General features: G+C 42.5%; 1 protein-coding gene and 1 long non-coding RNA gene across 2 annotated transcripts; both read left to right on the forward strand.

Annotated features, from left to right (window-relative positions):
* Nucleotides 1-16,242: 16,242 nt before the first annotated feature.
* On the forward strand, nt 16,243-30,640 carry LOC123450505 (wiskott-Aldrich syndrome protein homolog 1-like). Its single transcript, XM_045127715.1, has 3 exons — nt 16,243-16,435; nt 27,656-28,245; nt 29,617-30,640. Exons 1-3 carry the CDS (start codon nt 16,243-16,245, stop codon nt 29,731-29,733), a joined length of 900 nt encoding a protein of 299 aa, XP_044983650.1. The 3' UTR covers nt 29,734-30,640.
* A 6,607-nt stretch (nt 30,641-37,247) lies between these two features.
* On the forward strand, nt 37,248-39,042 carry LOC123446460. Its single transcript, XR_006631367.1, has 4 exons — nt 37,248-37,757; nt 37,850-37,912; nt 38,003-38,091; nt 38,818-39,042. It is a non-coding gene; the product is annotated as an uncharacterized LOC123446460 (long non-coding RNA).
* The last annotated feature ends 33,047 nt before the right edge of the window (nt 39,043-72,089 follow it).

Raw genomic sequence — 72,089 nt, forward strand, 5'->3', positions numbered from 1 at the left:
GAAGAAGAGAAGAAGGAGAAAATGAGAAGGAGAAGAAGAAGGAGGAGGAGGAGTAGAACAAGAGAAGAAGGAGAAGGAGGAGAAGGAGGAGAAGAAGGAGAATGATCCCTCCTTCTTCTCCTTCTGCTTCTCATTCTTCTTCTCTTCTTCGGATATTTTTTCTTTTCTTTTCTTCTTATTCTCCTCCTTCTTCTCCTTCTCCTTCTTTTTCTTCTCCTTCTTCTCTTCTTGATTCTTCTCTTTCTTCTTCAATTTAGCTTATTTTCCCCAACAAAGACATACTTAGCTAGTTATCCTCCAAAATGAAATAATTAGCTTAGTTAGGTAAGAACATCATAAGAACCTTGGTTAGCTCATTAAAATGACTATTTAAGCTCCTAAAATACATAATAAGCTCAAAATGGCATAAGAACCTTGGTTAGCTCATTAATATTATAGACTTAGCTTGATTTCCTCAAGAATGACATAATTAGCCCATTAAGCTCCAAAAATACATACTTAGCTAACTTAGCTCCAAGAAGAGGAGAATAGGAGAAATGAAAAGAAGGAACAAGAAGAAGAAGAAGAGAAGAAGAAGAGAAGGAGAAGGAGAAGAAGAAGGAGGAGGAGGAGTAGAAGAAGAGAAGAAGGAGAAGGAGAAGACGGATGAGAAGAAGGAGAAGGAGCCCTCCTTCTTCTCCTTCTTCTCTCCTATTTCTTCTCCTTCTTCTTCTCTTATTCTTCTCTTCTTCTTTTGTTCTTATTTTCATCTTCTTATCCTCCTCCTCCTCCTTCTCCTTCTCCTTCTTCTTTTTCTTCTCATTCTTCTCTTCTTGCTTTTTCTCTTTCTTCTTCAATTTAGCTTATTTTCCCCAACAAAGACATACTTCGCTAATTATCCTCCAAAATGAAATAACTAGCTTATTTAGGTAAAAACATCATAAGAACCTCGGTTAGCTCATTAAAATGACTAATTAAGCTCCTAAAAGACATAATAAGCTCAAAATGGCATAAGAACCTTGGTTAGCTCATTAATATTATATTCTTAGCTTGTTTTCCTCCAAAATGACATAATTAGCCCATTTAGCTCCTAAAAGACATACTTAGCTAATTCAGCTCCAAGAAGAGGAGAAGAGGAGAAATGAAAATAAGGAAGAAGAAGAAGAAGAAGAGAAGGAGGAGGAGGATAAGAATAAGAGAAGAAGGAGATGGAACCCTCCTTCTTCTCCTTCTTCTTCTCTCCTCCTTCTTCTCCTTCTGATTCTCCTTCTTCTTCTCTTTTTCTTTTCTTCTTATTCTCCTCCTCTTTCTCCTTCTCCTTCTTCCTTTTATTCTCCTTCTTCTCTTCGTTCTTCTTCTCTTTCTTCTTCAATTTAGCTTATTTTCCCCAACAAAGACATATTTAGCTAATTATCCTCCAAAATGACATAATTAGCTTAGTTAGGTAAAAACATGAAAGAACCTTAGTTATCTCATTAAAATGACTACTTAAGCTCCCAAAAGAAATAATAAGCTCAAAATGGCATAAGAACCTTGGTCATCTCATTAATATTATATACTTATCTTGTTTTCCTTTAGAATGACATAATTAGCCTATTAAGCTCCAAAAATACAAACTTAGCTAATTTAGCTCCAAGAAGAGGAGAAGAGGAGAAATGAAAAGAACGAAGTAGAAGAAGAAGAAGAGAAGAAGAAGAGAAGGAGACGTGGAAAAGAAGGAGGAGGAGGAGTAGAAGAAGAGAATAAGGAGAAGGACGAGAAGGAGGAGAAGAAGGAGAAGGAGCCCTCCTGCTTCTCCTTCTTCTTCTAATTCTTCTTCTCTCTTTTTTCTTCTTTTCTTTTTCTTCTCCTCCTCCTTCTCCTTCTTCTTTTTCTTCTCCTTCTTCTCCTTCTTCTCTTCTTGCTTCTTCTCTTTCTTCTTCAATTTAGCTTATTTTCACCAACAAAGACATACTTAGCTAATTATCCTCCAAAATGACATAATTAGCTTAGTTAGGTAAAAACATCATAATAACCTTGGTTAGCTCATTAAAATGACTAATTAAGCTCCTAAAATACATAATAAGCTTAAAATGGCATAAGAACCCTGGTTAGCTCATTAATATAATGTACTTAGCTTGATTTCCTCTAGAAAGACATAATTATCTTATTAAGCTTCAAAACTACATACTTAGCTAACTTAGCTCCAAGAAGAGGAGAAATGAAAAGAAGGAAGAAGAAGAAGAAGAAGAGAAGAATAAGAGAAGGAGAAGGAGAAGAAGAAGAAGGAGGAGGAGTAGAAGAAGAGAAGAAGGAGAAGGAAGAGGAGGAGAAGAAGGAGAAGGAGCCCTCCTTCTCCTTATTCTTCTCATTCTTCTTCTCTCCTCCTTCTTCTCCTTCTTCTTCTCTTCTTTTTCTCTTCTTCTCTTCTTAGTCTTTTCTTCTTCTCCTCCTCCTCCTTCTCCTTCTACTTCTTCTTTTTCTTCTCCTTCTTCTGTTCTTGCTTCTTCTCTTTCTTCTTAAATTTAGCTTATTTTCCCCAACAAAGACATACTTAGCTAATTATCGTCCAAAATGACATAATTAGCTTAGTTAGGTTAAAACATCATAAGAACCTTGGTTAGCTCATTAAATTGACTAATTAAGCTCCTAAAAGACATAACAAGCTCAAAGTGGCATAAGAACCTTGGTTAGCTCATTAATATTATAGACTTAGCTTGTTTTCTTCTAGAATGACATAATTGGCCGGTTAGGCTCCAAAAATACATACTTAGCTAATTTAGCTCCAAGAAGAGGAGAAGAGGATAAATGCAAAGAAGGAAGAAGAAGAAGAAGAGAAGGAGAAGAGAAGGAGAAGGATAATAAGAAGGAGAAGAAGAAGAGAAGAAGGAGAGGGAGGAGAAGAAGGAGAAGGAGCCCTCCTTCTTCTCCTTCTTCTTCTCCTTCTTGTTCTATCCTCCTTCTTCTCCTTCTTCTTATATTTGTCTTCTCTTCTTCTTTTTTATTCTTTTATTCTTCTTCTCCTCCTCCTTCTCCTTCGTCTTCTTCTTTTTCTTCTCCTTCTTCTCTTCTTGCGTCTTTTCTTTCTTCTTCAATTTAGCTTATTTTCCCCCAACAAAGACATACTTAGATAATTATCCTCCGAAATAACATAATTCGCTTAGTTAGGTAAAAACATCATAAGAACCTTGATTAGCTCATTAAAATGACTAATTAAGATCCTAGCATACAAAATAATCTCAAAATGGCATAAGAAACTTGGTTAGCTCATTAATATTATATACTTATCTTGTTTTCCTCTAGAATGACATAATTTGTCCATTAAGCTCCAAAAATACATACTTCGCTAATTTATCTCCAAGAAGAGGAGAGGAGGAGAAATGAAAAGAAGAAATAAGACGAAGAAGAAGAGAAGAAGAAGAGAAGGAGAAGGAGAAGAATAAGAAGGAGGAGGAGAAGAAGAAGAGAAGAAGGAGAAGGACGAGAAGAAGAAGAAGAAGAAGAAGGAGCCCTCCTTCTTCTTCTCCTTCTTGTTCTCTCCTCCTTCTCCTTCTTCTTATCTTCTTCTTATCTTCTTTTTTTTCTTCTTTTCTTCTTCTTCTCCTCCTACTTCTCCTTCTTCTTCTTCTTCTTCTTTTTCTTCTCCTTCTTATATTCTTGCTTCTTCTCTTTCTTCTTCAATTTAGCTTATTTTCCCCAAAAAAGACATACTTAGCTAATTATCCTTCAAAATGACATAATTAGCTTAGTTAGGTAAAACCATCATAAGAACCTTGGTTAGCTCATTGAAATGACTAATTAAGCTCCTAAACGACATAATAATCTCAAAATGGCATAAGAACCTTGGTTAGCTCATTAATATTATATACTTAGCTTCATTTCCTGTAGAATGACATAATTAGCCCATTAAGCTCCAAAAGTACATACTTAGCTAGTTTAGCTCCAAGAAGAGGAGAAGAGGAGAAATTAAAAGAAGGAAGAATAAGAAGAAGAGAAGAAAAAGAGAAGGAGAAGAAGAAGGAGGAGAAGGAATAGAAGAAGAGAAGAAGGAGAAGGAGGAGAAGGAGGAGAAGAAGGAGAAGAAGGAGAAGGAGCCCTCGTTCTTGTCCTTCTTCTTCTCCTTATTCTTCTCTCCTCCTTCTTCTCCTTATTCTCTCTTCTTCTTTTTTTTGTTTTCTTATTCTTCTCCTCCTCCTTGTCCTTATCCTTCTTCTTTTTCTTCTCCTTCTTCTCTTCTTGCTTCTTCTCTTTCTTCTTCATTTTAGCTTATTTTCCCGAACAAAGACATACGTAGCTAATTATCGTCCAAAATGAAATAATTAGCTTAGTTAGGTAAAAACATCATAAGAAACTTGGTTAGCTCATTAAAATGACTAATTAAGCTCCTAAAAGACATAATAAGCTCAAAATGCCATAAGAATCTTGGTTAGCTCATTAATATTATAGACTTAGCTTGTTTTCCTCTAGAATGACATAATTAGCCCATTAAGCTCCAAAAATACACACTTAGCTAATTTAGCTCCAAGAAGAGGAGAAGAGGAGAAATGAAAAGAAGGAAGAAGAAGAAGAAGAAGAGAAGAAGAAGAGAAGGAGAAGGAGAACAAGAAGGACAAGAACAAGAAGGAGGAGGAGAAGAAGAAGAGAAGAAGGAGAAGGAGGAGAAGGAGCAAGAAGGAACCCTCCTTCTTCTCCTTCTTCATCTCCTTCTTGTTCTCTCCTCCTTATTCTCCTTCTTCTTATCTTCTTCTTCTCTTCTTCTTTTTTCTTCTTTTGTTCTTCTTCTCCTCCTCCTTCTCCTTCTTGTTCTTCTTTTTATTCTCCTTCTTCTCTTCTTGCTTCTTCTCTTTCTTCTTCAATTTAGCTTATTTTCCCCCAACAAATACATACTTAGCTAATTATCCTCCAAAATGACATAATTATCGTAGTTAGGTAAAAACATCATAAGAACCTTGATTAGCTCATTAAAATGACTAATTAAGATCCTAAAAGACATAATAAGGTCAAAATGGCATAAGAAACTTGGTTAGCTCATTAATATTATATACTTAGCTTGTTTCCCTCTAGAATCACATAATTAGCCCATTAAGCTCCAAAAATACATACTTAGGTAATTTAGATCCAAGAAGAGGAGAAGAGGAGAAATGAAAAGAAGGAAGAAGAAGAAGAAGAAGAAGAAGAGGAGGAGAAGAAAAGGACAAGGACAAGAATAAGAAGGAGGATGAGAAGAAGAAGAGAAGAAGGAGAAGGACAAGAAGGATGAGAAGAAGAAGAAGGAGCCCTCCTTCTTCTCCTTCTCCTTCTCCTTCTTGTTCTCTCATCCTTCTCCTTCTTCTTATCTTCTTCTTCTCTTCTTCTTTTTTCTTCTTTTCTTCTTCTTCTCCTCCTCCTTCTCCTTCTTCTTCTTTTTCTTCTCCTTCTTCTCTTCTTGCTTCTTCTCTTTCTTCTTCAATTTAGCTTATTTTCCCCAACAAATACATACTTAGCTAATTATCCTCCAAAATGAAATAATTAGCTAGTATAAACATCATCAGAACCTTGGTTAGCTCATTAAAATTACTAACTAAGCTCCTAAAAGACATAATAAGCTCAAAATGGCAGAAGAACTTTGGTTAGCTCATTAATATTATATACTTAGGCCATGTTCGGAGAACCTCCACTCCACACTCCAGTCCCGGAGCAGGTGGAGTTCTAGTTCAAAATGACGGAGCGGCTGTTGCACGGCTCTACAACTCCCAAAATTTCACGGAGCTGGTGAGACTCCGAACACCTCCTTAGCTTGTTTTCTTGTAGAATGACATAATTATCCCATTAAGCTCCAAAAATAGATACTTAGATAATTTAGCTCCACGAAGAGGAGAAGAGGAGAAATGAAAAGATGGAAGAAGAAGAAGAAAAGAAGGAGAAGGAGAAGAAGAAGAAGGAGGAGGCGAAGAAGAGAAGAAGGAGAAGGAGGAGAAGAAGGAGAAGGAGCCCTCCTTCTTCTACTTCTCCTTCTCCTTCTTCTTCTCTCCTCCTTATTCTCCTTCTTCTTCTCTTCTTCTTCCCTTCTTCTTTTTTTCTTATTTTATTCTTCCTCTCCTCCTCCTTCTCCTTCTCTTTCTTCTTTTTCTTTTCCTTCTTCTCTTCTCGCTTCTTCTCTTTCTTCTTAAACTTAGATTATTTTCCAAGGAGAAGAAAAGAAGAAGAAGAAGGAGGAGGACAAGGAAGAGGAGAAGTAGAAGGAGGAGGAGAAGAAGAAGAGAGGAAGGAGAAGGAGGAGAAGGAGGAGAAGGAGAAGAAGAAGGAGGAGAGAAGAAGAAGGAGGAGAAGGAGCCCTCCTTCTTATCCTTCTTCTTCTCTCCTCCTTCTTCTCCTCCTTCTCCTTCTCCTTCTCATCCTCCTTCTCCTTCTCCTTCTCCTCCTCCTCCTCCTCCTTCTTCTTCTTCTTATTTTTCTTCTCCTTCTTCTCTTCTTCCTTCTTCTCTTTCTTCTTGAATTTATCTTATTTGCCATATATATGTTGTTGTTCTTCTTCTTCTCACTTTCTTATTCCCATTTTGCAGATTGGATGTACTACATGCATGGAAGTTGGCATTGATGGAGTGCTTTAGTTCTAGTTTTCATTTGAGTTGATGAATAATGTGGAATTATATGTATATGTATATATGGATGAACAGTATATGTGGAACTATATGCATATGTATATATATAGATGAAACTTTGTCCTATGAATATGTGTTGTGACCTATATATGTGCTATGTATATGTATATGTGCTATGAAATAAAAAAAACTGTGACAATATGGGCTCTTTGCCGTCTGCCACCTGATGGAAAAAGCCTTTGCCATCAGCCAGCCAATGGCAAAGGTGCCACGTGGCACCCAGCTGTGCAACCTGGGGCAGCAGCAGCTGGCCCATATGGTCACTTTGTCGTCTGCTCCATGGGGAGGCAGACGGCAAAGATCAGAGGGAGGCAGATGGCAAAGATCAGAGGGAGGCAGACGGCAAAGATCAGAGGGAGGCAGATGGCAAAGAAGGACAAAGAGACCGATGGGCCAACTGAGGGGTGGCCCATATATGCATACGACACAGAGAGGGAGGGTGGCAGCGACACAAAGAGGTAGGAAGCGAGACGACACAGAGAGGGAGGTTGGCAAACGACAAAGCCTCCGTTAGCCCTAACGGAGGCATTGCCTGTCGGCTGCCGTCTAAGAATGTGCGCCTTCTGCTCGGAGCTAAAGACTGATGGCAAAAGTCGTCGCCGTCCATGTCAGGCAGACTGACGGCAAAGAAGGTGATATGCCGTCGAAAGTAGTCGTAGAAAAATTGCCGACAGGGGGCTGACGGCAAAGAGCTTTGCCAAAGGTGGATCACCTCTTTGTCGTCCGTTATGGCAGACGGCAAACAGTCTGATTCCTGTAGTGATTGTGCCCCACAGGTGGCACCCCTCCGGTGGTTCTTCGATCCAATATTGCTTATTTGTTCCACAAAAAAATATGAAAAAAATATCAAGTGATTCCGAGAACTTCCGTTTTCTGCACAAAAATAACACCATGGTAATTATACTGAAGATAGTGTAAGTCAGGGTTAGTTCTAAACAAATTATATAAAGTACATCAAAACCATATAAAAAGTATTGTGAACATAGGCAAACATGGCATGAATAATTCAAAAATTATCGATACGTTGGAGATGTATCATGCCTCTTCTACCTCTAGTAAAAGTCTCAAGCCCCTTCTCAATCATGGAGTGGGGTAAGAACCCCATTTACATATGTGGACAACCTAGGCAAAAGCTCTTTTCCCCCATGTTTTCATCTTTCTACACCAAGCCTTACTCCCCAAGTCTTCCAGAGCATCTCTGCATCCCCCAAAAACTAAAGTACAAGAACTACAAGAATCAGCTTCTTTGTCGTCCGCCATAACGGACGGCAAAGAGGACTCCAATGACGACATTGATTAATCCACAAACGACAAAGAGAACACCTGTCGGCAAAGATTCTGTGTCAGCTTACGACTACATTGTAGCTTCTTTGCCGTCAGCCTACCCTAAGCGGACGGCAAAGCTCTTTGCCGTCAGTATCTGGCGCTGAGCAGTCGGCAAATAATTTGAGATGGCAGCCCACAGAAAACGCCTCCGTTAGGGCTAACGGAGGCTTTACCGTCTGCCTCCCTCACCCCCTTTGTCGTCTACCTCCCTCATCCCCTTTGTCGTCTGGCTCCCTCTCCCCCTTTGCCGTCTACCTCCCTCATCCCCTTTGCCATCATCCTACCCTAAGCAGACGACAAAGAAGCTATATGGCCAGCTGCTGCTGCCCCCCAGGGTGCACAGCTGGGTGCCATGTGGCACCTTTGTCGTCTGCCAGCTGAAGGCAAAGCCCTTTGCCATCAGCTGGCACACGGCAAAGAGCCCATATAGCTTCTGTTTTGTTTGTTTTTTATTATTTCACAGCACATATATATATATATATATATTTCAGAGCACATATATGATATATATTTCACAACACATATATATAGTTCACCACACATATATGATATACATATAAAGTTCATCAATGTACATCCCATATATCGAAAGAACCAACATACAAAGTTTTACATTGTTCATCCATAGATACATATACATATAGTTCGACATTGTTCATCAACTCCAATGAAAACTAGAACTAATAAGGCACTCCATGAATGCCACCTTCCATGCATGTAGTACATCCAATTTGCAAAACTATGAATAAGAAAGTCAGAAGAAGAACAACATATGATGTTCTCCTTCTTCTTCTCCTCCTCCTATTTCTTCTCCTCTTGTTGGAGCTAAATTATCTAGTTGTGTCTTTTTGGAGCTATATGGGCTAATTATGTCATTTTAGAGGAAAACAAGCTAAGTATATAATATTCATGAGCTAACCAAGGTTATTATGCCATTTTAAGCTTATTATGTCATTTTGGAGCTAAATGGGCTAATTATGTCGTTGTTGGGGAAAATAAGGTAAGGAAAATATGAAAGAGGAGAAGAAAGAGGAGGAGGAGGAGAAGAGGAAGAAATCAAGAAGAAGGAGAAGAAGAAGGAGAATTAGAAGGAGGATAAGGAGGAGAAGGTCTTCTCCTCCTTCTCCTTCTTCTCCTTCTTCTCCTCCTCCTCCTTCTCCTTCTTCTTCTCTTCTTCTTCTTCTTCTTCCTTATTTTCATTTTTCCTATTTCTTCTCCTCTTGTTGGAGCTAAATTATCTAATTATGTCTTTCTGGAGCTATATGGGCTAATTATGTCATTTTAGAGGAAAACAAGCTAAGTATATAATATTCATGAGCTAACCAAGGTTCTTATGCCATTTTGAGCTTATTATGTTATTTTGGAGCTAAATGGGATAATTATTTCATTGTTGGGGAAAATAAGGTAAGGAGAATATGAAAGAGGAGCAGAAAGAGGAGGAGGAGGAGAACAAGAAGAAATCAAGAAGAAGGAGAAGAAGAAGGAGAACGAGGAGAAGGAGGATAAGGAGGAGAAGGTCTTCCTTCTCCTCCTTCTCCTTCTTCTCCTTCTTCTCCTCCTCCTCCTTCTCCTTCTTCTTATCTTCTTCTTCTTCTTCTTCCTTCTTTTCATTTTTCCTATTTCTTCTCCTGTTCTCCTCTTGTTGGAGCTAAATTATCTATTTATGTCTTGTTGGAGCTATATGGGCTAATTATGTCACTTTAGAGGAAAACAAGCTAAGAATATAATATTCATGAGCTAACCTTGGTTTTTATGCCATTTTGAGCTTATTATGTCATTTTGGAGCTAAATGGGATAATTATGTCATTGTTGGTGAAAATAAGGTAAGGAGAATAAGAAAGAGGAGAAGAAGGAGAAGGAGGAGGAGAAGAAGAAGAAATCAAGAAGGAGAATAAGAAGGAGGAGCAGGTGACCTTCTCCTCCTTCTCCTTCTTCTCCTCCTCCTCCTTATCCTTCATCTCCTCCTCCTCCTTCTCCTTCTTCATCTCTTCTTCTTCTTCTTCCTTCTTTTCATTTTTCCTATTTCTTCTCCTATTCTCCTCTTCTTGGAGCTAAATTATCTAATTATGTCTTTTTATAGCTATATGGGCTAATTATAATATTTTAGAGGAAAACAAGCTAAGAATATAATATTCATGAGCTAACCAAGGTTTTTAGGCCATTCTGAGCTTATTATGTCATTTTGGAGGATAATTAGCTAAGTTGTGAGCTAACCAAGGTTCTTATGATGTTTTCACCCTAACTAAGCTAATTATGTCATTTTGGAGGATAACTAGCTAAGTATGTCTTTGTTGGGGGAAATAAGCTACATAGAAGAAGAAAGAGAAGAATCAAGAAGAGAAGAAGAAGGAGAAGGGGGAGAAGGAGGAGAATGAGAAGGAGCAGGAGGAGAATAAGAAGAGTAAAAGAAGGAGAAGAAGAAGGAGAAGAAGGAGGAGAGAAGAAGGAGAAGAAGGAGGGAGAAAAACAAGGAGAAGAAGGAGGAGATAAGAAGGAGAAGAAGGAGAAGAAGGAGGGCTGCTTCTTCTTCTCTTCTTCTTCTCATCTTTGTCTCTTCTTCTTTTCATTTTTCCTCTTTCTTCTCCTCTTCTCATTCTCTTCTTCTCCTCCTCCTCCTCCTCCTCCTCCACTTATCCTCTTCTTCCTCCTCTTCTTCTTCTTCTTCCTCTTATTTCTATTTCTATTTTTCTTCATCCTCTTATTCTACTTATTCTTCTTTTCTTCTTTTTTTCTCTTCTTCTCCTTCTTATTTTCTTCTTCCTCTCTTCTTCTCTTCTTCTTTTCTTCTTCTCCTTCTTATTTTTTTTCTTCTCCTCTTCTTCTTCTTCTTCTTCTTATTCTTATTCTTATTCTTCTCCGTCTTATTTTTTCTTCTCCTCCTCTTCTTCTTCTTCTTCTCCTCCTCCTCCTCGTCCTCCTCTTCTTCTTCTCCTCTCCTCCTCCTCCTCCTCTTCTTCTTCTTCTTCCTGTTCTTTCTATTAAGCTAACTAACTAGTGGCAGATGGTCTTTATATGAAAAGCTAAGAACTAAATAACAACTACAATAACAGCAACCACTACTACAACAACTACTACAACAAGTACAATAAGAACAACTACTACAACAACTACACTAACAACAACAACTACTACAACAACAATAAAAAATCAACTTTGTAATTATAATCTAATTCCAAGAAACTAAATAACAACAAGTTAATTTTCCCATGGGGGTGGGGTGTGGGGGCTCACCGGCAGGGGCAGTTGTGGCCTCCTGGGCGGCGGGGCGGGGGTGTTGGGGTGACGGGGCGGCGCTAGGGGTGTTGGGGCTGTGGGGCGGCACCGGGGTGGTGGGGCGGCGGCGCCGGGGGGCTCTGGGGCATCGGGGCGGCGACTGGGCGGTGGGGTGGCGGTGGCGGGGCTGTGGGGCACCGGGGCGGCGCCAGGGGTGCCGGGGGCGGTTGCGCGACGGTGGCGGCGGCGGTGGGCGTCGGGGAGAGGAGGGGAAGAGAGTGGCCGTTACACAGTAGTAAGAGAGGGGGGCCGGGGTGGGGGCGGGACGGCCGTTACGAAAGTCCAAAGACTTGCCGTCTGCTGGCGGACGGTGAAGGGTTTAGACTCGTTGTCATCTGCCTCCGGACTCTTTGCCTTCCGCTAGCAGACGGCAAAGAAGGCACTATAGTTTTACCTAACATCCCCTTGGCCAGGTGGGCCCACATGTAGCTTTGCCGTCTGATGTCCTAATCTTTTTCGTCTGCGGCTGACGGCAAAGAAGTGACTGATGACAAAGACATTCTATGCCATCAGCCAGTTCTTTGCCGTTTGCTTTGTGGCAGCTGGCGGCAAAGACAGTCTTTGCCATCAGCAAACAGACGACAAAGGTTTGGCAAACGGCAAAAAACTGAATTCCGGTAGTGAAGGTGAGGCAAGCCAGAACACGCGGGTAACCCGCAATGCTGGCCATTTGCACCCTCCAGAGCACGCTACAGTGTGCTCCCACACTATAGCCACCCCCAATACCAGGCCCCGACAGCCTTGGGCCTCACCCTCGTGTCCCAAGATGCCCTCAATGTCTGGGACACGCCTTCCTATCGGCCCCTCCTTCCTCTCTCTTCGGCCACTCCAACCGTGGATGCTCGCCACCGCCCGAACCGACCAATGTGCGAGCTCGCATGCGCGACACCCCTTGGACTACATCCACACCTTCTCTCCCTGTCTTAGGTCATAGACCACCTCCATAAATGCCCCCGAGCCACTCTTCTCTCCTCCCATGGCCTCTAGGGCCGACGCCGTAGAAGACCATGAGCTCCGCTCATGGTGGACCACAACCCATATGTAAAAGCAGCCCCGAGCCCTCCTTTTTCTCCTCACTCGCTCTCTCTTGACCTTATTCGCATGCCCGTACCACTGGTTCCATCTCCCGAAGCCCCGGTGCTCGGAATCGAACCGAGGTCCGCCACATCGGAGCAACTATGATCTCCGGGTAAGGCCACCCTCTGGCTCCGTTTCTCCGTGCTTTGGCTCCCGCTTGCCTCCGTGACATGTTTCTCTCTCTCCCGGGTGGATTGCCACAGGAATCGTGGACTTGGAGCTCGCCCGAATCCCCTCGTCTATGGGCTCTCCATTGCTGGAAACTCCCTCGACTTCCCCTTAAACGGCGGCGACCTCCTGAAGCCGTTCCTATCCTTGCCTGCCCTCGACGTGCCCTCGAGCCTCGCCGGTGAGCTCGTTGTCCTCCGTTGACGGTAGGTTGACGATGACCCTGGTGGGGCCCCGCTTGTAAGACTCCCACCTCTCTCCTACCCCCCTTCTCTTTGTGATGACGGGCCCTCCCGTAAGCTTCAAAACCTGGGCGCGCGGGAGGCACCGAGTCACGTGGGCCACTTCGCTGGCTGGGCCAACCCGGCCAACCACTTTTGACCCAAAGGCACAATGCCATTTTCCTTTTTCTTTCTCTGGTTTTCCAAATATTCCTCTCGACAAAAGAAATGTCCAAATCCAATAATTCCAATTTATAAAATCTTGTAATATTGAAGATTATTTAGTGATGCCACTTGTGCATCACTTTGGAAATAAATTTGGTATTGTTTTTTTTTAAAACCCTTGTAAAGAATTTTAAAACTCTCTTAAAATTGCTTTTCACCATTTTTTACACTCCAAAACAAGAAACTAGTAATTTTGGTGTTTTATTTTTTAACCTAGTATTTTACAAAAATGGTTTGACATCTTTAGGAGTGATTTTTTCTATTTTTGTCATGGCCTTATCTTTTTCCCGTTATTATTGGGAAGATAGTTTTTGTTATTAGCGAAGGGGTTGAACTAGAATATGTCGAAGACCTCGAAGACTTCGTTGAGCCAGGCAAGCTACCCTTTGACCATGTCGGAGACCTCGAAGACTTTGTGAATGGCATATAGCACTTATTTCGTTGCATCGAATCATGAATGAAACGGTGACCACCGTGGTGGGTTACCTTTGTTATTTTTTCATTGTTACTTGCATTGAGCATGACCCTACCTTCCTATGAGGGTTGTGTGGGTGGGAAATACTTAGGATGCTAAGTAGTTGCTACGCAAGTGGGATGGGAATATTGATGGTGCAGGAAAAGAAATGATTTCAAAGATTTTTTGAAAACCCCAACGGGTTCCACTAATGCCCGAGGGAGATGGTGATGAGCTAGGTAACCACTGGAGAAAGAAGTGTTGTACTAAGGCAAGTGAGTGTGTTGTTTTAAAAAATGGATTGGTTGAAGTTGGAACCATTACTCCAACCTTACATGTGCAACCACGATACCCCTTATTGTACGGGGCCTTGTTGATTACCTTGGTCGATGCTAGAAGAGAGCCCACATTAGTAGTGGTGAGAAATCCAAAGTTTCTCTTTCAATATGGGGTCATGCCTGGTAGGGCAACCATGGGCTGTTTTCAGAAACATCGGGCACACCGTTGCGTGACCTCATGGATGGTACGATCTTGAGCGAGGCTCATATGATGTACATAATGAGTAATGGCACCAACGAGTGGACTCTTTGTTTAGTGTCGTCAGGGGAATACATTGTTCGGGTGCTTACCTCGGCTATGTAATATACCACGAGTCGTGGATGACATGGAAGTTCTCCGAGTCTTATGGCTAAACTTTCCAACCTCTACAGAGTGTAAACTATTCAAATAGTCGTGACCATGGTCAAGGATAGTTGGATGACCGCTCTTAGGCTATTTTCATTGTTTACAAAACTTGTTGTGTGGGGGGGAGAAAGATGATACTTGAGCTAAGTCAGATGACTTGACTTGATGATTGAACATGAAATGTTCAACCACTTCTTATATTTATATATGTAACTTGTTCATATGGATATCTGCAAACTTCATGATGCATAGTTTTCTCAGCTGATTGAACATGCCATTGCACTCAAAATTAGCTTTCTACAACTTACCTACTTATTGCTATATCATGCATTGTTATTGCCTTATTGCAAACATGGGTTACTTGTGAGTACATTCAAAGTACTCATTGGCTTGCCACTAGTTCTTTAATTGGAGAGGCATGGAAGAGAAGGAATATGGCAAAGAGTATGTTGGTGACAAACATGTGAACTAGGACCCTTCCCAATCAAAATGCATGTAGGATTAAGGAAAATGGCATGGGTTCACGCTTTCGTTCAAGTTTTCCGCTGCTACGTGCGTTTGGAGTTTGGCATTCATGGCGCTATCTATTAAAGACTTGATAATGTTGGCATTTATTTGTGTAAGATAGTATGTATGGATAACACTCTTGTTATCAGATTATGTGTGTTCGGTGAGCATTGATCTTAGGGATCACTGTACACGTGCATTAGGTGATCACGACTTATGAGTCGGGGTCCCCACTACGATTTTATTAGAGCCATCCTCACTCTAGGAATACTTAGTTAGCATGGATGTTAGTTAGGATAAAACCCCCGTTCCAAAACCATACCTAGTACCTATACTATAGGTTCTACATTTATTACCTCTTATTCTACATTCAAAACTTTACTGACACCTTCCCTTTAAACTTTTTTAGATGGCCGTCGTACCCGAAGACCTCGTAGCATCCGACTTTCCCCTACTCATTGAGAATAACCTAGAGCAGTGACAGTTTTGCCGACCACCCATTTTCCTCTACCACGAGCACTTGGTTGAAGCCACCAAGAAGGAGTACCACGTGGATGTGGTTGTAAAGGAAAAAGTCTCCCCGGCCAGTTGGTTCTTTGAAGGATCACACATGGAGGCCTTGGTGATCGCAATTGAGATGGCTGGACGGAAGGCACTCCTCCACATTCGAGACATCATCCCAGAGATAGTTGACGAGCCGTCTACTCGTCACCTACCTTTCTGTAAGCATGATATTGGCAAGAGTTGGATGTTGGTCCCATCCAAGGAGAAAGGAACGCCACTGAGGTTCCATGCCTACTTCAGCCTCTCCGCCGACAGTCTAGCTCACAGACTAATTAAGGAGTCTGTGAAGCTCTGCAAGGAACTTCACCACACCCGAGAGTTAGTTAGACAAGCCAAGACGAAGCAATAAGGGATCTATAAGGATAGATCCCTCAAGGGACGACCAACTATCGCTTACAAAGGAGGAGTACCCTCAGCTAGAGATGCACCCGCTCCAGGAACATCTTAGCATCGTCACATGAGTGCGAAGGGGTGTCGTGCTCTCTTCACTGACCAACCGGCAAAGCGTCACCAGGATGGAGCTCCCCGTTCTCCGGCTCCCTCGACCGGAGACGACACCTGTAGGGATGATGATAAGGAGGAAGATTAAGAAGAGTGTGAGTACGAGACCAACCTCTCCACCATTTTAGTCTGACAACCCCTGGGGTAGGATAACTCATATGTTGCCCATGAAAAGTTGAGTCCGTGTAATGGTTCATATGAAGCCATGTGTGCTTGTTGTTGTTTTGTTGTTTGTTTTTCGATGTGAGCTGCGTTTTTGCCTTAGGCAACATGTAAGCGAATTCATCACTCATCTTATCTTAATGTTATGTGTTTGGTCTTTCGACCTTTGGTTTATGACACTTGCAATATACCAACCCCTTAGGTGCGTTTCTCTCTTATTGCTTTTCCCTAACGTCTATTCTAGTTGTTTGACTTGGCTGCTCTAAACAGGATGGTGACTACCACCCGCACGAGCACTTTTAGCCACCCCAGTGCCTGCAACTCTGGTGAGCAGACCGGGCCTGGTGGGTTTACTCAGGATGGAGATCAACAGGACAGCACACAAGGCTACATTCCCTCGCCACCACCTCCACCAGAGAACATGACCATAGCTTAGTTTCTCGATGTTCTTCAGGAGGAACGCCAATCCAACTCTCCTGCTATGCAACAAGGTAGGAATGGCAATGCCCGCTGCACTCTGTCGGAGTTCATGAGGAATTTGTCCCCAACCTTCATCCAGGCTGATGAACCTCTCGATGTTGACGGCTGGATTCGCACCTTCGAGGACCTCCTTGCATTGGTCAATTGCGATGAGGATCCTGGGAAGGTTCTCTATTACTCTCACTACCTTGGAGGTACCGCCACAACTTGGTTGGATGATTTCAAGGTCATGCAAGGCGATCATGTGATCTCCTAGACTTATTTCAAGGAAGGATTCCGTAGGGCCCACATTCATTCGGTAATCATGGCTATCAAGAAAAAGGAATTTTGAGCGCTGAATCAACGAAGTGGCTCTATCAAGGAGTACATGCCAAAGTTCAATCTCTTGTTGAGGTATACCTGTGAAGATGTCATCACTAAGGTAGCCAAGATAGAGCGCTTCATGGAAGGACTCCAGCAAGCCGTGCAGTTTCAGCTTGTTGTTTGCGACTACCAAACCTTCTTTGACCTGGTGAACAGGTACCTCCTGCTTGAAGACAAGTGTCGTCCCATGGAAGACACTCGCAAGCGCAAGATGATCACCAAGGGTAGTTCTAGTAACCAAAAGCCTCACCCCTAGAGCGAACCCCAGCCATGCCAACCTATCAGCCTCAACAAGCCAGTCCTAGTGCACCTCGTCCAAGCTACCAGCCTCAGTAGTATCACAACCCCAGGCCATCTGAAAACAACCCCAATAAGAACACCGACGGAAAGATCAACAATCCTGTCCAGGTAACCTACTTTGGATGTGGTCAGCCTAGAAACATCTCTAAGTAGTTCCCCAACAAGAAGCCAGATGCACCGTGTCCCAATGCACCAAACCAAGGTCAAGCCCATGGAGCGTCGCCAAGGAACCCAGCTCCCCACAACCAGACCAACAATGACAAGGGTCGTGTGAACCACGTCATCGCCGAGGAAGCCCAGGAAGACCCGAATGTCATATTTGGTACATTCCTCGTCATCTCAACCCCAGCAACCGTTCCGTTTGATTGTGGTGCTACACATTATTTTTTTACCCAAAAGTTTGCAATAGAGAGTGCTATGAAGCCTACATCCCCGGATTGTCATATGTTGGTAAAAACCCCAGTATTAGTTTTGAGGACCAAGATAGTATGTAAAGGAGTTGGGATTAATATCAATGGGGTAGACTTCCTAGCAGATCTTATAATCTTAAACTCGCAAGGCATGGATGTGATCCTAGGCATGGATTGGATGATGAAGTACCAAGGCTAGTTAGACTGTGTCAAGTGCACGGTTACTGTGACCAATAGCCAAGGAATTCAAGTCAAGTATGTTCCCAACCCCACCTCTGCTCAAGCCCCTGAGGTCAATTGTCTGTGTGGAATTGAGTTGGATCTGGTGCGCGTAGTATGTGAATACCCAGATGTTTTTCCTAATGAGTTTCCTGGAACACCTCTTCACTATGACATTGAGTTCATCATTGACCTAATGCCTTTAGCAGGACCCATCTATAAGAAGCCCTATAGGATGGGGTCCGAAGAGTTGGCTGAATTGAAGAAGCAACTAGTTGAGCAGCTCAGAAAAGGATTTATTTTCCCTAGTGCCTCTCCTTGGGGATCACCTCTTCAGTTTGTGTCAAAGAAGGATGGAACTATCCGACTCTGTGTCGATTACAATTATCTCAATGAGATCACAATAAATAACAAGTACCAACTCCCCCAGATTTAAGACCTGTTTGATCAGATGAATGGTGCCAAGGTGTTTTCCAAGATTGATCTCATGTGTGGGTAATATCAATTGAAGATCATACTCGAAGACATTCCGAAGATGGCATTCATGACCCGGTATGGCCTGTGTGAGTACACAGTCATGTCATTTGGGTTAACCAATTCCCCAACCTACTTCATGTACCTCATGAACAAAGTCTTCATGGAGTACTCGGACAAGTTTGTCGTCGTCTTCATCGACGACATACTCGTCTTTTCCAAGTCTGAAGAAAAGCATGAGCAACAATTCAGGATGGTCCTCGATAAGCTTCGAGTGCACCAGCTTTATGCCAAGTTCAGCAAGTGTGAATTCTGGCTGCTTGAAGTTGGATTCTTGGGTCATGTGTTGACGGCAGAAGAATTGTAAGTGGATCCTTCCAAGATCAAAGCCGTGACTGAATGGCATTCTCCAAGTAATGTGAAGGAAGTGAGACGCTTCCTCGGACTCGGGGGATATTACCGCGAGTTCCTCGAAGGATTCTCGAGCATTGCCCGGCCCATGACTCAACACTTGAAGAAGTACAAGAAGTTCGAATGGACACGAAAGTGCGAAGAAAGCTTCCAAGAGATCAAGAAGAGGTTGGCAACGACCCCGGTTTTAGCCACCCCTTACATTCACAAGGAGTATGTGATATATTGTGATGCATCAAGAACCGGGCTTGTTGGTGTTCTGATGCAAGAAGGCAGAGTCGTTGCATACCTATCTAGAAAGCTACACCACTCATGATCTTGAGTTGGTAGCTGTGGTTTACGCCTTGAAGACATGGCGAGATTACCTTCTGGGAAGGGGATGCGAGATATACATAGACCACGAGAGTTTGATGTATATTTTCACTTAGAAGGAATTGAACATGAGGCAACGACGGTGGTTGGAGTTTATCAAAGTCTGCAACCTCAGTGTTTAATATCACCCTGGAAAGGCTAATGTAGTAGCTGATGCCTTAAGCAAAAAGGCTTGTTCCTTGAATGATATGAATAAGGAAAGGCTAACCACCTTGCATAAAGAACATGAAAGCTTTGGCTTGGAACTAGTTGCACCAGGATTTCTAGCCAGCCTCGAAGAAAAGCCTAACTTGATGGACGATATTAAGGAAGCTCAGAAGGTACATGAGAGTATTGAAGGCATCAAGAGGAGGATCGAGAAAGGCAAGGCCACAGGATTCACAATGGATGAACAAGGAGTCGTATGGTTTGGGAATTTCATTTGCGTACCCAACAAAGTTGACCTTAAGAATGTGATCTTGCAAGAGGCCCATGACACTCCGTATTCCATTCATCCTTGAGGAACTGAGATGCACCAAGACATGAAAGCAAGATTCTGGTGGCATGACATGCAGGGCGAAATATCCACTTATGTTGCTAAGTGTGACATATGTCGGAGGGTCAAGTCTGAATGGAAGAGTTTCTGTTGAGTTTTCTGTGCTGAAGTTTTCAAGTTTTAGGTGTTATCGCGATGGACGAAGGAATAAGGAGTGGTAAGTGCCTAATATTGGGGATTCCCAAGGCACCCCAAGGTAATATTATTGGAAGACTCGAGAGTCTAAGCTTGGGGATGCCCTGCAAGGAATCCCCTCTTTTGTCTCAATCCATCGGTATGTCACTTGGAGTTATATTTTTATTCATCACATGATATGAGTTTTGCTTGGAGCGTCATTTTCTTTGTTTCTTTAATTTTCCACAATCATCGTTCTCTGAATACACCTATTTGGGAGAGGGACGCTATCACCATAATTTATTAAAATACTCTTTCTGGTTCACTTATATCATTTGATATTAGCACTTGCTCTAGCACTTCACTTATATTTTTTAGAGCACAATGGCGTCTAGATTTTATAGAAATAATTACACACTCGTTCTTCACTTATATTTGTTTGAGAGTTAATAAATAGTGTCAGTAATTTGCATGGGTTATAAGACTAATTAAAAAACAATAGGTATGCAGTGAGTGCATAATCAAAACCATATGTAGCATATAAAAGAGAAATCACGGTTAATGATATTAATGTGGTAATGTGAAAAAGCATGAGTGCTGAGAATTGGTTAATATCGGTATCGTGAATTAGAGGTGTTAACTTGTTGTACATCCAAATATTTTCATGGCATGGTGATGATGTGTGAGCATACTTATTCCTTGTTGAAATCCTAGTGTTGTTTAAGTCGGGGGCCGCGATGGTTAACTCCTACCAACCTCCTCCCTAGGGGCATGCGAGTAGTGATTTTCTTTGAAAGAGCTAATAAAATCTTGCAATAAGTATATGAGTTCTTTAAGACTAATTTGAATCCATGGATATACACACTCTCGTCTCTATATATTTGCTAGCCTCTTCGGTACTGTGCATTTCCCATTCTCACCTCAAGGATCGGTGCAAATTTTGCCAGTGCATCCAAACCTCGTGACATGATACGCTCTATTGCACATAATCCTCATTATATCTTCCTCAAAACAGCCATGACACCTACCTATCATGGCATTTCCGTAGCCCTTTTCAAATATATTGCCATGCAACTTCCACCGTCACATTATATGACTAGTACTTCCATTTTCATATTTCTTTGCATGATCATATAACCAAACATAGTATTTGTGTCAAAGCCACCGTTCATTATTGTTATACATGTTACATTCATCATTGCACTTACCAGTACAGTGCCAGAGGCATTCGTATAGAGTCATATTATCCTATCAGTTTTTCATATTGAGTTGTAAGTAAATAAAAGTGTGATGATCATCATTATATAGGGCACTGTCTCAGTGAGGGAAGGATGATGGAGACAATAATTCCCCCACAGGTCGGGTAGATACTCCAGACGATAAATAAGGAAAATACTAAACCAAGAGAGAGAGAGAGAGACAAAAAAGAGAAAAACAAAAATAGAAAATAGATAAATGAGAGAAAAGAGAGAAGGGACAATGCTACTACCTCTTATTCCACACTTGTACCTTTAAGTGGCACCATGTTCTTCATATGCTAGTGGTAATTTTTCATTACAGAACTTGGCTTGTATATTCCGTTGATGGGCTTCCTCAAATTCCCGAGGTGTTCATGAGCAAGCAAGTTAGACGCACACCCACTTAGCTTCAGTTGAGCTTTCATACACCTATAGCTCTAGTGCATCCGTTGCATGGCAATCCCTACTCATGGCATTGATATCTATTGATGGGCATATCCATAGCCCATTTATATGCCTAGTTGATGTGAGACATTCTTCTCCACTTTCACCCCTTTGAAACCTACCACCATATTCTATTCCACCTTCATGTTATATCCATGGTTTAGGCTCATATATTGCGCAAGTAATAAAAAGATTAAGCATGGTAAAAAGTACAATCTAATTGCCTCACTTGACACCGTGGTGCTTAACATTTCTATTTATGTGGTGAGGATGGAGCCATGCTATATTTATATGATAAAATGAATAAGGGTGAACATTATTTAAGCATCGTATGCTTTAAGACTTGAAGACTATGTTGCTTATATTTATAAGCATTACTACGTTGATGTTTCTTAATTCATCGTTTGTCAATGATCAAACATGCAATAGATTACACGTTGGGTACCATGTCACATATCTTTTTTGTTTTTACCATTTACCTACCCGATGACGAGAAGGAATTAAGCTTGGGGATGCTGATATGTCTCCAATATATCTATAACTTTTTATTGTTCCATGGTACTATATTGTCATTCTATTATACTATTTTGGAGTTTATTTACAAAATAATTTTTTTGAGCACTAACCTATTTACCCATTGCCTAGTGCTAGTTGCTATTTTCTCTATGTTTTTGTATTTTCAGGTTTACATTTCCAAAAGAAGCCCAATTTCCACAAAACTTTTTGGTGATTTTTTTGGACCAAAAGAAGACCTCGAAGCTTCGGGTGGAGGGCAGAAGCCTCACAAGGGAGGCACGAGCCAACAGGGTGCGACCAGGGGCTGGGACGTGCCATCTTGCCTTGTCCTCCCATCGACAGCCACCTCGCGTCCCTCTTCGTCCTATAAATTCACATATATTCCAAAAACCCTAGAGGGCCACCCGAAACACTTTTTTCTCTGCCGCAAGTATTTCTTGCATTGTGTGCCCATCTAGAACACTATTCCGGTGCCCTGTCGGAGGAGGGATCAATTATGGAGGGCCTCTATATCATCCTTGCTGCTCCCATGGTGATGTGTGAGTAGTTCACCACAGACCTACGAGTTCGTGGTTAGTAACTAGATGGCTATCTCTCTTTCTTGATCTTTAATACAATTTCCGTCGCATCTTTGCTTTTATCTATTCGATGTAATTCTTTTGTGTAGTATATTTGTTGGGATATGATGAATTGTGGATTTATGTTCAGATTATTCATAATAAATATTTGAGTCGTCTCCGAATTCTAAATATGATTCTTATGTGCATAATTATAGCTTCGTAAATCTCTGTGATCTATTTTTTTGCTTTGGCCAAGTAGCTTGATCTTTCTTCAGTGAGAGGGGTGCGGTGTGGCTGGTTTAATATGATGGGTTTCTATATCCCAGTGACCGAAAGGGGACAAGATACGTATTTTTATCATTGCTACTAAGGATAATACGATGGGGGTTAGTACATATTAATTGAATTCCTTTTGTCTATATCATGTCAATGTTCTCCAAGCATTACTCGGTTTTACTTAATACTCTAGATACATGCTGGATAGTGGTCGATGGGTGGAGTAATAGTAATAGGTGCAGACAGGAGTTGGCCTCTTTTATTATGGACATGATGCCTATATACACATGATCATTATTGTGAATATCACATAACTATGCGCTTTTCTATCATTTTCCCAATAGTAATTTGTTTACCCACCGTATGCTTGCTTTCATGATAGATGCTACTAGGGAAAAATATGGCCCTCAGGTCTTTTCACTTATAGGTTTATAAATTCTGCAATACCTCGTTGTTCTTATTGAAAATTTATTTTATTTTGAAATTTACAATTATCTACTACCAACCAAACTACTTACAAGATTGAAAATAACGAGTCCAAGGAGATTAACAACCCTCTTGCCCGTGTTGGGTGCAAGTGTTTGCTCTTTTGTGTGTAGACGCTTAAGATGGGGGTTGGTCGTTACTCCTATTGCTTTGATAAACCTTGGTTCTGTATCGAGGGAAAGACTTACCTGTATTGTGCTGCATCACCTGTTCCTCTTCAAGGAAAACCCAATGCAAATCACAAGTATAAATAACTTTATGAAAGATTTAACCCTGAACGAATGCTCTAACTCATCCAACACAAACTAACCACAAGCTGCGGTGTAAAACCTCAAACACGAGATAGCCTGAAGTGTCCTCGGAATCCTGGTACAAAAGACATCCCTTATAGGCAGAACAAATCCATGAAGACCACTTAGCATGCCATATCCCAATAGTATCCACATGTATCTAGTTCTCAAGGCACTATCAGATGAGGAGTACGTACAATGGACAAATTAAACACCTGAGTTGCCTAGGCTGGCCCCGCAAGTGGCTCTGGTTTGGACCAACACTCATGAGTAGCACTGGCCCGGTTTGTTGATTAAATAATCCATGGGATGATCGTTCCCTATGTAAGTTTTATTACTTAAGGAAATGTAGTATCAATGTTGCGCCTTGCCAGAAGAGTTTTATCCCAAAACAAATTATCAAGGGCTCACCATAACAACCCCAAGCAGGTTAGGAGGGATTAATACGAAACATACAACTCGTAATCAGAAACTAAGGTGGGAAGGGTGGAACAGAACACCAAGCAAAAAGGCCAACCCTTCCACCCTTTACCAAGTGTATGTGTGCATTAATTAAATTAAGCAAGATATTATGGCAATTGCTAGGTGAGCCAAAATCACACCCTCCGAGATTCATATATCGGTCTCATCAAAAACTATAAAGGTGCCACAATTTGCACTAGTTGGTGCAACCAAGTTTTTTTACTTCAGTTTCACCGAGTTGGGAAATAATTTTGTAACGGTTGGATTTGTGGAGATGCCTATATATACCCCTCCACCTACCTCTCATTCACATAGGAAATACTCAGAATGAACCAACACTTGCCCCATCCATTTTTCTAAGAGAGAGTCACCTACTCATGTGTTGAGATCAAGATATTCCATTCACTACTGGAATCGGCTTCTTTGCCATGAGTCCATTCTTTGCCATCTACTTGCTGATGGCAAAGAAGTTCTTTGCCGCCTCCTTCCACGAAATAGATGACACATAATGAACTGATGTAAAATATACTATTTGCCATTATTACATTCTTTTACGCCTACCAGGAGATGACAAAGATCCTGAAGCCACACGACAAAGAGCCTAGTTGGGCCCCACTGTACCCTGGGGATGGATAGGTCAAATGGACGGTGTGGATGCCATCCACTATTTCTTTGTCGTCTGCCTTTAGGCTATTTGTCATCTGCTGGCAGACGGCAAAGCCCTTGCCTATGTAACGGTCGTTAGCCCCCTCTCTCTCCCACCTTCTTCCACCCCACAACCGCCGGCGCCACCTCCGGCCACCATCGGACCCACCAACAACCGTGCACCTCCCTCCCTTCCCCCACCTCCTTCCCCCACTACAGTCAGCTCCTCCCTCCCTTCCCCCATCGCCCACCTTGTCCATCCCCTTCCCCACCCATGCAACCGCCAACACCCCCCCCCGACCACCTCCGTCCACCACCACACACCTCCCTCCCTTCCCCACCTCCTTCCCCCATCGACGAACCTTCGCCCTCCCTTCCCCCACCTCCGCAACTAGCGCCACCTCCTCCCCCAACCACCTCCCTACAACAGGCACCCGGGCAGGATTAAGGAGGCGACGCCCCACCGTCGGAGCCAGGCCACCATGCCCCCTCCCCATGGCCCTACGCCACCATCGCAGAGCAATACCCCCTCGAAGGTTCAGTCCATTTTTTTAGTTTTGACAAATTTGTGGAGAACTATGTTAATCAAGCTCTCATGATATTTCCTCTACTTCAAGATGCTTTGTGAGAATTAATTTGCATGCCTCTGAATTTTGATTTTCTTTACTGAGTAGGACTACAAGTGTTTGTTCATAATTATTCCACCTTAAGGTCTTGATGATTACTCAAGGAATGTGCTTTGTTTCTTTACTGAGTAGAACAATGAATAAACTAAAGAATGGAATATATGGTTTATATGCACAATACTTGATCATTTAGTTAGAGAGTGGCCTTGACCTCCAATCTGCATTCATATATCTACAAGAAAATGTACACTTCGGTTAGAAACAAATCTCATGGTAAATAATTTGGGTGCTCAACATGTATTTCTAAACATTATGGGTGAATGATATGTACATTTTATTCGTCGTGACTTCATGTAAATGATGTAATAGGAGTTCTAGGTTGTTTCGTTCCATCTGTAAAACCCTTGAAGCCCGGTTGGTGTTAGACAGGAAAGTCAAACATAATTTTAACATGGAAACGAAAAAGTATGTTTCGAAGGAGAAAACATAAAAACACAAACAAATAGTCACAATCAAAAATTGTGGTACAACCTATTTTCAAGAGTACCTATCATGTGTCAATAAGATTGCACACATATACTCGAAAGTCCCGTTGGAGCTACATTATATCACGATCTACTCCGTGTGTTACCTATTTCCCCAAGAACAAGTGACGAAAAGTATATTAAAGTGCATAAACACTGACACAATTTGATGGTTAAGACAAACCTTTCTCTTGGTTGGGTATTTAAAATTTGTGTCAAGTAGGAACTGATGTATATGCGTAGCTTAAGGGTGTCGATAATGAAGTCCTCTGTTCTTGTTGAAATCTGCATCAAGCAGGTCAAAGCCTAAAATGACCTATATTGATTCTACTCCAAATCGACCTGAAAAGAGCACAGAAATGAAGCAAAGATTACATTGCTAGCAGTAGCCAAACTATTCCATGCGAGATGACCCAATCGGAGAAAGAGACAAATAGGTTCTTCTATTCTATTGCAAGTTAGTGAATATATATATTTTGCAAGATAAAGTACGGATTAAACATCTAGCATTTTGTTTCAAAAATAATCTCTACTTAACTTTAAGAGGTCACTAGGTGAAGGGATGGTTCATTTGTCATTTTTTCTTTTTCATGAAGCTTAAGAACCCAATCCTTACTAGAAATAGGAAGAAACTATAGTGATTTTCAGCATCGTTCGGAGTGAAAACCAACAACTACAGAATGTGTTTAAATCATATTTTATATGCTACTTGGTTTAGTTTGGAATCTGCCTTCTAGATCAAACTAAGTGAAATGTGATGTATAATATTAGGTCAATGATTCTAATAGCAGTGTGAAATATCGGCTTGTGTTATTTAAGTATTTATTTCTTGAAGAAGCAACTTAATGATTTCATAAATGTTTTGTTACACACGGTTTAGCATCCTTGTAAACCTTTGATGACATGCAAGGGTGGACATTGTAGGCCTTAAACCAATGTCATTCACACATTATAACAACATGCTAGTGGTTGTGTGTGAACAACCGTCTCCTTGTGTCATAGCTATATTTTTTATCAATCTCGTAGTCATGACATACAAATTTATAAGGGGGCAATTTTAACACCCCAAAAATTTAACCATAATATCTTTGATAAAATTATTTTGCCAGGAATATTAATTTTTCTTTTTGGATTTCTCTTGATTTTCAGAACCGTTCTTTCCTTGGCATCTTAAAACATTTTTGCCCTCCAATAAATGTTTGGGAAAAAACATTGTTGGACTTGCATGTTTGACTTAATTCTTCCTTTCATTTTTAGTATTTGAGTGAGAAATATTTTCATAATTAAACAAGCCTCACTGAATTTTCTTAAATGGATTTCTTACTCTTTAAAGACCTCTATTGCACCACAACCTCTTTAAATGTTCTTTTGAAAATTCTACAAAAATTTGCAGATGTCATGAGATGCCTCTGGATCATATTTATGCAAATACCCTTCTTAGGCTTTTGAAAAATTTGAGCAAAACATCGTCATTTCTATTGTGGCCCAGTTTAGCACTTTGAACTGCAACCCTATTTTATTTTGCCTCAAAGCCGATGAGATTTTTACTACTTGTAGTTGACCCTATCAAACCCTTACGTACAAGAGTTTAGCTCCAGTGAAATTGTTTGAGCCCATGTAATAAACTGGTGGAGTTTCTATCCACAAACTAAGTTTTGTAAAACTTGCACTACAAACTTTCTCTTTTTCTCAAACTAAGCCTACCACCCTCTTATTATTCTAAGGAGACTTTCGTGTGGAAAGTTTGGTGGCCAGATTGGTCTTCTAGGTGGTCTTGACATTTTGTCAAAACCTTGTGTGCCTAGCCACTATTGTCATAGTGATGAGATTGCATTATGGACTTGCCTATCTTGTCAAACCAGCATGTCCACTAGACCTTTTGCAAACCACCCTAATGAGCGTGTTAATTTTCATCTTAATCCAAGCCCTCTATCATGCCCAGGCATTTTAGCGAGCAGGTGGTGTACGTGCTTTGGACGCATCCAACAGAGCCGTCGCACTCACCTACCCCACACGCGTGACCTTTTTCGTAGTGTCAAGCGAGTGCAGCTTTTTCCCTCCTAGTATCCGCTTGGGCCATGACCAGTGCCCCACAGCCCCTCCCCGCTCACCAGCTGATCCCTGGAGCAGCGCACAACTCGTCCGTGAGCCCCTGCACCCCCGCCAGATGGCTCTGCTCCCTTGCCCGTCGCTAGAGGCTTTCGTCGTCGATCTTATCCTCGGGCTCCAACAGAACAGACGTTGAACGCCTGTATAAGGAGGCGCCTGAGCGCTTGGAGCACCCCCATCCTCCTCCCTAGACCCACAGCTAGCTGCCCAGCGCCCCAGTTCGACCGAAGCCGCCCGCCCTGCTCGCCCCCGGCTGCGTCGCCGCCGCCAACATCCGGACGAATTCCGGCAATCCCGAGCCCCTGCCGCTCCATCTTAGCCACCAGTAGCTCAACCACGTCCCCTAGGATCCATCCCCAATGCAAAATCGCATCGGTAGCGAGCCGTAGGCAGAAGCCAGTGCGCCAGAGCCTCCCTTCTGCCTTGGTCGGACGTGTGCTCACTCCCGAGCTCTACGGCGATTCACATGCCCTCCAGAGGATGAGGCCCTTACCCCCAAGGACGCCGGTGTGCCCAGCTCCGGGAATGGTGCTTCCTAGCGCCAGAAATTGCCATCAGCGTTGTCCCTCCCCTCTGCCCGTGCCCGCAAGGGGGAAGAAGACGAACTTGACCGGTGGGTTCAACTTGTCGGTGAGCCAGCCCTAGCCTTGATGGCACATGCCTCGCATTACTCTTTCTTCGTGAGTATGTTTCGTTGCAGGCTAACATATTTGTTTTGAAAAATGTTTCTTCTCTATTTTATTTAAAAACAAATTTTTGACCAAACTTTGACTGCTTATAACTTTTAAACTAGAAATCGAAATGAATCGATTCTTTTTTTCGTCGGTTCTCAAATTTCGCCTAGTTTATTGTCAGATTTATTTAAATAAAATTCAAACAACTTTTATACACTGTTTTGGCAATGTGTGTTGATTCAGTATTTTAAAAATAGGAAAACATGGAGGGAATAATTCTGTCAAGATTTTTGGGGTGCACACCACCCTTCTTGATACCAAAGTCAAGCATATTGAACCCCAATTTGTCTTAAGTGTGTGATGGCTTGCTGCAATGAATGGATGCATGGTTATGCTACTTAGATAAAAACTCTTCATAGCAACATATTTTGCATGAAAGCATGTGATGGGTACTACTTGATATTGAGAATATAATGCTAGTGATGAGTGGGTAGTGCCTCGTGCCACGTATGCCATGTGGGTATGGATAACCTTGGAGGAAGGTTTTTCATGATAAACATGTGACCGTGAAACTGATATCTTGTGGCGACAAGAATAATCAGTTAGGGCATATCGAGGTGTGATGGTGGTAACCCTATTGAACAACATTTAGGAGTTTTGAGGTGCTAACCCTTGCAGAAAAACTTAAACCTACAGAGTCGACCGTAGATCGAGTCTTGTGCCAGTAACCCCCATACTTGATTTGTGCTACCACTTGTCAGTGCACCAGGTAGGGTGCCATTGAGTAAATCGTCGACCCCTTTCCTTGCACACACCGTATAGAGAGGCCACTGTGGAAGATACCAGTTGCAACTTGTATGCATGCCACATGGTCCGGGGGCATGTGGGTTTTCGGCCTGGGGCTGAGAGGGGAGCACCCCTTAGTAGCACGCGGTATATATTTGGTCCCATGCTAGGTGGAGATCGTAATATTCCCACTCATAGTCTAACCTAACGAGTGACGTGGGCGATCCGAGGCATCGGGAAGTTAAACTCGCATGTGCAGGTTAGGTGTGTTTTCTAGTCAAAGACCATAATCGGAATTAGTTAACATTTCTGCTTGACTAAAGAAATTCGTTACTCGTGGGTAAAGAGTACACCCTCTGCAGAGATTTATACCTATTCGGATAGTCGTGTCCGCGGTTAAGGACTACACTCTGAGATAGGTAAAGTGTTGGTCTGAGTGGGGGTGTTACGAGGAAATAGATTAACTACGAGAATAACCATATCTCAAGGTGTATGACTATATTTTATTGTTGTGGATTAACCCCTTTTGTGTGTGGATCAGGAATATCCCTGGGATGGTTCTACGTACTGGATATTCATCATTGTAATTGATATTATAAGCCCTTTATGCGTTGTTGCTCAGACGCCCGACTGTGGTAACTTTTGTTATTTCATATAAGCCGTGTATGCAGTGTCGCTCAGATGCCCGACTGTGGCACACATTTATTATTTCATATAATCACTTTATGAGAGTCCCTCAGACGTCCGATTGTGGCAACTATTATTATTTCATATAAGCCTTGTATGTCGTGTCGTTGAGATGCCCGACTGTGGCATGCATTTATTATTTCATATAAGCCATTTATAAGGTGTCGCTTAGACGCCCGACTGTGGCAACGCTTATTACTTTTATATAACCCCTTTTTGTGGTGTCGCTTCGGACGCCCAGCTGGAGCACACCTGTTATTATTTCATTATAAGCCCTCTACGCGACGTCCCTCAGACGTGCGACTGTGGCTTATATTGAGTGTCCTTACGAGGGGTCGCCTTAGACGGCCAACCGACACATTTAAATTGATTGTTACCCTTTACCTTGTTTGTTTATACATCATCAGTATGAATGATTTATCTACACAATTGCATCCATAATTTAAATCTTATGGCATGCCAGAGTTATTAAGATTTTAGTGCATGCATCTCACCTGCTTTAACTTATCTGTTTTCAAGATGTTTGCGAGTACATTCAGAGTACTCACCGGCTTGGCCCTGGCTATTGTCTTGGTAGATTGCGTATTTGGAGAGGAACAGGATAATATCAACCCCGGAACCTAGGAGTCATGGATAGCATCCTTGCTTGATAGGAGTTATCCATGTCAACTGTTCCTGTGGGAATGGAGTCTCATGGACACTTGAGATCCACGAGTCGCTTCCGCCGTCAGCCTTTACACCTTTTCTTTACCCCATGGACCTTTATGGTCTTGTACCCCAAATTTTTTATTTTTCCTTCGAATTTCTGTATCAAATGAGTGTCCACCAGCTAACAGTAATCCTGGGGCTGCTGAACAGAAGGGCCTGTTTTCTTGGAATTTTTATCCCGAAAAACTGGTCGCATAGCTATCAAAGGCTCTGTGTTATTTTTTAGGACGCAAGTAAATAACCAGCGTTAAATCTCTACTGTTCACATAGGAACTATAGCAGATAACCACATCATAGTATCATCACTAGTAGATACATTAAGACCTAAACTTGAGAGCAAAACCAGTGTCACTGCCTATTGTACCAATGTGACAAGTGTTCTTCATCGCAAACCATCAACAGAGTGACCCTGTGGGAGAGAATAGAATCATCATTATGGATATTTAGCTTGTCGTGTAGTTCGAGTACAAGGTAATAGTATGATCGATAATATAATAAACAAAACATGCTTAAAAATTATTTCCATTCTTTGCTTCAATAGTATGCTCAAGTACCACTATTGATTCACACATTTATTTGTATAGTTGATTACAATATTATTGAAGTGAGCAGGTAAATACAGAAAAATGGTGGTTATGTTGGTCTTGCTAGTGCTTTTCATGTGCAGGGGTCTTCTCTTCACCTCCACGAGCACCATCAATCCCATTGCAAATTGTTGTCGTCGATCGACTATAGCCTCTATGATGTTGGGGTTTTATCGACTATCATCTCCTCCCCCTCCCCTATTTGCTCTGATCCAGTCATCATGCCGATTCCACTAGATTTTACTTTCATGTCAAGTCTCGTAAGCTAGTCGTCTCCCGTTCGAAAGGGCGAAATCCTTAAATATGCATGTCTTTGCATATTTATAACCACCATCCTTTCAAATTGTCCACATTATCAATGGACAGCCCGAATATGTGTAGATTGGGTTTCGTTTCCTGTGCTCTACTTTGGTGTAAGCCAAAATTTCGTCACCATCATCCCATTGTTCTCCGGGTACACATTCTCTCGGCTTGTTGCCGAGACGTGTATCAAGAGACCAATAGGTAGGTGCTGCCGAAATTTTGCGTCAAAGGAGAGCACGGGAAACGAACCCGATCTACACGTATTTGGGTGGATTAGGACCCATCTTTACCTATTAGAGATAGATTCAATCCTGTTACTCTTTTCTATGGTAAAAAATAAAATTGTCGCGTAAAAATATAACAAAAGTAATTAGTTCTATATCTAGTCGAAGTTAGATTGTATATAACTTGATGAATATGAATTTGGTGCACCTACTGTTAGTGCTAGTACCATCATGGGTGATCGTGCGTGGATGTACACTCATCACACTAATCAGAAAGATATGACCAAAGAATGGTTAACAAAAACCAAATGGTTTGTGAAAGCCACATTTTAAATGCCATATAAAAACCTGGTGCCCCTGTCGTGGGTGCGACAACTTTAAATAGATGACAGAGGATGAAATGGGTAAACACCTCCACAAGAGGGGTTTTACATCTGATTATACGGTGTGGACATTTCATGGTGAGTCTGCCTAACGAACCAGAGCTGAGGTGGTTCGTCGTTGCACCGACGAGCATGCTATCGGGATTGAAGACATGGTGCAAGACTTTGATGATGCTCGGGATTTGGACGACGAGAGGGAGAAATCTACAAAGGCCTTCTATGAAATGTTGGAGTCTTCAAAACGTCCTCTCCACGAGCACACTAAGCATTGTCAGCTGGATTCCATCGCAAAAGTAATGGCTCTGAAGGCACAATTCAACTTGGGAAGAGAATGCTATGACACGATGATGACACTATTTGGATGCTTTCTGCACATAGGTCATGTTATGGATGCAAAATAGTCGGATAAAATACTCCATGTACTTAAGATGCCCTATGAGAAGATACATGCCTGTGAGAAAGGATGTGCCTTATTTAGGCTTGAGTATGCGGATTGAACTATTGTCCCATTTGCAAGTCTTCCAGGTATGTTGTGGTAGACAACGGTATGGGTGAGAAGAGATAGACCAAAATCCCCGTTAATGTTCTTGGTGTATGCCAACCGTACCAAGACTTCAACGCCTTTTCATGGTTGAAGAGATGGCGAGACATACGACATGGCAGAAATTGGATAAAAGAATCAAACTAGACGTAGATGGGAATAAGATGTTGGTACACACATCAGATGCTTTTGCGTAGAAGCACTTCGCTGCATTACATCCTGATAAAGCTGCAGATCCAAGGCATCCTTGACTTTGCGTCACCAAGGATGGGTTCAATCCATTTGGTATGACGACAACCCAATACAGTAGTTGGCATGTATTTGTCATTCCATAGCATCTCCCCCCCAAACAGATTATGCAAAGAAAGAACATATTCCTCACGTTGATAATTCTAGGGCCCAAGTATTTGGGGAATACTAGGAATGTGTACATGTAGCCTCTTAAGGATGAATTGCAAGAAGCTTGGGATAATGGGTACAAGACATACTACACCGCTAGAAAAGAGAATCAAAATGCATGTGTGGTACATGTACTCGATGCATGACTTGCCGTTGTATGAGCTATTCTCTGGCTAGTATATGCATGGAAGGTTCACGTGCCCCACATGCAAGGCAGCTCTTCATTTTCATTGGTTGCAGGCTAGTCCGAAGTATTGTTGCCTCGACTTGCATAGACAGTTCCTAGATCCTCGCCATGAGTTAAGACTAGACAAGAAGTACGTTATCAAAAGTACAATTATCAAAAAATCAGCACCACATGCGTTCACAAGCCAACAGATCCTTGACCAGTTAAACACTCTTGATCCTGATCTACAGCGTCCAGGGTATTTCGAGGGGTATAATTTGGAACACGCCTGGACTCACAAGACATGCTTGTGGGATCTACCTTACTTCAGAGACCTCCTTCTTCCACACAACATCGACATGATGCACATAGAGGACATTTTTGGTACAATTTTAGGCATAAAGGGGAAGTCAAAGGATAATCCTAAGGGTAGAGTTGATCAGCAGACTCTATGTGATAGATGGTTACAAAACATGCGACAATCAAAAGGAAAGAGGAACTAGTCGAAGCCATAGGCCTGGTTAAATCTAGAAAGGGGAGCTACGAGGTAAATTATTTTGTGGGTTAAAATGTAGTTGGTGTCCGATGGGTATGCAGAGAATCTAAAGAGGGGAGACAGTCTTGAAAAATTGAAAATTTTGGTCTGAAGAGTGATGATTGGCACATATGGCTTGAGCGGATAATGCCGTTGAAGTTGTGTGGCTTTATTCCTGAGGATGAATGGCTAGTTCTGGCAAAGTTGAGCTATTTCTTCCGTGTTCTTTGTGTGAAATAACTATCACCTGGTGTGGTAGATGACATGGAGGAGTTAGAACCAGAGTTAATATGCAAGTTAGAGAAGATCTTTCCACCAGGCTTCTTTAATCCAATGCAGCATTTGATTTTACATCTCACGACCGAGGGAAGATTGGGAGGTATGTGCAAAATCATTGGTGCTTTGAAACTCACATAATGTAGAAGACGCTTGGAGAAAAATGTTAAATTAAATGTAGAATTGAAGCATTGATGGCTGAGGCATTCATTACACAGGAGGTGGCAAAGTTCATGACAAAACACTACGAAGCGAGAAATCGTCATTTGCATAATCTGAAATCTTGGTACAATGCTGGCGACCCTAAAAAAGGTGGATCCAACCTCATCCTATTCAAAGGGAAGCTCACACCAACCGGTGCCCTGAAACCAATAGTGTTTGATGTGGAAAAATGGTAGACCATTTTGTTGTATATCTTCAACAACCTGACAAAAGTGTGGCGGTACATTGAGTATGTTGTTGGTACATTTTTCCGTAACTTCTAATTCCTTTGAATTACTCTTATTCCCGGATATTTGATATAGTCCATATGTCACCAAACTCTCACATGAAGCGGTGATCCAAAAGGATATCGTCGAACAGTATGAGCTTCTGGATAAGCGTGGAGGCGGCTATCCCGGTTTCATCTCTTGGTTCAAATAAATAGTAATTATCATTAATGCATCATTTCATTTGTTGGTCTAATTTGCGGCTAATGTAACAATCCTTTCATACTAAACTTGTAGGCTAATTCAGAGTCTATGGACGCCCAATTGAGACAAGCTACTAATGGTTTTGACTATAAGGTTCGTTCATTTGAGAAATACAACATCAATGGGCATCACTTTCATACCTTTGGCACAGAGATATCTATGGATGACCGAAAATCTACAAATTGCAGTGTCTCTGCTATCGGCGAAGGAGGTACCCAGTATTATGGAAGAGTTGAAGAAATTTATGAACTTCAATTGTATGGTGAAAACCCACCGAACGTTGTAGTCTTCAAATGTTATTGGTTCCAGCCAAAGGAGACTACAAGGACTCGTGAACATATAGGGCTAGTCGAAATTGAACAAAGCACCCATTTAGATTCTCCCTATGTCTATATCACGGCTCAACGGGCGACCCAAGTTTTCAATGTACCGTGGGCCTGCCAAACTAATAAGAATCTGAATGATTGGGATGTTGTTTATGAAGTGCCGCCACGTGCTAGACAAACTCACCACAATGAAGAGGATTATGAACCTCACATTAACCTAGACACATATGAAGGAGAATTCTTCCAAGAAACACGTCTTTCCAAGAAACATATCGAGAACCGCTCTACTTCCCCAGAGCACGAAAGTAGAAAGTGATACTGAATTCGACTTCACCCCAAAGACGGAACTAGAAGAGGTTATTGTTGCGAATGACGTGTCAATGCCTGACCGATTACAAAAAGGCCTTCTACATGTTGATGCGCATGAACCCGATGAGCAGGTCATTCATGACGACATGCGTGATACTGATGATGATGTTGCATTTATTGATCCTGAGCATATATAGATGATCCAGACTATTATTAGTTCATATGCATCACAACTTAAATTATGTACATATTATTATTCATATCAGTTATTAATTTTTTATTGTCTACTAATTCTTTTACTCTTAGTCATGGCAGATGTTGAAATATGATGGGCGCGGGTCGAGAGCACTCGTCAGCGGCTCGCGGGAGGAGTACTTCCATTCCACCCCTGCCTCTCCGGAGAGCGTTGATCAACAGTATTGGGGCACCCGTGGGGGCTTCTTTGTTGGCGTCATTGCCCACCGAGAGAGGAGGTCTAGGAGGGAAGAAGTAGATAGGTACAAGACGTGGCCGCGGGAGAGGTAGGTGGACTGCTGTGCCTTCCTCTCAGCCACCCCCAGCTCATTCACCCGATCATAGAACTACTAGGGTCGACCCGTTTGAGATAAATGCTATGGGGACTCCGAACCACGAGCCTGTGGTCAACGTGCCTTCGGACCACGAGACTCCAGTCCGAGAGGCTTCGACCCATGAGACTCCGGTCCTAGGGGCAACGTCCCTAGAGATTCTGGTCCCAAAGGTTTTGGCCCACGAGATTCGGGATCCAGGGGCGACGTCCAAGGTGACGCCTAAATGGGGTACCTGGCCAGATCTGACCGAGGGGGCGGGTGGAGATGCTGATGGTGGTGGGGATGAGTCTACTGATAGTGATGGCGAGGTGGTTGAGGGGGTCCCAGTGTACCAGCATGGTGGTACATGGCTGCCCCCCCCCCCGTGCCAACGGCCCACGAGCAGAGGACGGTGATTAGGCTTGATGGGGAGAAGTAAGTGCATTTACTCTTTTTGTACCTTTTGCCTTCACGTTTCTTCAAATATCTAATGTGTTGACATTGTCACACTGCAGGGGTTGGCATCACCCCCGTGGAGTCGGCAAGCCGAACACCGTCCTTGGTGTGCTTTGTCGACTAAATTTCCCGGGGTTTTTCACGTTACCCTGTGAGGGCCAGCTTCCTCAACTAGGATCGAGAGGGGAGCACTACATGGCTGCCTAGGCCCCGTCGGAGGACATGACTGATGTGTCTTGTGCCACACGAGGGCCGAGATGGTGATCAACAACGTTTGGGTAAGTTATCCTTTACACAATCTAAAATTAATAATAGCTAGTTATTGTACTAATCAGTGTTTTCTCATTTGATTCCATGCCTTCTACAGGTGTGAGGAGGGATACGAGGAGGAGGCGGCCAAGGTTATCGATACCGAGTGCAAAAGCTTATGATAGAGCTTATGCCACGAGGCTCGATCGCACGCTGTTGAAGACTACTACGCAACACGACCTATTAAGAAGGACAAGTCATTGTGCCACGGAAAGTTTGTGAGGAAGGATGAGTACATGAAGGTATTTACCTATTCTTATGGCCTTGAACTCAGTTTCTTTATTTTGATTCGTAGGCGTAGCGCTCAAATTTCTCTTTACTAACTTATAGGTACCCCCGAGATGTTGTACGGATAAGATGGACTGTTGGGAGGCGCTGGTGGATGAGTGGTGCACAAGACAATGGTGAGCCGTCCACAACAATGCAAAGGACCGGCTGCCCAAATGGTTAGTGTGCCACACCATCAACGAAGGACCAACTTATTTCAGTTCGGGTGGAACTGAGTATATTGTTTGCTTCATGATTCGTGCAATTCATTCTTCATGCTAGCTTGAGCCCTTTACTAATAATGTGTTCCTCTCTTTTAGGCGCACCATAATATCACACAGGTGCCAGAGGTGTACGACCTCTATGCCATGGCCCATACTGCCTCATACAAGAAGGCCAAGGCATTCTCTAAGTCTGACCTCGATCATCCAGATAAGTTCACAAACATCTCCTCCCACCACAAGCTTGTGAGGTAGAACGAGGAGAAGAAGGCTAGGAAACGGGAGGACTTTAACCCGAGCCAGCAACCTTTAGATCCAGAGATGTGATGATATCTCGTGGCGGGAGGCCCCATGGCTCCATAGCCATTGGAGATGGGTTGATACATTGTCCTCTCATTCTCCCGGAAATCAAGGCGCGCTAGACGATCTCGTGTCCTGAGATAAGGACTTGTCCACGGCCAGACGATCTCGCCATCGAGATTAGTTATATGGACTCACATAACTTTCCTCCATTACAATGTGTGTGCGTGGACATGGATGCTTAGAATGCTAACGAGGAGTGGTATTGCAGGCTGCTCTTCAGAGAGAGAGAGAGAGAGAGAGAGCGACAACCCACGCGCTTCTACATGACATGGACCGGGTGGCGGCGGAGAAGTAACGGGCTACGGAGGATAAGACAGCTCGATTGTTGGAGGAGGAGAGGGCACAGACTGAGGCGGCTCACCGGGCCATGTACGAGCTCCTTGTGGTAAGTTTATTCTTCATATTAGCAAAATCATGCATGTAGTGTCCGTTTTATTGCTAACTAATATGACCGAATTGTCAAAACCAAATGTGCAGTCTATGTGCGAGAAGACCAGTCAAACCCCTCCGTCGATGTTAGTCATTTCTGCGGTTGGAACGGTAAGTTTCATTTGAATGGTCATTGGGTACTAGTTTTAACATTTGAGTGTCATCATGCTATCGAGACATTGCAAATGATGTTTGGTGTAGAATAACTTCCAAGCTGCGTTGCACAACCCTTCTCGAGGGGAAACTGTCGCGTGCAACCATTATGCTTCACACCCGTGGTGACAATGACGGTAAGTTTTCTCTAGTGATCCACTTGACAAATGCATACTTAGCTCGATACATGCTAGTTAGACATATTATGCCACATACTTAGCTTATTTTCCCCAAGAAAGACATACTTAGCTAATTATTCCCCAAAATGACATAATTAGTTTATTTAGTTCATTTATGACATAATTAGCTTAGTTAGGTCATAAATGGCATAATAACCTTGGTTATCTCATAAATGTCATATACTTAGCTTGCTTTCCTCTAAAATGACATACTTATCTTAGTTAGGTCAAAAATGGCATGATAACATTGGTTAGCTCATAAATGTCATATACTTAGGTTATTTTCCTCCCAAATGGCATAATAAATTAAAAATGTCATAAAAAGAAAAAAAAGAAATAATAGGGGAGTAAATAGAAGAAAAAGAAAGAATAAGAGAAGAAGAATGAGCTTCTTCTTACTTTCTTCTTATTATTTTCCGTCACTTTCTTCTTCTTTTTCTTCTTCTTTTTCTTCTAGTCTTCTTCTTCTTCTTCTTCTTCTTCTTCTAGTCTTCTTCTTTTTCTTCTAGTCTTCTTCTTCTGCTTATTATTATTATTATTCTTCTACTACTACTTCTTCTTCATCTTCTTGTCTTTCTGTTTCATCTTCTTCTTCTTCTAGTCTTCTTCTTGTTCTTCTTGTTCTTCTTCTTCTTCTAGTTTTCTTCTTCTTCTTCTTTTAACGTTCTTATTCTCATTTTGCAGATTTGATTCTCTTAATGGAAGCTGGCATTGTTGGACTTCTAGTGTTTACCTTTTGTTTCGATTTGTATTGATGAAAAATGTGAACCTATGTGTATATATAGATGAATAGTGTGAAAGTATATATGTACGTATTGGTATTTCTAGTAGCTTATTTGTTGTTTTGTTCAATATTTCACGATGATGTTCGATACATGGACTATGCTTCTTATATGATGTTTGAAACTACATATGTTGTTTTAAATTATATATATCATAGATGTATTCTAAAAATGCAGGGAAATAAGTGAAAGCAAACAACAAAGTGGAAATACACGCATTTTGACATCTCCCAGCGGATGGTAAAGCCCTTTGCCATCTGCCAGCTGATGGCAAAGGTGACACGTGGTAGAAACCTATGCAACCTCGAAGCATCAGTTTACACCCATTTGGTCATTTTGCCATCAGCTGGCAAACAGCAAAGGCGAGGGCTGGCAGACTGCAAAGGACGGGGCCGACGGAGGCAGGGCCGCTGGTAGACGGCAAAAGCCAAGGATGGTAAATGACAAAGGCCAGGGATGGCAGAGAGCAAAGGCGGACATGTGCGAGCCGACGCAAAGGCTGTCGTTGGCCACCTAACGGGGCTGACAGTTGTGCTTTGCTGTCTAGCCCCTTTGCCGTCTAATTGTCTAGGAAGACTGACGACAAAGATATTTGACGTTCGCTGCACCCTTGCAGATGGCAAAGAATTTCATTACTGTGACTTCGAGTGCCGAAAGTGGGGCTGTCAGCCAAAACACGACAAAGATCTTTGTAGTCCGTGACCTGGTCCTTTGCTGTGTGCTATGGAAGACTACAAAGAAGCTGATTCCTGTAGTGATTCCTACCATATGAATCTTGATTTCTAGCCCCCCAAGTTTATTTCCACCCAATCAATCTCTTCTACCCAAGCCAAATCTGTGAGCGAGTGATCGATTGTTGAGGAGACGATCTTTTGAAGCACAAGAGCAAGAAGTTCATCATACTACGACATCTATTACCTTTTGGAGAGGGTTTATCCTAGATTGGTTAGGTGTCGCTTGCGAGCCTCCAACTTCATGTGGAGTTGAACCAATAAGTTTGTAAGGGCAAGGAGATAGCCTACTTTGTGAAGATCTACAACAAGTGAGGCTAGTACTTCATGGACATAAGCCATGATGAATAGACAAGGTTTCTTCTCCGTGGACCCTTCATGGGTTGAGCCCTCCGTGGACTCTTGCAGCCATTACCCTCCATGGGTTGAAATGTCAATCAACGTGGAAGTATGATAGCGCCACCAATCAGAACCACGCCAAAAATATCCGTCTCAATCTTTGGATTTGATCTTCCTATCCCTACCGTCTATTTACATGTGTATGTCTATACTTTCTACTGCTATACTGTTAGACTTTCATGTGTAGGGTCTGGTTGACTTGCTATAATTTCTAAACCTTACCCACAACTAAAATTGAGAAAATGATAAGTTTTTCTTTGGTCAAGTAGTCTAATCACCCCTAGACATACTTGCGAATCCTACAATTGGTATCAGAGCTTTGGTCTCCATTGCATCATTTTCACAACCTAGGAGAGTAAGGTGTCTAGTGTCACACTCTGTTTTGTACCACTTTGCTATGATATGAGTTTATAAGAAATTGGACCAATTAAAACTTTTTGTTTGCTTATGATGTTGAATTGATTGCTATTTGCTTGTTTGGGTCTTAAATCACAAAAATCCTTCTAGTCTCAAAACTCTTTCCTTCATCCAAAACCTTGCCCAATGACCGTACCATGTGTATAGGACCTGAACTACTTTTAGAAAATATTCATTTAGCCGAAAAGCATTTATTTAATTCAAGATTTGAAAACCCCCTGAATTGAAGTTTGTACGACAAGTCCTCAAATTAGGGATTATGTTTTGTCCCAAATATTTTATTTGGATCCTATTATGAAAAAGACTTCCCAAAACCACAAAAATATTATTCTAAAAGTTATGTTTCTATTGTATTTAAATACCTTTTTCTGAGACCAGAAATGGTCTTTTACAATGAAGAATTATTTTTACGCTTCAAAAATATTTGAGAAAATATAGGGAAACTCAATGGACATATAATTTTCATATATAAGAGTTTCAACACATGTTCATGTTCAAAACATTGGACAGAACCCTCCAAAACCTTTTGTACCCATTTCAAGTATTTGGAATAGTTCCATGAGAAATCTTTTCAAATAAATTGAGGAAAATTCTAGAAAGTCCCAGATGATATATGCGATGAGCTTGCCAAATTTCACCTGAATCCTAATTGTTTAGATTCACCAAAACATTCCAAAACCCTCTCTGTCTAGAATCAATTTTGAGCAAGTCTACATTGCCCAGTTTTCCCAATTGACCCCAAACTTTGTGGGCATTCTCTAATATCCAAATAATGTCATCCCACCAAGTGGTGCATTAGGAGGAATAATTTTGCCTGATTAGATCTAAATAAAACCGTTTTTGTTGATTTCTAGGGTTTACCAAGTCTACATTATCAACTTTCTCCAAATGATCCTGTTAAGTTTCAAAACAAATGGAGCACCATAGCTAACCCAACTAGGGACCAAACACCTTTTGGTGGAATCCAGAGAGACCAATAATTGAGCCCCCAAGACTATTCTCCTTGGCCTAAAAAATTTACCACAGCTCCACCAAGACCCACAACACCAACAGTAAGTTTCCCAACGCCCAGCTCCATAATTGCATTGGTGAAGACCCTCTTTCCTTCCCTCGACAACCCCTTTCTCATTATTTTCTCTTCTCTCTCTCTCATTCATGACTGTTTCCAGCGCATACAAAGGTCATTCCTATTCTTTACTCCCCCTCTGGTAAAGTTGGACATGACTGACGGCTGCTAGAGCGCGTCAGTGGCACGTCCATGCCGGCCAAAAAGCCGTTGTAGAGCGCAAAGCCGCGCTCCAGAGGGTTGACATCATACACCCGGACACCTCAGGCCTCCCCCTCACGCAAGTAGAGGCACCTTGTCATCCACAACACGATGCACTGCCGCCCTCTCCTCTATCTCTCTCCCTCTAACAGATCCCCATACGCGCGCCATTGCCTCCCCACTCGACCAACAAGTGACTTCGGACATGTGGGCACTAGAGCGCTTCCTTCGCCCCTTCTCTCCCTCTATCTGGTCATGGACGTCACCCACAAACACCCCTGAGCAGGTCTGGCCCTCTCCCATGTCCCACAACTAAAGGTTGTAACCCCGTTGAAGCACCAGCCCACGATGCACCGCTCCCCGCCTATAAGAGGCCACCCCGAGACCCTTTGTGCCATCTGGATCCTCTCTCTCCCTCCCAATTGTACGTCAATACCACCCATTCGAGCTCCCAATCCCGCTGCGATAACAGCCCGAGACCGATGCACCAGAAGATTCCCCTTTTATTTCGTTGCTGCCGTGTGATTAGATTGTTTGTCGCATTCATCATGGCATCATTCGAATCATCCGCATTGCATCAACACTGCATTGTCACTTATTAGTTGCCGCTTCTCTTTGTTTTCGTCGTTGACCGTTTTGAGACCAACCACACACGCACACGCCCGCATCATCGTTTAAATATTGGTTTTAAAGGTGTGTATGAAACATTCTCGGATTGGGTTGAAACTTGGCGTGTAGTCTTATTTTAATGTAGGTAGGCCACCTGCCAAATTTAATCGCAATCGGAGTTCGTCTGATACCCGAACGGTTAAACCTATAGCGGCACTACAACCGGTCAAATGTCGGATGTTTTCGGTGTTTTAAAACATGATGACGATTTGTCCGTTTTCCCTCTCATCTCTGCCTAGGCCCTCTGCACGGTGCACCAACCTACACGCAGCCTAGTCCAAAAACCTCCTGGAACCTAAATCATATGGTCATGACAGTTGGGTCCGGGTCAACCTCCTTTTACTGCAAACCGTCATTTGTTTGTCCATTGGACCCTAACCTATTTAACTGCGACCGTTTGATTACGATCGGAAGGTCCTGAGCTAGTTTCTTTTCCCTATATATTGACCACCATATACCAATTTCACATGAAACCCTAGGTCTTGCCCCATTCCTTGTTTTTTTCCTATGCGCCGGCACCCAGTCTTGGCTCTCCCCCGGTTACCTCGTCTCTCACGACCACGTCGGGACTTGCCCAGAAACCCACGGAGCCAACCTCCTCCTGATCCCCACCTAGTTCCCCTCCTCAATATGAGAACCCGAGCGCCCGCAACAGATCGAGGGGAGGCCTCGTTCCCATCGCGCGATGCACCCCGCCGCATCCAGCACGCCAGCGACTAGAGCCGCATCGCCCCGTGGCCACCATAGTGGTCACCCCTAGCACTGCCAGCCTCTGCCCCGTCTCTTTGCGCGATCTCTCTCGAGGAGCCGTTGTTCCATCGCCGCCTCGCGAGCTAGCCAGTCTGTGTCCGCCAGTTCGTGCCGAACCGGCGAGATGGCCAGGAGCACGATTCGGCATTGACCAGCAGCGCCGCCGCTGGCCATGTTCCCGAGCCGCCTCCTCGCAACTGACAGCGATATGCCGTCGATGCCCCGCTATTGGCCTCGTGGCCTCGTCCCCAATCTCTCGTAGCCGCCTATCGAGGGGAGACTAAGGCCCCACAGCCCCAGCATCATCATCCCTCTGCTCGTCGTCGAGCCACCTCCACCAAGTGCATCTGCCCTCTCCTCGACACGCTCGGGCAGCGCCCCTAGCGAAGTTGACTCAGGCATGTCCTTTGGCTGCTACACAATTTGTTGTTCTTTCGGTCTTCGTCATTGCCAGCACCTGTTGCACAATCCACCACCTGACCGACCCCTTGTGCTTCTTTTTGTTGCACGGTTGTCCCGAGGAGTATGTCGATGACCAACGTCCAGACGACCATGTTTGTTGGATGCAAGACCCAAGACCACGTGTTCCACTACTGTCGCCGTGTACGACTACTTCCAAGATGATCCATTTACATCTGCACCGCAACGACTCGATCCGCTCTGAAATGCACGCATCAAAGTTATAACCGGTTAGACGATGCCCGTGGACCGAGTGCATTTGATGTATGAGATGAACCGTATGCTTGCGCCACATATGATTGCTCGTTGCACGTTGTTCCTCTTTTTTCGTGCCCCCGACACATGGGAACCCAGTAACCGGGATCACCCCATCATTCTTGGCAGGACACACAGATGCTCCCAATTCGTTGGCACCGGTATCTAGTGACGACCTGATGGATATACTTCTCGCCCCTCGTTGGTTACCCCAAGTGGAAGGTGGAGATGTAGTCAGCAGGAGATTTTCCTTACACGGGGACTGTAAGGTTTATCGAACCAGGAGGACTCCGAAGATCAACAAGTATGTGTCTGCTGCTCTGGCGCTAGCAGAAGACGTGGACCTGCACACACAACAAATAACTTTGCTCCCAACGAGTACAGAGAGGTTGTCAATCTCTCTGGCCTTGTAGTTTGCAAAGGATCAAAACACAAGCGGGAATAGTGATAGTGATTGCAACGGAGAAGTAAATAAAAACAGTATATGGTGGAGGTGTAAGCAATGGTGCTGATATGGACTCGAGTCACATGATGTTCACTAGTGATGTATCTCTCCGAAAAGACGATAAACAACAATGCATGGGTAAACAAATTATAGCTGGGCAATTGACTATAAACGAACTGCGATGCTAATTATCCTACTTGAAAGTTAGAGGCTCAATAGTAATGGCAGTACGCCAAGACAAGTAGACCGTTTATTCATCAACATCTACTTACTAATAATCCACCTTGATATATCTATCCAGAACATCTCGCTGGTATTAAATTGCGAGCCCCAACCAAAGTGTAAACTCAAAGCAACGGACAACAACATTAACAAACTTTGCGTATGGTAAACAATCCTTGCAAGCGCGGTCACAAGCACCGTTGTTTTCTCCCTGGTGGCAACAACACGTCCCCTAGTCTCATGTTTCTGTCACTCAAGCTAGACACACTACAAGAAGTTCGTGCAATCATGACGCTCCATTTTGGTCACTGGAAGGTCACTGTTATTGTTTTATGACCATGTTATGACCAAATATAGGAGGTCAACAGTTGGCCGTCAAGAATGTAGAAACTTGACCTTTATAATATTTTGGTCATTAGATCTACGACGAAAATGCTTTGGTCGTTAAATGTATGACCAAAATTTTGGTCATGGCCATGTGGCTAAACCACGTAGGATCTTAAATTCTAGGTGACGTGGCACAGTTGAACCACATAGGATCTGACATGGCATGCTGAGGTGTCGCTTGTGGTGACATGTAATCTGACATGGCATGGACATTCCTTGATCAATTCTACATGGGCCAGGCCTAATATTTTGGCCCATTAATTTTTATGGCCATATTCATTTTGACCTAGTTATAAGGTTCAACCCCATTTATTTTTACACCCATTATCTGTTCAACGCATTTATTTGGTCAAATAGTGTCCATAATCTATTCAGGCCAATAATTTGGTTTACATAGTCTAATTGAATGAGTTCTTGTCCTTATTTTGCAAGGTTTGAGTGCATAAAAGCATGTTCAGTTAAAACCAATTATTTACACACAAAACTGAAATAATTTACAATTGTATCGTATCACAGAAAATACAATAACATCGTCCCTCAACTACGGGCTTGATGACTTGGTCTCAACATGACCAACATGCACACAAATAGCACCAATCTTGTACACGTCCAATCTTCTTCAGGTATGAAGAGACTTCCTTAACAATTGGAACATCATAATGGGTCTTCGAGTACTTGGGAGTGGTGTCATCTGTGCCAAAAGAACATATATCAATTAGAACACCTCACATGCTCAAACCAGTCAAAACAGTTGGATATTGAACAAAAAGTAAGTTCACACTCATGGAAGTAAAACATACTCAGATGAAAATATAGTTAACAAGGTTTGTAAAGCAGTAGTGACAATGGATTGTGTTCCCTATTACAGTAAGAGAAAATGTAAGAGTAATTATAATGTGCAACACGAAACATACAACAACACAACATTTCAAGAATAAAAGGCCAAAATTTAATTAAGATGCTAGATTACGTATACCTACACCTAAACATACATCAACTCAAAGCCATGCTATATTATGTATACATACGTCTAAACATACATCAACTAAATAACAAATAAAAACTGGACAAACTCATGGGATTCTCAACCATGTCAAAACAAACATAACTGTTAATTCAGTCCAACTTTTTTAGAATTAATTTGCTTAAACAGTAAACTGAACATTGAAAAGCAAGAACTAAATCTGAATAACAGGTAAAAATAGATCTACATCCAAATTTGTTTTATTACAAACTATTAATAAGTATATACAGACAACTATAAATTATATAGTCGCCAACCCATGCATTCGCATGATCTAGTTTTATAATTTTTTGTCTTTTTCACTTTACATTTTACATGTATGTTATATAAAATATTATCCATAGTGCAACCCGTGTACTAAGCTTTTATATAAGATATTTCTTGCAACCAACAATCGAAAGATATGTCAATATATTGGAACATGGTACCAAAGCCATGAAAGTAACTTGGAACATGAAAGTAACTTGGAACATAGGAAAACACAAATACATGCGAGTGACTAAGTAAATTAATGTAGTTTCATCCATTAATTTGTCATTTTTGTTGTTGAAAGAAAAACATGAAAACTTGTTAGGCTTCGATAGAAATGACTCGACAAATAGATGGCGAAATATTTATTTTGAATAATACTAAAAGGAGAGCTTATGAAAATTTTGGAGGCAATGCCATCAACATGAGGCGGCAATCCAATTTACGTTTTAACTAAACAAAACAACTTATAAAGGGTTTATGCTTGGATATGGGGTATTATTTTTATTTCATGTGATGATTACTAATTAGCCTCTGGTTGAGTATCTCCTTTTATCTTAAATTTAAGAAATTTCCTATGTCTATAGGACATGTAGAATGAAGTTGATATATGCCCATCTTCCTTGAAAAAGTAGACAATATAGTGGCAGGAAAACATGAATAAAGAACATATTTAGAGTAGTGTGATGACCATATTGCATTTGCTTTTCTGCTAGCTGAGAGCGTCTTCTCCTGTTCTTGTCTATTCCTGCAGGAAAGACACACATTATAGGCTATGCATAAAAGCAATATGGATGTATGTGCATATGCAATTACGCATGTAGCCACATAGCGGGTCGACAGATAATTAGCAGATTTTTCTTCAACATATTTACACTTTTCAATATAAAAGAAAAGTATTTGAAAACTTGCATGGTAGGAGCTACCTGGAAAGACACACATTACAGGAAAGACACCTTCCAATGGCAAGTGAGTGGGCATGGGGAGAGGGAGGACCTACCTGCAGAGATCCATTGCCAGCAGCATGGACCTTGTGTGGTCTACTGCGACACCTTCTGATGGGTGTCCATAGGCGCCCTCCGCGCTGGGTAGTCGAATCGCTGATGCTGCTGTTGTATATAGACTCCGCCACCTGTGAGGAAGCACGACAAGGCCACACCGGAAGAAGGCGTCAACGAGGCAACCATACCACAAAAAGAACCAACACTACATCCAACAAGAAAATAGTACTTCTCAGGATACAATGAATCATATACTTGATAACACAAGGATTAATACGTTGGATAATGACAATAGTTACGGATATAGAAATAATAAAAATAATAGGTCATGCAATCTACAAAACCAACTAAATTAGCTAGAAAAAGGTAACGATCTGATGCACTTATACAGTATAGCAGAGAACTAGATTTACACCAAATATATTGATACACACTGAGTATGTTATCAGGTTGGTGAACCTGGTCCAATTCAGAGATTCCATCCTAACACTACCCCTTTTCACAACAACAATCTGATTATTCTCTAGTTTCAAACACAAAAGAAAAACACGGCATGCCTGCACAGCGGAGTTTCAGTGGGCGGTAACAGTTAATGTAGAAGGAAATAACAATAATGCACAGGGGCGATACTTCCAGGGGTTGTATGGATACAGAGTTTTTGACAAACTAGTTTCTGCTAATTGAAGGACGTATTTACCTAAAACTATTTGTTGGACATAACAAATACTAGGATAAGTAAATCATGGTTTTCTTAAAACTGAAAATGAGAGTATATGAAAAACTCGCACTCACACCAGACTAGAACGGGAACGGCTGCCCCTGCTAGGTCACATTCGCACTCAGATAAGGGTAAAATTGATCGTACAGTAGAAGCATCGGCATTAACATGGACTAAGACGCCTCCCTGTATACACACGCATGCCGACCCAAAAATACTATACCCACGAAGATCTATTGTTATACAAACCTTAGCAGAAGAGAGATGTTGCCGTATGGCTGCTAGGCCGACAACTAGGCGGATGGAGTCGGGCAGGATCTAATGGAGGTCCGTACCTTCATCCGCGTCGTCCTCCGGCACTACGGCCGAATCAACCACCCCTTGGGCACGCCCCGGAATCACCACATGAGGGGTAGGAGCGCCCCCATCCTCGCTGCAAATGACGTCGAGGGGGACGCGCTCCCAGCATCGAAGTCATGGACATGGACGGGTAGTCGCCGATGTCGCCGTGGACGAGGCCGACTCTAGAGGATGCTGCCATCGTGGATCTAGGACCAGCTCGACAGCTGGTTTACTTCATCCTCCCAATAGGCCGCCGGATCTGAGGCCAGAGGCGCTTGGAGTTGAGGTAGAAAGAGAGAGACGGGGCGGCGGCGGCCGCCGTGAGCTACAATTGGTTTTTGGGTGGGGCGACGGTTGTTTTAGGGTTTTAGAATAGCACTGGTATATATACTCCACTATATGCGCCTAATGGATCAACTTATATTGCATAAGTTATTTTTAAGAGACCAGTTTTAAAAAACGCATATATTAATTACTCCTAATATTGAATACGTCTCTTGAATACGAAAGACTATAGAACAAACAAGTAAGATAACAAAAAGATCCACCACAATCTATAGCAAAAAAGAATTGGATCTACCATATATTTTTTGCATTTTTCATTTTTCGAGTAGTCAAAATGAGTTTTTCTGTAAAGAACCTATAATATCATGAGTTTTTTTGTAAATGGAATACGACAAATGTCTTAAAAAAGTGTTCTCTGAAAAGAGTTATCATGTTTGAAGATTCATTGTTTCAAGGCAAATAACTACTGTTATGCCAACATTCATGACATAGTTTGTTCAAATGATATCTTATTTTGCACAAGGGTGCATCTTGGAACGGAAAACAATGTGGCCTAAGGAAGTTTCATTTTCTTTGAACGAAAAATTCATTTTCCATTTTTTCAGTTACCAAAATGAGTTTTTTTTGTGAAGGACCTACATTATATTTGTTGAAAAATTGGACCAAATAAATAGAAATTTAAGCTGGGCTCACATAGGTGATTGGATTGATTTGCAATTCTGATGAGAATGATAAGCTGGGCATATGAAAGAACTATAAAAATTGCATACCATATGGATAAATAAAAATGCTACTTCCTTCACATTGCTCTCAAGTGAACTAAAAATTGGGAAAAATAATGAGGCAAATTGGTTACATTAAAATGAGCTAAAATTTGGTGGACGGAGGTTCTATGGGTAGTGTCATGCCCTGGTAAAATTTCAGCAAATATAAAGCAATATAAAATATAGTTGCTTCACAAACTAAAAATATTACCAGAAACAAAGATTGGATTGTGAGCTTAGATGTATTGTTATATGGAGACCAAATTTTGCGGAGAGGTGAGATTTGGGCATATAGAATATCCGGCAAAAAATCTGCTCATTAGGAGATGTGTAGCTAGTACTTCCTTCATAAAGCTTCTAGCTGAATAGAAACTTTGGAATTTTTCTAAGGACGGTTTAATAGGCAAATAGAGCTAAATGTTTTCATGAGGCAATGATTTGGGTAAGAAAGAGTGCCCAAAAATATTGAGGGCAATTAAGAAAATATAAATTCCAACCTATCAACGTATTTGTACTTCGTGGCCTTGTCGACACCTATACAAGCCACGTAGGCGCAACTGTTGAGTTGTCTGCCCAGTCACCTCTAAATAAGCCTATGACCTTCTTAATTTTGTCATGGATGACCTACAATGTGGGCATAAATAGAGCTACACATATCAGTGACCATTTTGTGCAATGCGATTATGACTTTCTTGATAGAGATGGTCAAAAATTTCTAGGGTTTGGACCCTTTTAGACACCTCATGACCTTTTTGTAAATTTTAGTCCTAGATCTATGACCAATTCAACCGCCATCATTTTTTGGGGTCATAAATGAGCTTATTTCTTGTAGTGACATCAGGGGGCATGAACCCACAATCATGCATAACGCTCCCTCTTGGAGTTACAATCTACTACTCGGCCAAAGCAATAAAAAGCAATGGAGAACATGCATGAATCACTAAAGAACATAATATAAAAGGATAATCAAATATATAACTCATCACAATATGAACATAATATCATAATAGATCGGATCCCAACAAACCAAGCATAGCAATAGTAGGAAAATTACATAGGTGCCTTGATCATGTAGGGCAGCTCACAAGGGCTAATCACTGAAGCACAAGATTGGAGAGAAGACATCACATAGCTACTGGTCATGGACTCATGGTCCAAGGAGAACTACTCACGACACGTCCGGGAAGTGTCCATGGTGGTGGAGAAGATCCCGGAGGTCAATCCTCCCTCCGGCAGGGTGACGTCAAGAGGTCTCCTAACGCTCCCGAACTCGGAAGCGTTGCGGTGCCGGAACGATGGAGAAATTTGCGATTCTGGATATTGTGGAAGGGTTTCCGATCGAAGGGGTAAATATAGGCCAAAGGAGGGCGTTAGAGGAGGTGGCCCCCACCAAGGTGACGTGTGGGCGCGGCCAGGGGCCAGGCCGTGCAGGGAGGCCGCCTAGGCAGGCCCTCGCTGCCCTCTTGCCCACCTTGATGCCTCTCGAAGCTTCCGTAATGCTGATTTTTATATATTTTTCTCGGTATTTTTGGGACTCGGTAAATTGGGGTAAAAAAGACATCAACAGATAGAAACTGGCACTGGGTGCACTGAGTTAGTATGTTAGTCCAAATATGTGGAAAAAGATATGGAAGTGTAGCAAAACATATAACAATGTCACCCAAAAGATAATGTAACAAGCAGAAATTATAGATACGTTTGGGACGTATCAAGATCCCCAAGCTTAATTCCTGCTCGTCCTAGAGTAGGTAAATGATAACACAATAATTTCTGTGGTGACATGATAACACACATATAAGAACTTCAAAGTAAAGCAAGTAATATATGCAATTCAAGTCAAGACAAGAACAAGCAAGAGTCTATATCTAGTATTGAAAATAGCAAAGTAAGAACATTAAGGTGCAAGAGCTCTCGCTGTCCGTGACTCTAATGTCTCCAAATTGTGTTTGCGTGCAATAAGTGGGAGATGGGTTTAGAGCATAAAAATATTTTTTTAACTAAGAACTCAATCTACTAAACTTCATACTTGGTCCCCTTCGGAATATTATTTTGACTCATCCCTAGACCACTAGTCAGGCACAAGTCAAAATGATCCTCTCCCTTTCGACTTTGAGCACTCATGCTATGGATGAGCGCAAGCAATATATGTTGGCACTTAGGATGGCAAAGAGAATAATGATGGGGAAGGAAGACAAAAAGGGTGTGAAAGGCTCACATCAATGAGGACAACCATAGGCGAGAGAAAGACAAATGATAGATATGATGTGAGGAGTAGGGATTGCCATGCAACGGATGCACATATGAGCTAAGGTAAAAGCTCTGCAATGGAACTAGTGGGGGTGCATCCAACTTGCTTGCTCATGAAGACCTAGAGCTCATTTGAGGAGGCTCATCATTGGAATATACAAGCCAAGTTCTATAGTGTAAGGGTCCCCACTTAGTTATGCATGGAAGATAATCTGTATGTAGTACAAATATAAAGGAGTACGAGTGTGGATCTTTCAAAAGGAATAGTAGTGTTGCCCCCTTCTCTTTCTTTTTCTTTTTCTTTTTCTTTTTCTTTTTATTTTTTTGTGGCCTCTTTGGATCTTTCTATTTATCTCTCATTTGTCCTCTTTGGGATATCTTAATTTGTCCTCTTTGGGATCTTTTCCTCGCTTAAGGTAAACATTCTATATTTTACAAGAATAAAAAGAAGATCTTCATACTTTATAAGAAGTACTCAACATAAATACGAATGAAAACTATCATGATGTATGCAAATGTATGCCTCTGCCAGTGTAACAGGATATGCAATCAAAACTAGCGCGTCATGTAGCAATAATAAGGGCAAGGCCCAACTAGCATGCGGCTCCTCGATCAAGCAAAAGTATGTATGACATGAAGATCAAGTCATGAGATGGTGGATGTTGCATAGCAATGTATCTCGAAAAGGCTATGGAAATGCCTTAATAGGTAGGTATGGTGGCTGTTTTGAAGAAAGATATGATGAATCTTGTGATGACAGAGCGTGTATGCCAAGGGCTTGGATGCATCGGGAAAGTTTGCACCAACTCTTAAGATGAGAAAGGGCAATGCACGGTACCAAAGAGGCTAGCAAAATATGGATGGTGGAAGTGCCAACAATCGAATACTCGCATTAGTCCGAAGAACTCATACACTTATTATCGGTAACTCTCTATCTAGTGAGGAAATTCACAAAGAGGAAACTACCCCGAGGAGGAGTGTTTGGGGGTTTGGTTATCCTTGCGCATCCTCGACCCATGGTAACGTGAGGGTACTCTATATATTCCAACCCCTCCAGAGGTTAGCGATCTGTCTAGTAGCTGGAGTTCTCAACTAATTTTTTGTTTTTGAAAAAACCACGGATTTCCCAAAATACAACACCTATCACTAATAGGCTCAATCTATTGGCACCAATAGTCCAAACATTACGCAAATCAATACCTCAAAACTATTGCAAGTTACTACTATACTTAAATAGCAACCTCAATTACCTACTCATGCAAGACACACAACTCAGTGCAACAAGTAAACTCTCTAAACAAGATAAGCATGATAACTCAAGGGAGTTCCATAAGAAACCTAGATAATAGTTCTTAAAAAGGTAAAGCATGAAAACTAAGAGCTAAGCATGACAACAGCTATGAAAAGATAAAGAACACACATAAAAGATAAGCATGAAAACCTATGCTTTGTTCTAGAGTGGAGTGGAGCGTGTTTATTTCGCAAACAAAGAAGGCTAGGTTTCGAGTTGTTATGAGCGGAAAGCAAAACTAAAACAAACTAAAAAGTAAAGAGTGGGACACTCCAAGCATATTACATAACATATGAAGTGATAAAAAAATAGCATGGAGATGGACGAACTGATGATTGTTGATAGAGAAGAGGATGCACGGGGGCATCCCCAAGCTTAGACGCTTGACTCTCCTTGAATATTTCTTGGGGTGCACGGGGGTATCCCCAAGCTTGAGCTCTTGACACTCCTGGATCTTCTTTCATCATCTTCCATCGCATACTTGAAAACTCCCTTCATACGAAACTCATCATAAGCTGATTAGAGTGGTTAGTGCCCATGATAAAATAATATATTCCCTACTGGAAATAAAGATTTTCATCAAAAGCTACTGTTTCTCATGATTTCCAAAAGTTTTTTGCAAAGGAAAAGCAAGCTTAAGATTTGCAAAATGATGAAAACACAAAACGTGGCAGAATCTTTGAAAAACAAAACAACAGGTAGTAAATAATTTTTTCGGGGCACTTCTGCAACTCAAATAAAAAAACTCAGAACAGACGCGAGAAAGACAATTATATAGAGCATGCTGTCAAAACAATTCAGATCAAAAATATGATCTGGTGATTTTTGGAGAATTTTTCCGTCAAGCAGACATAATCTGTTTCTGGACAGCATGTCACAACTTTTGAACTTTCTTGAAATCGCAGGCTAAAACTTGGCACAAAGCTTGAAAATAAAGATACAATGGTGTTGCTAAAGTAGTAAAAAGCATCAAGACCAATAAAACTGAAAGTAAAAACAAATTGGGTTGCCTCCCAACAAGCGCTTACTTTTATGCCTTTGAGTTAGGCATGATGCAAAAATATCAAGTTGTATCAATTGGACCATCACAAAGATCATCAAAAAGCTCTTCAATAGTACAACTAATCTTAAGAGGACTCTCAAAGAGAGGCTTAGTAGAAACACTTCTAGGAGCAAAAGAAAAGGTAGTAAGACCAATTGGAATTTCATTTCGAATTCTATTTAAGAGAGGTATCTCTTCCAAGGTCTTCACAGTTTCAACACTCGTAGCAATAGGTATACTCGTTTTGGGTTGAGGAACCTTGGGTACGTGAACGAACTTAGGTTCCTTACTTGCGGGGGGTTCTACCTTTTTAGTCTTTATAGAGGACAGAGTAATTCCTAAAGTTTCAATAATATCATCGATCTTATCAATCCTAGAAGGATCCACGTCGTGGGATTTAAGGGTCTCCAAAGTTTTGTAAATTTTGTGCATGGAGCTATCAAGTCTATTTAAGTTCCCTTGAATCCTATGATCTACTTCATTTATTTTACTCGTGCTTGGCATTTTTAGCTCTATATTCTCATGTTTACTCATAATGTGAGCTAAAGTGATATCATCCTTTATGTCATCAATAGGTGGGGTTCCGACAAGATTTTCCATAACGTTAAGAGCCTCCGAAACGGGAGCTTCCAAGAAATTCCCACCTATTGCTGTGTCTAGAACAAACCTATGCCTAGAAGTAATACCAACATAAAAATTTCTAAGCAAAATAGTGGTGGATTGCTTCTTGGTGGCTCTATCTTGAGAATCTTTAATTCTATACCAAGCATCTTTCAAACTTTCTCCAACCCTTTGTTTGAAGGTGAGAATCTCTCCTTCGGGTGCAACACCAAAGGCAAAGGACATAGACATACTGACTAAACATAGCAAAAGTAACTAATTTTTTTGTGGTTTTTCGTATAAGACTCTAAAGCAAAAAACTAGAAAGCAAACTAACAAGACTAAAAAGCAATGGTAAAAGATTGCGTGGAAATCCCCTATCTTGAAGACTGGAGTCCCCGGCAATGGCGCGAGAAATTTGCTTGGTCACGATTTGATGGATATACTTCGCGCCCCTTGTTGGTTACCCCAACTGGAAGGTGGAGATGTAGTCAGTAGCAGATTTCCGTTACACGGGGACTGTAAGGTTTATCGAACCAGGAGGACTCCGAGGATCAACAAGTAGGTGTCTGCTGCTCTGGCGCTAGCAGAAGACGTGGACCTGCACACACAACAAATAACTTTGCTCCCAATGAGTACAGAGATGTTGTCAATCTGTCCGGCCTTGTAGTTTGCAAAGGATCAAAACACAAGCGGGAATAGTGATAGTCATTGCAACAGAAAAGTAAATAAAAATAGTAAATGGTGGAGGTGTAAGCAATGGTGGTGATAAGGACCCAAGTCACATGTTGTTTACTAGTGATGTCTCTCTCCCAAAAGACGATAAACAAATATGCATGGGTAAACAAATTACAAATGGGTAATTGACAGAATTATAAACGCATCGCAATGCTAATTATGCTACCTGAAAGTTAGAGGCTCAATAGTAACGGGCAGTACGCCAAGACAAGTAGACCATTTATTCATCATCACCTACTTACTAATCATCCACCTTGAGATATCTATCCAGAAAATCTTGCTGGTATTAAGTTGCGAGCCCCACCCAAAGTGTAAACTCAAAGCAATGGACAACTGCATTAACGAACTTTGCGTAAGGTAAACAATCCTTGCAGCCGCGGTCACAAGCACCGTTGTTTTCTCCCTGGTGTCAACAACACATCCCCTAGTCTCATGTTTCTGTCACTCAAGCTAGACATTAGGGCGCATGAACCCACAATCATGCATAACGCTCCCTCTTGGATTTACAATCTACTACTCGGCCAAAGCAATAAAAAGCAGTGGAGAACATGCATGAATCACTCAAGAACATAATATAAAAGGATAATCAAATATATAACTCATCAAAATCTGAACACAATCTCATAATACATCAGATCCCAATAAACCAAGCATAGAAATAGCAGGAAAATTACATAGGTGCCTTGATCATGTAGGGCAGCTCACAAGGGCTAATCATTGAGGCACAAGATTGGAGAGAAGACATCACATAGCTACTGGACATGGACTCATGGTCCAAGGAGGACTACGCACGACACGTCTGAGAACCGTCCATGGCGGTGGAGAAGCTCCCGAGGTCAATCCTCCCTCCGGCAGGGTGCCGGGAAGAGGTCTCCTGACGCTCCCGATCTCCGAAGCGTTGCTGCGGCGGAACGATGGAGAAATTCGCGATTTTGGTTATTGCGGAAGGGTTTTTGATTGGAGTGGTAAATATAGGCCCAAGGAGGCCCTAACTCCCCTCTGGCTCACATTGATGCCTCTCGGAGCTTCCGTTAAGCTGATATTTATATATTTTTTCTCGGGATTTTTGGGACTCGGTAAATTTCGGTAGAAGTCCCTGCAATAAAGACATGAGCCGACAAAAACTGGCACTGGGTGCACTGAGTTAGTAGGTTAGTCCAAATATGTGTAAAAAGATATGAAAGTGTAGCAAAACATATAACAATTTCACCCAAAATATCATGGAGCAACAAGAAATTATAGATACGTTTGGGACGTATCAGTATCTCACCGAGTTATCGGGATCGGAACATTGTCATTGTATCATTTCCGTTTTACCGCTATGGTTCCCTTTCATTCGCCATGGTGACACACCTCGGGCCTCCACCTCGTCGAGGCACCTTGTCATCCACAACACGCTGGAATGCTGACCCCCTCCTCTATCTCTCTCCCTCCAACGGATCCCCATACGCGCGCCATTGCCTCCCCACTCGGCCAACCAGCGACTTTAGACATGTGGGCACTAGAGAGCTTCCTCCGCCCCTTCTCGCCCTCCATCTGGTCATGGAAGACGCCCACGAACACTCCTCAGGAGGTCTGGCCCTCTCCCGTGGCCCACAACTAAAGGTTGTGACCCCGGTGGAGCACCAGCCCCCAATGCACCACGCCCCGCCCATAAGAGGCCACCTCGAGACCCTCTCTCCCATATGGATCCTTTGCGTCCCTCCCAATCATACGTCAGCACCACCCATTCGACCTCCTGATCCCCCTGCTATAACAGGCCGACGCTGATGCTCCACAAGATTCCCCTTTTATTTAATTGTCGCCGTGTGATTAGATTACTTGTTGGATTGATCATGGCACCATTCGAATCATCGGCATTGCATCGGCACTCCATTATCGTTTGTTTTCAAAACTTGCATCCATTATTAGTTGCCCATTCTCTATATTTTCGTCGTTGACCGTTTTGAGACCAACCACACATGCACGCACCCGCATCATCGTTTAAATCTTTGTTTTTAAGGTGTGTATAAACAAAATTCTCGGATTGGGTTTAAACTTGGTGTGCGGTCTTATTTTAATGTAGGTAGGCCACCTGCCAAATTTCGTTGCAATTGGAGTTATTTGATACCCGAACCGTTAAACCTATAGTGGCACTATAGCCGGTCGAACGTCGGACGTTTTTGTGTTTTAAAACATGATGACGGGTTGTCCGTTTTCTCTCTCATCTCCGCCTATTCCCTCTACACAGTGCACCGACCTGCGCGCAGCCTAGTCCGGAAACATCTCAGAACTTGAATCATACGGGCATGACAGTTGTGTCCGGGTCAACCCCGTTTTACCGCAAACCATCATTTGTTTGTCCATTGGACCCCTAACCTATTTAACCGCGACCGTTTGATTATGATCAAAAGGTCCAGAGGTAGTTTCTTTTACCTACATATGACCACCATATAGAAATTTCAGATGAAACCCTAGCTCTTGTCCCATTCCTTGATTTTTTTTACGTGTGCCGCCACCCAGGCTTGGCTCTCCCTCGGTCACCTTGTCTCTGCCGACCACGTTGCGACCTGCCCAGAAACCCACATAGCTAACCTCCTCCTGATCCCCTCCTTGTTTCCCTCCTCGATCCGAGATACCCAACACCAGCAACAGATCGAGGGGAGGCCTTAATACCATCTCCCGATGCGCCCCGCCGCATCCAGCAGGCGAGCGACTATAGCCGCATCGCCCCGTGGCGACCATAGTGGTCGCCCCCAGCACTACCAACCTTGGCCCCATCTCTCCACATGAGCTCTCGCTAGGAGTCGTTATTCTGTTGACGCCTCACGAGCTAGCCAACCTGCGTCCTCCAGTTTGTGCCGAACTGGCGAGATGGCCAGGAGAACGATTCAGCATTGACCAGCAGCGCTGCCGCTGGCCATGTCCACGAGCCACCTCCTCGCAGCTGTCGGCGATATGCCGCTAACGCCCCGCCTTGGGACTCGTGGCCTCGTCCCCGATCTCTCGTAGTGGCCTATCGCGGGGAGACTAAGGCCTGACAGCCCCAACGTCATCATCCCTGTGCTCGGTGTCGTGCCACCTCCAGCAAGTGCATCTGCCCTCTCCTCGACATGCTCGGGCAGTGCCCCTAGCAATGCTGACTCTAGCATGTCCTTTGGCCGCTACACAATTTGTTGTTGTTTCGGTCTTCATCATTGCGAGCACCTGTTGCACAATCCACCACCTGACCGCGCCCTTGTTCTTCTTTGTGTTGTACGACTCTCCCGAGGAGTACGTCGACGACCGACGTCCAGACGAACATGTTTGTTGGTTGCATGACCCAAGACCACATGTTCAAGTATTGTAACCATGTACGACTACTTCCAAGATGATCTATGTACATCTACACCACAACGACTAGATCCTCTTTGAAAGCACACGTCAAAGTTATAACCGGTTAGACTATGCCCGTGGACCGAGTGCATGCGATGTATGAGATGAACCGTATGCTTGCACCACATATGATTGCTTGTTGCACTTTGTCCCTCTTTTTCCATGCCCCCGACACATGGGAATCAAGTAACCAGGATCACCCCATCATTCTTCGCATGAGACGCATGCGCTCCCAATTCGTTGGCACCGGTATCTCACCGACTTATTGAGATCAGAACATTGTCGTGGCATCATTTTCGTTTTGCCGCTATGGTGCCCTTTCATTCTCCATGGCTACACATGTTTTATATTCTTCTTGCCAATGTTTCCATAAAATTGCATGCATGTTGCATTCATTTCATAATATCTGGTGTTGCATGTATCTTTTAAGCGTAGCTCCATTCAATGTTCTTATGTGTTAACAGACTAGAATGACGTGTAGAATCACATCCTTCACCTCTTGCCATGTTTAAACATCATTCAATATTGTTGTGTACCGAAACGGGAGTGAACTAAATAATTCTTATGTGGAGTTTCGTCAATATGCAACTCGTTGCATATTGAGCTTCACTTAATGTGTAGTGTCGATTGTTGTGAATTGCCATGCCATGCCTTGCATAATTGAAATGGACATGCATCATATTAGGGTGTGCATCATGTCGTGCATATGTTGTGGTGATATCTTGTCTGGATTCGTGTTTCCGGTTTGCTTGTTCTTGTTAGAGTTCCGCAAGCATGTCAGAATGTGAGGATCTGTTTGACTACTTCGGATTGTCTGCTTCACTGATTCGTTGTTCTTGCAAGCGGGATCTCACGCAGGATGATCATTTTCCAAGATACCATTACTATCAATGCCATGCTATTTGTATCGTTTCTTTCATTATGTCTCATTGCCTACCACTTAAATGTCAGCCTCTCAACATTGCCATGAAAACATTTAACCTTTTTTACAACCTAACAAACCACTCTTTGGCTGTGTTACTGCTTGCTCAGCCTTTTGATAGAGTTGCTAGTTGTAGGTGCAATTGCTTCCATGTGAGAACATGGGCTCCTTATTATATCACCATATTATTGCTATTTAATTTAATGCACCTATATACCTGGTAAAAGGCGGAAGTATTGGTATTTTGGCTAGGTGCTTTGTTCCACTTTTGCCCCTTATTTTCGGCTACCGGTGTCATATTCCATAATTGAGCGCTCCTAACATGCTCGGGGTGGTTATGGGGACCCCCTTGACAATTCGTCTTAGCTTAAAACTGGTCTGGCAAGGCCCAACTTTGGTACTACATTTGCCTAATAACTAGTAAACTTGCATATGGACTAGTCGACCCCCGAGCAAATTAATCAACCCCCGGGACAGTACTCCTCATGAGTGTTGGTCCAACCTGAGCGATGTCTGGCGCCCCCTGTAACCCGGGGTTTCAGGCAACCCGACGTCTAGCTTATTTCGTCATGCCCTAAGAACGAGATACGCGGCTCCTATCGGGTATCTCGGCACACCAGGTGGCCTTGCTGGATTAGTTTTACCTTTTACGAAATATTTTGTGCATCGGGACTCCGCTGATGCTTTGGGTTATCTCAGAGTTGAGGTTTTCCACTAAGGAATCCGAGGAGATCATGAGTTTCGTGATCGAGGCTATCTATGCAGTTTGTGGTAATTTGTGATGGACAAGCTGTAGCACACCTACAGGGTTAAATCTTTCGGAAAGCCGTGCTCGCGATTATGTGGCAAACTTGGAAACTTATTTTAACATCTGGTTCTAGATAACTTGAAGTAAGCTTAAATTAATATCCCAACTGTGTGCGTAACCTAGACTATCTCTTTCGTGAGTTCCTTCTCCGACTGAGGACACGATGGGGTTATGTCTGGCATAAATAGGTGTCCAGGATCATTCATTCGATCATCATTAATTCATGTCCAATGTGCGTAGACCATTTCCACTCTTTCACTATTGTACTCGTAAGTTAGCCACCTCAAATAAATTCTTACTCACTTGCTCCAGACTCCACCACTTAACCATACGTCAACCATTAAGATTTGCTAGTCTTGATACCTGATATGTCTCCATCGTATCTACTTCTCCAAACTCTTTTGCCCTTGTTTTGGACTCCAATTTGCATGATTTGAATGGAACTAACCCGGTGTGACGCTGTTTTCAGCAGAATTGCCATGGTGTTGTTTTTGTGCAGAAATGAAAGTTCTCGGAACGTCCTGAAAATTCACACAGAATATTTCTGGAAAATATGAAAAATACATGCGCAAAGATCCACAGAAGGGGACGGGCCAGTGGGCCACAAGCCATGTAGCCGCCGCCCCCTAGTGGCGGCTACCAAGCTTGTGGGGCCCACGTGGCTCTGTCGCCGCCAATTCCAGCGCTATTTATTCCTTTTCGTCCAGGAAAAAATCAGGAGAGAAGATTTCATCGTGTTTGCGATACGGAGGCGCTGCCACATCCTGTTCTTCATCTGGAGGGCAGATCTGTAGTCCGTTTTGGGCTCCGGAGAGGGGAAATCGTCGCAATCGTCATCATCAACCTTCTTCCCTCTCCAATTCCATGAAGCTCTTCATCGTTCGTGAGTAATCTATTCGTAGGCTCGCTGGGAGGTGATGAGTAGGATGAGATCTATCATGTAATCGAGTTAGTTTTGACTGGGATTGATCCCTAGTATCCAGTATGTTCTGAGATTGATGTTGCTACTACTTTGCCATGCTTAATGCTTGTCACTAGGGCCCGACTGCCATGGTTTCAGATCTGAAATTATTATGTTATCACCAATATATGTGTGTTTTAGATCCGATCTTGCAAGTTGTAGTTACCTACTATGTGTTATGGTCCGGCAACCCCGGAGTGACAATAACCGGAACCACTCCCGGTGATGACCATAGTTCGAGGATTTCATGTGTTCACGAAGTGCTAATGCGTTGTTCCGGTTCTTTATTAAAAGGAGAACCTTAATATCCCGCACTATTCATTTGGACCCCACTGCCACGGGAGGGATGGACAATAGATGTCATGCAAGTTCTTTTCCCTAAGCACATATGACTACACACGGAATGCATGCCAACATCACATTGACGAACGGGAGCTAGCCACATATCTCTCTGTGTTATAACTGTTGCATGATGAATGTCATGCGACGAATCGCCGACCCATTGCCTACGAGTTTGTCCCACTGCTGTTGTTACTACTCTTGCTGTTGCTGTTACTTGCTTCGCTCTGTTGCTGTTACTATTGTTGCTGCTACTGTTACTTGATGCTGCTGCTACTTGCTACTGTTGCTACTTGCTACTGCTGTTCCTTGCCAATGCTGCTACTCGTTACACTGCTGCTACCTGCTACAATACTTTTCTAGCGCCGTTGATGGGAAAGAATATTTCCCGTCCATGGGCAACTTCTGGCGCCATTGATACAATTGTTAGGAATAGTCTGCCTCATCACCAGATCGTTTCTGACACCGTTGCTATTATACTACTTTGCTGTTGATACTGTGCTTGCAGAAACTAATCTTTCAGGTGTGGTTGAATCTGACGCATTCAGCTGCTAATACTTGAGAATAGTCTTTCACCTCCCGTCACGCGAACCAACAAATTTGGGTTGAATACTCTACCCTCGAAAACTGCCTCGATCCCACGCGCTGGTGGGCCATTGCAAGTGAATTTCAAATTGTTGAGCAATTGGGAGCAGCTCTTTTCTCGCTCCGTTGCCATGGAGGCATCAAGTCAGGAATAGTTGCACGCCAACAACATTTTTCTGGCGCCAGTTGCCAGGGACTGCTAACAGCATTTTTCTGGCGCCGTTGCCGGGGAAGGGATTGCTATATTCTGTGAGTCACTTGGGATTTATATCTGCTGATCACTATGAAGAATCTGAAATATCCAAGAACCGAAGTTTTGCCCTCAACTACGAGGGGAGGTAGGAACTGCCATCTAGCTCTGCACTTGATTGACCTTCAGTTATGAGTAAGTGTGCGACACCACCTCCTGCTAGAAATCTGGATATGTTACCTGTGCTTGATGATGCTATGCCTGATACTGCTAGAGATGCTATGCCTGATACTGCTAGAGATGTTATGCCTGACACTGCTAGAGATGCTATGCCTGATACTGCTAGAGATGCTATGCCTGATACTGCTAGAGATGCTATGCTTGATACTGCTTTGCTTGATGATGCTAGAGATGCTATTTTGCCTGATGATGCTATGCTTGATACTGCTAGAGATACTAATTTTCCTGATATGCCACTAGGGGTATTCCTTGATGCTCATATTGCTAGAGTTACTGCCAATGCTCGTGATGCTTCTGAAACTGCTGATACTATTGAGATAGAACCTGCTTTTGCTCCTGCTAGATCTAGCTCTCCTAGATATGAATTGCCTGATATACCTGAGGGTTATGTTATGGAGGGAGAGATAGATGAGGATTTTCTTGCGTGTAAGGATACCTATGACACTGAGAAATTACTTCTCAAGTGGAAGGAAAAATCTCTGAAAGCTAGGATGAAATACGACCCGAAGTTTGCCACGTCACATATCTTTATCACCGATAAGGATTATGAATGATTTGTCCACCCGGAGATAATCTCTCTAGTGGAATCTGATCCTTTCCACGGTTATTAGTCTGAGATGGTCGTAGCCCATCTTCCCAAACTACACGATATAGCCACCCTTTTCACTAGTGAGGAGAAGATCCGCTACTACTATATCCTTAAGCTGTTTCCTTTCTCTCTAATGGATGACACTAAAGCCTGGTTCACTTCTCTTGCTCCTGGATGTGTGAGTAGTCCCCACGATATGGTCTATTACTTCTGTGACAAATATTTCCCTGCCCATAAGAAGCAACATGCCTTGCAGGAAATATACAAGTTTGCTCAACTCAAAGAAGAGAGTCTCCCACAAGCTTGGGGGAGGCTCATCCAGCTATAGAATGCTTTGCCTGATCACCCTCTTAAGAAGAACGAGATCCTTGATATCTTCTATAACGATGCTTCTAGAGACCACCTAGATAGTTGTGTCGGTTGTGTTTTTAGGGAACGAACTGTAGAACAAGCTGAGGCTCTACTGAATAACATCTTGATCAACGATAATGCTTGGACTATTCCCGAACCACCTCCTAAGCCAACTCATAAGAAAAGAGGTATTCTATTCCTCGGTCCCAAAGATATGCAAGAAGCCAAGAAATCTATGCAAGAGAAAGGCATTAGATCTGAAGATGTCAAAAATCTACCACCTATCGAAGAGATCCATGGTCTCGATAACCCGATACAGGTAGTAGAAGTAAATTCTCTGCGCAGGTTTGATGAGAGTGATATTCCTTTTGATAAACCTGCTAGCTTATGCTTTGATGAATTTGACAACTTTGTTGCCAAACAACAGAGTTTCAATGATTATGTTAGCAGACAATTGGAACAAAGTAGTCCTATGCTTAGTCATTTAAGTGCTTGTGTAGACAGAAATGTCAATGATCTAAAGCTTCTGAGTAAACATGCCTCTCTGATTACTACTCAGGTAGAACAAGTACTTAAAGCTCAGAATGACTTGCTCAATCAATTAAATGACAACTCTGTCAGAGTCAATACTAGAGGCGGTAAAATGACTCAGGAACCTTTGTGTCCTGAAGGCTATCCTAAGAGAATTGATCAAGATTCTCAAGGAATTAATGAAGATGCACCAGGTCATCCTAAGGAGAAGAGGAAGGATGATAGAAACCTACATGTTAGTTCACCAAATACTGTCACACCTGAAGAACCAAATGATATTTCTGCGTCTGATGCAGAAACACAATCTGGTGATGAACATGAACCTGGTGACAATATGGACAACATGTTCATAATAATGCTCAACCTAGCAATGATGCAGATGTGTAGATTAAACCTACGGTTAATCCTGATAACCCACAACCTAAGAGATACTATAAGAATGACTCCACTGCTAGGAAGCATGGTAAAGAAAGGTAGCCATGGGTTCAGAGACCTATGCCCTATTCTCCTAAGCCATCCAAGAAAAGGATGATGAGGATTTCGAGCACTTTGTTGAGATGATCAGACCTGTCTTTCTGCAGATGTGGTTAATTGATATGCTCAAAATGTATCCATATGCCAAGTACATGAAATATATCGTGACTAATAAATGGAAGATACCAGATCTTGAGATCTCCACCATGCTTGCCAACTACACTTTCAAAGGTGGAACTCCTATGAAACTTGGTGATCCCGGAGTGTCCACTATACCTTGCTCCATTAAAGGAAACTACATAAGAACTGCCTTATGTGACCTTGGAGCCGGTGTTAGTGTTATGCCTCTCTCTCTTTATCGTAGACTTGAACTGGTTAAGTTGACACCCACTAAAATTTCTCTGCAAATGGCCGACAAATCAACTGCTTTCCCTATCGGCATTTGTGAGGATGTGCCTGTCCTGGTTGCAAATACCACTATCTTAACAGACTTTGTTATCTTGGATATTGCTGAGGAAGATGCCATGGCTGTCATCCTCAGAAGACCCTTTTTAAACACTTCAGGGGCTGTTATAGATTGCAACAAAGGCAATGTCACTTTCCATGTCAACGGTAATGTTCATACAGTGCACTTTCCGAAGAAACGATATCAAGTACATTGCATCAATGCTATTAAAAAAACTTCATCGATTCTTATTGGGAGCTTTGAATGCCCTATTCCTCGTGTCAAGATGAAGTATGATTTGCTTGTTGGGCAGATACATATCCCCATTGAGGTGACTTAGTGGCTATTCAACAATTCTCCGTTTCCTCTTGCGATTCGAAAAGGTTTTGTCATGAGGATTTGATCAACCCCATTGACGGATTTCTTTCGATGACCATGTAATGGATGAATCAAGGAGTCACATACCTCTGTTTTAAGCTTTCACTTTCTGTTGCTTAGAAGAAAAATGATAGATTTAGTTTAGTTTTTCCAATTTTCTGTTTTAGCGTCCCGGAGAAAAATACCCCGAAAATAAAAGTTCTCCGATGGTCGTGAAAATCAAATATGATTTTTTCTGGATTTTTCGAAAATTACTGGGACTGAGAGCTGGCCTAGGGGCCCCACCAGTGGGCCACAAGCCCTATAGCCGCGGCCCCCCTGCCTGTAGTTTTCCCTGTCGGCATTTGTGAGGATGTGCCTGTCGTGGTTGCTAACACCACTATCTTAACAGACTTTGTTATCTTGGATATTCCTGAGGACGATGCCATGGCTGTCATCCTCGGAAGACCCTTTTTAAACACTGCAGGGGCTGTTATAGATTGCAACAAAGGCAATGTCACTTTCCATGTGAACGGTAATGATCATACAGTGCACTTTCCGAAGAAACGATATCAAGTACATTGCATCAATGCTATCAAAAAAACTTCATCGATTCTTATTGGGAGCTTTGAATGCCCTATTACTCGTGTCAAGATGTAGTATGATTTGCTTGTTGGGCAGATACATATCCCCATTGAGGTGACTTAGTGGCTATTCGACAATTCTCCGTTTCCTCTTGCGATTCGGAAAGGTTTTTTCATGAGGATTTGATCAACCCCATTGACGGATTTCTTTCGATGACCATGAAATGGATGAATCAAGGAGTCACATACCTCTGTTTTAAGCTTTCACTTTCTGTTGCTTAGAAGAAAAATGATAGATTTAGTTTAGTTTTTCTTGTTTTCTGTTTTAGCGTCCCGGAGAAAAATACCCCGAAAATAAAAGTTCTCTGATGGTCCTGAAAATCAAATATGATTTTTTCTGGAATTTTTGAAAATTACTGGGACTGAGAGCTGGCCTGGGGGCCACACCAGTGGGCCACAAGCCATGTAGCCGCGGCCCCCCTGGCGGGGGATACCAAGCTTGTGGGGCCCACAAGTACCCCCTCCACTCATTCCAGCTCCCATCCCCTTCTTCTACCTCCAGAAAAAATCGTTTCACAGCTCAAACCCGTGTTCTTGCTCATTTGGCTGTCATTTTCGATCTTCTTGCTCAAAGCACCATTCTCCGAACCGTTTTGGGGAAATTACTCCTTGGTAAGTGACTCCTCCATTGGTCCAATTAGTTTTTTCTCTAGTCTTTATCCTTCGCGTATTCTTGCTACCTTGGTGACCCTGTTCTTGAGCTTGAAATGTTGATTTTAGCTGGTCTCAAGTAGTTTTAGCGCGTGATACGGTCTCTAGGCACAAGTAGGAGTAGTTGTTACAAGGTGTGGTTGGTCTTTATTCACTTTTCTCTTGAACTTCAAAAATTTCAGAAAAAAGAAATTATGTTCAGGAGGAAGTTTCATGGTGGTTCCTCAAGTAAGAAGGGCCCCCATCTTTCTATTCGGGAGCCAGATCCTTATCAACTAAGGGACGCACCAGTGCAACCATGTCAATGGCCTTCCGATGAGTTCACGATCGAAGCAGGCTTCAAGGATGAGTTTGATACACTTGTCCGCAATGCCGGGTTAGAAGATTTCCTCTTAGATAAATGTGAACAGTATGCTATGCTCACTGCCTCTTTCGTGTGTAGATTTAAATTTTCAGTTGGCCGTGACTCATCCATACTGTTTGATCTGTATGATAAATCCTACACCATGGATTTGGAGGATTTCAATAGGATTTGCAAGATACCCGATGGGGTAGTCTTAATGACCCTGCTAAGTCTTCGGTTAGATATTTTGTCTCTAGTATAACTGTTGGAGAAACTAGAGACATCACGCAAGCCACCATAGGAAGCATTCATTTCCCTGCCTTGCACTACTTTGCCCTCTTCATAGGTAGAAGCATTAATGGCAAGGTTGCACATTGTCACCTATGCGCATCCGACCTTAGTATCCTTAAGAGCGCAGTAACAGGTGACACGAGCTTCAACATGGGAGCTATAATAGCAAGGAGGCTGAATAATAATGCCATTGATGGGGATTTCTTTGGTGGAATTTATGCTACGCGCTTAGCAAATTTTCTTGGAGTACCCATCCGTTCAGGAGACCCCCCTCTTCGTACAGCCTACCTTGATCGTGTCGCTCTAACACTCTACCAGTTCCTTGAGAGGGATGATGAATCCTCCTATACCGATTGATATTTAACCAGCAGTGTGTTTTCCATATTACCCTTCCTGCTCCTGCTTTCTTTGACTTTCTGGTAAAACGGAGATATTACATAACCAAAGGAGAGGCAGGGGAGTATGAGAGGGAGGCGACGGCTGCTCGTCTCCGTGAGGCAGCTATTTAGGCAGTGGCTGCAGCGCTCCCGTATAACCCCGATTATGATTTTGGGTTTCGCCAGGACCGTCCTTGGGAGTAGACCAAGCTAGGCCAAAAGCCTAAGCTTGGGGGAGTACGTGTTCTCACCGACTTTACATTCTTGCTTATGCTTTCACTTTGTTAGTCGGTGTTTACACTTAGCCACTGTATTATCCGTGCTAGTTTATTTTCGTTTTCTTGTTTTCTTGTTTTGTGTCCTTTTGAGAAAACCCAAAAAGATTTTCCTTTCTTCTTTTGCTTGTTGGGAGATTTCCCGTGTAAATATTTTTCTTTTTCTTTGGGTCAAGGTAGAAGATATTGGTTACAATGTTTAGTGGCTCTTGCATGCATACCTGTTTAGCTTTCAAAGAGCCGTATTACTTTGTCTTCTCCTTTGTGTTTGTCTGCAGATTTCAGTTTAGCCCAATGCACGAGCACTCTAATTATTGTTCACATCGTTCGATCGTGCAAGTGAAAGGCAATAATGATGATATATGATGAAGTGACTGAGACTTGAAAAGCTGGTATGAACTCTATCTATTTTGTTTTTGTAAATATGACTAGCTTGTCGTCCCACATTCCTCTTTGTTGTGAGAGAAACATGTTTGCAATGACAACTTAGATATCATAGTTTCTGATGCCATGCTTATTTAGCTAGGAGATTTTAATGGTTTGTCTTGAATGCCAACATAGATTTTGAGATGACTATGATGTAGTATGATAGGATGGTATTCTCCTTTGAATGATTCAAGTGGCTTGACTTGGCACATGATCATGCATGTAGTTGAAACAAAATCAACATAGCCTCTAAGATGTTCGTGTTCATGGTGATTTATATCATGTTCATGCTTGCACTCCATGTTAGTCAAACTCATTGCATCTTGATGACTGTTGTCGCTCTCTAGTTGGCCGCTTCCCAGTCTTTTGCTAGCCTTCACTTGTACTAAGCGGAATACTGCTTGTGCATCCACTTCCATAAACCCAAAAGTTTTTCCATGAGAGTCCACCATACCTACCTATTTGCGGTATCTACCTGCCGTTCCAAGTAAATTTGCATGTGCCATTCTCTAAACCTTCAAGAAATAATCTGTTTTGCATGCCCGAATCGCTCATGTGGTGATAGGGGGCTATTTGTATCTTCCATGTTAGGCGTGTTATCCTCGACATGTGTTTAATCACTGTCATTCACGAGAAAGGGGCCGGTAATTGGAATGCCTAGTTCCACGTTTAACTCGAAAACATAACTGTAAAACAAGACTCCCGCCGGATTGATGTTAGTATGGACGGTACCCGAGGATTCGGCTCGCCGTGGAGTGTGATTGATTGGTGGTGGGGGAGTTAAAACTTTAGTTTTCTGTTTGGGAACCGCCTATAGCATGAGTAGCATGGAAGATATTGAGAACTCTTGGTCATTGCGTTGACAATGAAAGCATGCCACCCAAAATAATTATCTCCTTTTTCAAAGCTTGAGCTCACGCACCTCTGCAAATCAATGCTTCCCTCTGCGAAGGGCCTGTCTATTTATTTTCGTGTTGAGTCATCCTCCTCTTGTATAAGCACCAATTAGAGAGCACCTCTGTAATTTTTATGCTTTGCTTTTGATTGATATTGAGTACGACTATGACTGTATCTTCGTTGCTATGAATTACAATGTTTAATCTTTGAAAGTGCTCTGCATTTATGTTTTGCGGTCTCAGAAAGAGCTAGCGATATCCCACCTATTCATATTACTTCATGCTTGTTTTGATTGAATTGTTGGTATCTGAAACTCATTATTATTTTCTCGCTAGCTGATTATGCCATTGATATTAGTTTACCATGAGACCTTTGTGTCACTTGCTTATGCAATTAACTTGTGATCTTGCTGAAATTCTGGTTATGAGTTAGACATAGTTGCAACAACAAGATCAAACAGAATTTGTCAAAGTTTTTCTTTCTCTTTCAGTTTGTCAACTGAGTTGCTTGAGGACAAGCAAGGTTTTAAGACTGGGGGAGTTGATACGTCTCCATCGTATCTACTTCTCCAAACTCTTTTGCCCTTGTTTTGGACTCTAATTTGCATGATTTGAATGGAACTAACCCGGACTGACGCTGTTTTCAGCAGAATTGCCATGGTGTTGTTTTTGTGAAAATATGAAAGTTCTCGGAACGTCCTGAAAATTTACGGAGAATATTTCTGGAAAATATGAAGAATACCTGCCCAAAGATCCACCGGAGGGGACGGGCCAGTGGGCCACAAGCCGTGTAGCCGCCGCCCCCCTGGTGGCGGCTAGTAAGCTTGTGGGGCCCACGTGGCTCTGTCGCCCCCAATTTCAGCGCTATTTATTCCCTTTCATCCCAGAAAAAATCAAGAGGGAAGATTTCATAGCGTTTGCGATACGGAGGCGCCGCCACATCCTGTTCTTCATCTGGAGGGCAGATCTGGAGTCCGTTTTGGGCTCCGGAGAGGGGAAATCCTCGCCATCATCATCATCAACCTTCTTCCCTCTCCAATTGCATGAAGCTCTTCATTGTTCGTGAGTAATCTATTCATAGGCTTGCTGGGCGGTGATGACTAGGATGAGATCTATCATGTAATCGAGTTAGTTTTGACAGGGATTGATCCCTAGTATCCACTATGTTCTGAGATTGATGTTGCTACTACTTTGCCATGCTTAATGCTTGTCACTAGGGCCCGAGTGCCATGATTTCAGATCTGAAATTATTATGTTGTCACCAATATACGTGTGTTTTAGATCCGATCTTGCAAATTGTAGTTACCTACTATGTGTTATGATCCGGTAAACCCGGAGTGACAATAACCGGAACCACTCCCGGTGATGACCATAGTTTGAGGAGTTCATATTTTCACCAAGTGCTAATGAGTTGTTCCGGTTCTTTGGTAAAAGGAGAACCTTAATATCCTGTAGTGTCCATTTGGACCCCGCTGCCACGGGAGGGATGGACAATAGATGTCATGCAAGTTCTTTTCCCTAAGCACGTATGACTACACACGGAATGCATGCCTACATCACATTGACGAACGGGAGCTAGCCACATATCTCTTCGTGTTATAACTGTTGCATGATGAATGTCATCCGACGAATCGCCGACCCATTCCCTACGAGTTTGTCCCACTGCTGCTGTTACTACTCTTGTTGTTGCTATTACTTGCTTTCCTCTGCTGTTGTTACTATTGTTGCTGCTATTGTTACTTGCTACTGCTGCTACTTGCTACCGTTGCTACTTGCTACTGCCGTCACTACTCTTGTTCCTTGCCACTGCTTCTACTCGTTACACTGCTGCTACCTGCTACAATACTTTTTCTAGCGCCGTTGATGGTAAAGAATATTTCCCGTCCACGGGCAACTTCTGGCGCCATTGATACAACCGTTAGGAATAGTCTGCCTCGTCACCAAATCGTTTCTGACACCGTTTCTATTATACTACTTTGCTGTTGATACCGTGGTTGCAGAAACTAATCTTTCAGGTGTCGTTGAATCTGACGCTTTCAGCTGCTAATACTTGACAATATTCTTTCACCTCCCGTCGCGTGAACCAACAAATTTGGGTTGAATACTCTACCTCGAAAACTGCCTCGATCCCACGCGCTGGTGGGCCATTGCAAGACAATTTCTAATTGTTGAGAAATTGGGAGCAGCTATTTTCTGGCTCCGTTGCCATGGAGGCATCAAGTCAAGAATAGTTGCACGTCAACAACATTTTTCCGGCACCAGTTGCCTGGGACTACTAACAATACCTTTTGAAATGAGATTGCCGTGTCCCCTGTAGTTCACAGATTACTACAACTCCAGTTGCAGGTAAAGGTAAGGTGATATTAATACGTGAGCGCGATGATTGTGCTATTGGAGTTTCTTCTTCTTCATCATCGATCTAGGTTGGGTTCCAGGCCGACAGTCTGGGATAGCAAGGATGAACAACGTTCTTTTATCATTTGTTTTCATTCATAGTCAGATCCTGCTCTTCTACTTGGTGATTGAATATGTTGATGTAATGAGGTGATCTCTTGTAGCTTGTGGCAAGTTTAAGCCAATTCCATATACTCATATCTTTTGTACATGTACTTGTAACGATATCTATTCTTATGAAACGAGGAGATGCGCTTCTATCCATATCGAGTCCATCGTGCCAAAATGAGGATAGGTCACATCTTGGGCGTTGCAAGTTGGTAGGAGAGCAGTACCGACCTAGGAGCCCCCTTGATTGATCGAACTTGGCCAAGTCGTGTCTAGTGAAAAACTACTTTGAGTCTAGTTATATATCGGAGAGTAGGATTC

Source organism: Hordeum vulgare, chromosome 4H, assembly GCF_904849725.1.
Source record: "Hordeum vulgare subsp. vulgare chromosome 4H, MorexV3_pseudomolecules_assembly, whole genome shotgun sequence".
NCBI lineage: Eukaryota > Viridiplantae > Streptophyta > Magnoliopsida > Poales > Poaceae > Hordeum > Hordeum vulgare.

Bases quoted from the DNA above. Each gene is read 5' to 3' on its own strand.
- LOC123450505 (XM_045127715.1), top strand. From the start codon at position 16,243: ATGCAACAAGGTAGGAATGGCAATGCCCGCTGCACTCTGTCGGAGTTC. The intron at 16,436-27,655 runs GTACCGCCACAA...CTCGTCCGTGAG, and splicing joins TTACTCTCACTACCTTGGAG to CCCCTGCACCCCCGCCAGAT. The intron at 28,246-29,616 runs GTGAGCCAGCCC...TGTGTGGATCAG, and splicing joins CCGGTGGGTTCAACTTGTCG to GAATATCCCTGGGATGGTTC.